The sequence below is a fragment of the Aulonocara sp. 'chitande type north' Nkhata Bay genome, linkage group LG23 (assembly GCF_057382095.1).
Source record: "Aulonocara sp. 'chitande type north' Nkhata Bay isolate Kocher_YH1m ecotype deep benthic linkage group LG23, A_spYH_male_GT1.1, whole genome shotgun sequence".
Lineage (NCBI taxonomy): Eukaryota > Metazoa > Chordata > Actinopteri > Cichliformes > Cichlidae > Aulonocara > Aulonocara sp. 'chitande type north' Nkhata Bay.
Window position 1 is genome coordinate 43,370,024 of NC_141365.1, and position 71,175 is coordinate 43,441,198.

Here is a 71,175-nt window from a genome sequence, read left to right on the forward strand (position 1 = left end):
GTCGAATGCAAAGGAGTCCTGTGGTTGTAGGACAGAGGTAGGGAACGTTAATCTGCCATCATTTAGATTATATGACAACAACCTTCAAATCTGAAGTCTCAGAAATCTGCTTCATGTACAAGTTCCTCCAATAATCAGGGCTAATATCACCAAATTGTACATAAACAGACTTTTACATGTTAAATATTTCTCAAATATGGGGAAAAAAACAATATAAAATACTATATTATTAACAAAATATCTTAAGATACAGCTACAAATTGCTTGAAACATTTGCAATGAAATATATAAAACAGCTTTATTGTCAGTGAGGACAAAGTTATAGTGATGCTGTGCTGGAGTGTTCAAAAGAAGACAGAGACATGAAGTATAAATATTGTATAATATTAAATATAAGAAAGAACAAAGTTATAAAAACATTAATAATTGAAATCTGCAACAATATTCACATAAAGTGTAAAATACAGAGTTAACTGTTTAATAGGTAAAGTTTAGGTCTTGCAGTCGAACAATGATCCCAAACACAGCAGCAAATCTACAGCAGAATAGCTGAAAAGCAAGGTCCAATCAAAGTCCAGGCCTCAACCTGGGACATTCAGAGAGCTGTGCTTAAATAAATGCCCACAAACCTCAAAGAACTGAAGCAACGTTGTAATGAAGAGTGGGCCAACATTCCTCCACAACAATATGAGAGACTGATAAAGTCAAGCAGAAAACAATTACCTCACATTCGTGCTGCTAGAAGTGTTTCTAGTTATTCACAGGACTGTAGTTTGAATTTAAAGAAATGTGAAAGTGCACTGAAATTAACATAAAGTTATTGCAATTTAAAAAAAAAAATCAAGAAATCTAAGAGGAAGAAACAATGTAAACCACACAATTTTTTTCCTTATATTCTCCACACGGCAATGCACATAACAGACATAAAATATTTGCATTTATCAATAGAAAATATACAATTTTTCCATAGTCATAGCCAGGCCCGATTACTGCCAAACCTGTGCTGAATCAGTCACTTAAATAGGACCTGTCTGACAAAGTAGAGTAGACCAAAAGATCCTCAAAAACTACACATCATGGCGCAATCCAAGGAAATTCAGAAGCAAATAAGAAACAAAGTAATTGAGATCTCTCAGTCTGGAGATGCAACGTCAAGATGAACAGAATCCAGTTTCTGGGATCCTGAAGGAGAATGTCTGGCCATCTGTTCACGACCACAAGCTGAAGTGCACTTGATCCAAAGCACACCAACAAGTCCACCTCTAAGCAGCTTAAGTAAAACAAAATAAAGACTTTGGAATGGCTTAGCCAAAGTTCATACGTGAATCTGATTGAGGTGCTGTGACCTTGGAAAGGTGGTCCATACTCAAAAACCCTCCAGTGTGGCTGAATTACAACAATTTTGCAAAGATGAGTGGGCAGAAATTCTTCCAGCACCTCGTAAAGGACTCATTGCCAGTTATCCCAAACGCTTTATTGCAGATGTTTCTACTCAGGGTGGCCCAACCAGTTATTAGGTTTAGGGGGCAATCACTTTTTCCACACAGGGCCATAATAATGGCCGCCTTAATAATAAATGCCTTGATTTAGGAACTACTTTTAATGTTTACTTGTGCTATTTTGCAAAAAATAAAATCTCTGCAAAAACATCAAAACTGCTGACCGTCTGACCTCAATATGAAATTATTAATCTTTTGACAAAAAACATTTAAATTTGTAAAAAATAAGAAACCATAGAGGAACAAACAATGTTGTTTGCTACGTTCTAACATGGCAATCCAAATAACAGTAATGCAAACATATGTATTTATCAATAAAAACAGATCGCCTTTCACTGTTACAAAAGTTAAGTATATCAATGTTTGTTCAGCTTTCATAAATGTAAGTTTATAAGTACATTGTACATTTTTTGGTAAAGTCCAACTTCTTTTAATACATGCAACACATTTCAGAACATTTGGGACAGAGACAACAAAAGACTGGAAATACTTCGTAAAAATCTGGTGAAACACTTTAAAGCCAGTGGGATAAAATGGGAAACATAAAATTTAATACTAGACAAAGACCGATTGAATCATGAAGCAAAGAATTAATAACTAAATCACAAGTAGAAAATGTTATGCAGATATTATTGGATAGATTTTGGTGTAGAAAAAAATGACAAGAAATCAAAAATGAAAGTTATCTCATCTTTTTCTTTAAAGAGTAGCCTACTGCAGAGCAGCAACGCTGACAAAGACCATCATCACCAATACTGCAGCTAATACAATGATCCAGGAGGAAACTTGAAAAAGCAGGAAAAATGTGACACTGATCAAAATGAATACATCAATTATTGATCAAAGAGAAAATGCATACTACCACAATGCATTGTTATTGCATCTCAGTTTCTCACCATCACTGATAATCTGACGTCTGCTGGACCTCAGGAATCGTCTCCATCACCTCTCTGTGAGGAGCAGAGAGCACTCGTGCTGCACATCCCACCTGTGTGCTGTGTTTACGTGAACCTGAGAGCACAGCTGTAGTGGTGACAGTGAATGTAGCGTTGGTGTTGGACACACTGACAGTGTTGTACTGTGAGAAGCTGAGGTCTTGTTGTGAGACACTGAGTGTTACAGTGGGAGCAGGTCGACCAGTGGCTGAACAGGAAACAACCCACTCTTCAGCAGAGTTTGACTCTCTGACATCAACAGCAGGTTCATGCAGCTCTGTGAAGGATCAGGAGATATAAAATAAGGAGTATATTGTTAAAGATACATTGACTTCTAACACATGTAACGCATTAAGGTAAAATTTCTTACCATAAGGATGTGTTACACGATTTATAAACCCCAGTTTGTTAATTATTTGTTCATTATTCATAACTATATACTTAATTTTTTAAAAATTAAGTGTTTTTGGTCAAATGGAATTTCTTTTTGGGTAATTTTAGCCCTCTGCCAAAATGTTTTAACCTTTCTGTCTCTAACAGTAAAACATCGTTCCTTTATCTTCTGTGTCTGGTGTGTTGGTCAGGATTAGCTAGCTTGGCAAAAAGTTCACATTAAACAGTGTGTTACTGTGAGGTGTGTGTTCGTACTACGAGTCACAGCTCGAGTTTTCTTGCGGGTGAAGGTTTTTCACCTCGCTGTCATTCTTGCATAAAAGTGTTTGACCCCTTCAGAAAAAAAAAACGAAATTTGGGATTATTTTTTGTTTTGTTCATTGTGTGTATTTGTTTCTACTTTTTACTTTTTCTTTTACTGTGTACAGCACTTTGGTCAACCTGTGTTGTTTTTAGACATGGTTATTGATTGATTGATTGATTGATTGATTGATTGATTGATTGATTGATATGTCTTTGATTAAAATACAGCCTACTCCACATCCTCCAAGTTACAGAGAAGAGGAACCATCTGGGGTGAACTTGTGCACTTGGTATTGGCTGTCATGGTCCCTGTGCCTCTCCGGCTCGCTCATGTTGGCCACAGGTTTGTTTTGTTTTCTCTCCTGCTTCCCTGGGTGGAGCTCATTGTGGGCTCTCACCCTTGGCCCACGCATCTGTGGTGATTTCTACACCTGTTGCTGATCAGACGGCGTCGCCCTTGCCTATTTAACGCTGCGGCACGGAGTATTCGGCACTGGAATGTTGAACCTCCCATGTTCGTGCTCTCAGCTCTCCTAAGACAAACTCTCTCAGTGTTGTGTGGCGTATTGATCTAATTGGACTCTTTGTGTTTAGATCTCCCCGGAACTGGTGGCAGACCCTGACCTGTGATCCCTGTGTGTGTCAACATAAGTGGAAATTGGAGCGAGAGTGGCTGTGGAGAAGCGAGTGTGCGTAAGAAGAGGAGTGGCGGAGTTTGGGCCGAGTGGAGAGCGAGTGTGGATTCCTTCCCCTGGAGCCCTGAAGCCCTGCCCCATTCACTGTATATACACATCACTGTGGTTTCCCTCTGTGTTAATAAATTGTCAACCCTTTGCTTGCCAGAACGCTGCCTGCGTCTGAATCCATCTGTTAGGCCTGACATTGGATACCTGGAAATCAGTGACGGGACCATTAATGCTTAAACTTGTACACAGGTTTGAGAGCAACCACCCAAAAGCTTCTGCTAATAAACACTAGTCTGTGTTTGTGATGCAAATGTTTCTGGCTGTGTTAACAAACATTTACCGTACTTTCTGGACCATAAGCCGCTACTTTTTCCCTAGGTTTTGAGCCATGAGGCTTATACAAAGGTGCGGCTATTCTGTGGATTTTTCTTCCACCACTAGGGGGACTCTAACCAGAATTAGAATAAAAAACAAGATAGATGAAAAATCAATGCAAAGAAGAATACACTACTTTTTCTTTAGCAGATAGAACACGCACAACAAATTACCAACTGGTAATTATTTTCAAATCCTCGCCCCTTCATCATGGAAACCACACGAAGAAGTTCGTATGATGCAAGTTTTAAGTTGAAGGCCATCGATCTTGCTATCCAGGAGGGAAACCGCGCTGCTGCACGCAAGCTTAGCGTCAATGAGTCTATGGTGAGACGTTGGAGGCGGCAGCGGGAAGAGCTCATGCAATGCCAAAAGTCGAGAAAAGCTTTCAGAGGACATAAAAGCAGGTGGCCTGAACTTGAAAATGTCCTGGAGGAATGGGTGAAGACACTGAGAGCAGGTGGCCGAGTTGTATCCACTGTACAGATCCGACTGAAAGCCAAAACAATCGCCCGCGAAATGAATATTAAAGATTTCAAAGGTGGGCCGTCATGGTGTTTCAGATTTATGAAACGTAAAAACCTGTCCGTCAGGGCACGGACCACTCTCTGTCAGCAACTCCCCCCTGACTATCAGGAAAAAGTTGAAAACTTCCACAAATTCGTTGAAAAAAAGATACAAGAAAACTCCATCGGACCAGACGACATAATCAATATGGATGAAGTACCTTTAACATTTGATCTGCCTCTGACCAGGACCGTTAACAAGACAGGTGCATCATCCGTGTTGTTGAAAACAACAGGCCATGAGAGGACGCACTTCACCTGCGTTCTGGCATGCACGGCATCCGGACAAAAACTTCAACCAATGGTGATTTTTAAGCGCATAACTATGCCGAAAGAACAACTCCCGAAAGGCATAGTGGTCAAAGTTAACACCAAAGGGTGGATGATAGAAGGTCTAATGAAGGAATGGTTAACGGAGTGCTATGGGAAGCGCCCGGGAGGATTTTTTCACCGGAAAAAAGCACTGCTTGTTTTGGATAGCATGAGGGCCCACATCACAGATTCTGTGAAAGCAGCGATCAAGAAAACAAACTCCATTCCAGCTGTGATTCCTGGAGGTACAACAAAGTTTTTGCAGCCACTTGACATCAGTGTAAATCGGGCATTTAAAGCTGCACTACGGGTTGAGTGGGAGACTTGGATGACAAGCGGTGAAAAGTCATTCACAAAAACTGGCCGCATGCGAAAAGCATCCTTTTCTGATGTCTGTCAGTGGATCCTAACAGCGTGGAGTGCTGTGAAAGAATCCACCATCACCAATGGGTTCCGAAAGGCTGGACTGCTGCGCGAAGAGAGCGGCGCACCTTCAGAGCCAACTTCACCGGAGGATGACAGTGACACGGAGAGCGAGACTGATGGAGACAGATGTGATGAAGCGCTTCTGAGCCTGTTCAACTCCGACACTGAAGAAGACGACTTCATGGGTTTCAGCGAAGATGATTAAAGTGACATGTGGTTTCAAATACAGGAAAAATGGAGGTAAATAAATAGCGGTTATTTTCTCTTGGTTCTGTTACGTTTTAATCAGCAAAGTTGCTGCCGTGTTAAAAGGCATTGTTCGGAAAGAATCTGTTCAGGTACATACTTGTACATTTGCACTACAAGATTGTTCTGTACATGCAGTAAATATCTATTTTTTCATCATAGATATCTGTGGCTTATAGCTGGGTGCGGCTTGTATATCTTTTTTTTTTTTAATTTTTTAAAAATAGAGCGGATGCGGCTTATATACAGGTGCGCTCTATTGTCCAGAAAGTACGGTAGTAAGGTGAGTGAGGAATATTAATACTTATTATTAGATCATTAGCAGACTGTAGAACTTGACTGCACGCCAAGGTGGCAGTTCAGCCATTTGATTCATGTTGCAGCAGCTCATGAGTGAATGAACATCGTGTAATAAAAGTACTTCTAGAAGTACATTTTTGCAAAAACGTACATTGTGGAGGAATGTAGGGAAGACACGAGGGAGCCCAATATTTTACTCAAACATTAATCGCTGCATCACACAACTGAACATTCAAAGCGCCAAAACCTAACCCTCTCACTTCCCGTTACACTGGGTACGAGTGGAGCTACCTGGTGGTATTTACTTACATTTATTTAAATTTACTTGAGTAGGGTAGAGTCATGCTAATGACCTAATAATTTTATTCAGGTGTGTTGCAGCAGAGATACATTTAAAAGCTTCAGGACACTGGCTCTCAAGGCCTGGAGTTTGACACCCCTGCTTTACACAAAGATGGGTTAAATCACAGTGCAAAGAATGAATGAATAAATGAAATATAAAAAATAAATAATTATTAAATAGTCTTACACATCAATGTCATTGGTTGACTTTTGAAGTATTTGAATCCTTATTTGGTTCCCTGAGTGAGAGAAGGATTAAAACACTTTAAAATCAGTACTGAAAATATGTGCAGACATTACTAGATAGATTTAGGGTTAGAATCAATAAATCACTATCATGTTAATAAGATAAGACACATTACAAAACGACATACTAGAAAGTGAAAAGGTAACTTTTCTTCAAGCAGCATAGTGGAGCAACAGAAAAAGACAAACCCCAACACCAGCTCTGCTGCAGCTATTACAGTGATTGAGGGAAAATCTGTGAAAAAAACAGAAGAACGTGACGCTGACCAACAATAATACATCACTCATGAAGTACTGAAGTCATTGTTATTAGATCCCAGTCAAATTTACCCAAGTATCATCCGTCTCTAGTCTAGTCTGTGGTATACAGAAAGAGTTTCTCACCACCAACAGATGTTTTTTGGACCTCAGGAATCGTCTCCATCACCTCTCTGTGAGGAGCAGAGAGCACTCGTGCTGCACATCCCACCTGTGTGCTGTGTTTACATGAACCTGAGAGCACAGCTGTAGTGGTGACAGTGAATGTAGCGTTGGTGTTGGACACACTGACAGTGTTGTACTGTGAGAAGCTGAGGTCTTGTTGTGAGACACTGAGTGTTACAGTGGGAGCAGGTCGACCAGTGGCTGAACAGGAAACAACCCACTCTTCAGTAGAGTTTGACTCTCTGACATCAACAACAGGTTCATGCAGCTCTGTGAAGGATCAGGAAATATGTTATAAGGACCATGTTGTCAAGAATAAACCAGCTTCTGGTGCATTTAATCACATTAAGGTAAAAGTTCTTACCATAGACTTGGAGGCAGGGTCTACCTGTGAAGGAGCCTTCAGGATAAGTGTTAAACAGACAGTGATAGCATCCTTCATCCTGCTCCGTCACATTCCTGATGACTATGGAGCAGTTCTGTAGTTCAGTGTATTTAAACTTGACTTTATCGTTAAAGCCATCATTCACTCTCTGACCATAGTACTTGCTGTAGGTGGCAACATTTGTCTCCACATCACGTGAGATTTTCTGCCATGTGACCTGAACGACGTCTTTAGTGTCCAAGAGCTGACAGCTGAATTCAGCATCTTCTCCCACTACTGCCAGCACAGTCTGCTGTGTTTGGACCACTGCTGTTAGAGCTGCATGGAGAATAACATGAGTTAGAGATGTGGAACTGAGAGGTATTGATGGGAAGGATTAAAAAATAATTCGGGTCATGGAGTAGTCTGTGTTTTAGGCTCAAACAAATTGACATGTGGGTACCACTTAAATGTGATGTAGACTATAAATATAAACCTGACACTCATTGTTTCATACTGTATGTTTCAGGTACATTTTCTATAATCTATAAAAAGTAACACAATTCAGTTAGCTACCAACTAAACAAAGAAAGTCAGATAGATGTACAGATCATGTTTATATTGGTTCTGTTGGTCCATGACCAATTCTGGAGGTCTGTACTGCATTTGAACTTTTTCAACAATTTGGAGGTCTAACCATGATTTAAGCTGGACATCAATATGGCATTCAACATTAGAACCTTGGACTTGATGTATATTTTTTGGACATCATGTAGATATCTATGACAAGTGCAGGGAATTTAAAGGTTTAATTGAGGTCATATTTTTATTTACAAAATATCAATATTGGGGTTACAAAACAATCCTTTCAGTGGACCAAAAATAAATTATAAAACCCATCACTTCAACATAACCAATACCAGGACTGGTATTGACTGGTAACTCGTGCTACTGTAGAAATTCCCATTGATTTTCTACATTTTCCCAGAGGCCTCCCCTTCTGTGGATTACTGGTATGTTATTTATTAATTTGTGCCTCAATTATTTCAGATCAGTTATTTCACTGGGGAAGCCCTATATTGCCCACTTCCTAATTTCAGCACTGTTTGATCTTTCTCTTTAGCATGTATGTAACTTTGGTTTGTTGAGATTTTGGCATTACTTCTGTCATAAACATTCTCTCTCAGACATAACTGACTAAGATTTCTGTGGTTACCCAGAACATTTTAATAGACTTTTTGTAATCAATCAAGTCTTCAAGCCCTTCTTTTTAAAATAGTGTATAAACCGTATGTATGTGTGAAAGACTGTTAATGTTTTGATAAATTGTTTATTTTAGAACAATTGGTGAGTGTGTTTAGCCACTTCACACTACTACACTTTGTCTAAACTACATTCCTTCTCTGAACAGTATATATGTGAATGGACTGACGGATCTTTTAATTTCAAATGTTAAATAATTGTCAGTAAACTACTTATGACCTGAACTCTGTCTCTGTCTAATGGAAATGAGTGCCTTCTTGTTTTTAACTACATTGGGGTTGTGAAACGTCTTTTACATTGTAGGCCACATACAACCCAATTTTTGTTAATTTACCAACCATACATACATAACACACAAACATGTGGTTTATCTATTGCTTTCATCGTAATATGAATAGGCATGGGGCAACCTTTAACAAAACAGCCTAAAGCTGTTTTCACACAGCTCTCAAAACAGTCTCATTAATCTGAATGATGAACAACTCAACACAGAAAGTTGATTTTGTTCTTTTTTATTAGGCTGAGTGTTCAGTGGGAGAAACGTTTTGTCACTCATTCAAACAAAATCTAAACTCTTCAGTAATTGTATCTCCCTCTAATTCTGTCTAAAGACAATCTCTTTGTCACTTCAGAGAAAAGTTCTCACATTTTAGGATCAATTTTTAATTATTACGAGTGAAGGTTCTTGTTTTCTTTTTTTTTTCTCTTGTCACAATAAATAACTTTGAAAAACAAAAACAACAATACGGAATAAAACTTACCTTTTGAAAAGGCCATAAAAAGAAAAAACAAACACAGAATCCCACAGTCTGACATGGTGCACGTCTCTGTGTCCCCACTGGCTATTGTACCACGTATTGAAACAACGTCGTACAATAGCCAAATTATTGAAAACTCAAATGTCCACGAAGGAAGGAAGAATCTCCCTTCCTTGTGGGACATTCCAAGGCGTGTTAGAATGATCAACTGTACCAAGTAAAGTACAAAAACTTCCCAGTGCAGAGTTTCATCAGTGTTTTAATCAGCAAACTCAATCATTTTTTTCTGCATTTTGAAAATTCAGTAAAGCTGTAGGTGTCAACATTTGTCTCCACATCTTGTAAGATTTTCTGCCATGTGACCTGAAGGATGTATTTAGTCTCCGAGAGCTGACAGCTGAATTCAGCATCTTCTCCCACTGCAGCCAGCACAGTCTGCTGTGCTTGTATCACTGTTGTTAGAGCTGCACAAACAAAATAAGAGGCTTTCATAGTCCGTGTTTTATGTTTCATTTTAAAAAAAAAAACAACAACTACATAACAGAATTCACTGAGGTACATACTGAACTTACAGGACAGAAACAAAGTACCAATCCTATTGCAGTAGTATATCTCCAGTAACAATACCAGCATTGGTATCAATACTATTGATAACTGCATCAATCTGCCCACCTCTAACTCGTGCTATTGTAGAAATTCCCTGTGAACTTATACATTTTCTCAGAAGCCTTCCCTCCGCGCATTACTGGTATGTTATTTATTATTTTGTGCTCCAAGTTCAGTTATTTCACTGGGGAAGCCCCGTAATGCCCACTTCTTCATTTCAGTACTGTTTGATCTTTCCCTTTAACATGTATGTAACTTTGGCTTGTTGAGATTTTAGCATTACTTCTGTCACCAACATTTTAATGCTATCTTTACTCTGTTATAATCATCTCTCTGTCTCAGGCATAACTGACTGAGATTTCTTTGGAAAAGTTCTCACATTTATGACCTTTTTAGGAGCTTCTTGTTTTGTTTTGTTTTCCTGTCACAATAAATAACTTAAAAAACCAAAAATGACAATATGGAATAAAACTTACCTTTTCAAGAGGCCATTAGAAAAACTAACAAATGTATAATCCCACAGTCTGACATGTTGCACCATTTGCCATGTCTGTCCCCTCACTGGCTGTTATACAATGCATAGAAACAAATTAGAGAATTTCACTTAGTCCCTTCCTTGTGGAAATTCCCAGCTGTGAAATAAACACAAAGTAAAGTACAAAAACTTCCCAGTGCAGTAGAGTGTCATCTGTGCATTCCTTGCAGGGCTGAAATCTTTTAATCATCCATCTAAATTGTTATTTTTCTGCATTTTGAGAATTCAGTAAAGCCTCTTCGTCGCTTGGTAATTTTTATTTTTTAGTACCTGCTACTCGAATCAGAAGCTAAGTTGCTCTTGGATGAATAAGTCACATAAATAATATATTTAAAAATAAATAAATAAATATGTATGTAGTTAATTCTCTGCCCCCTTTAATGGGTCGCCAAAGCAGATCACCTGCCTGAATTTCACCCCATCCATCCTCTGCCACACCAACCCTCTGCATGTCCTTTACTACATCCATGTATCTTCTCTGAGGTCTTCCTCTTTTCCTCCTTCCAGGCAGCTTCAGCTCCAACACATTCACCCTCCCTCCTCTGCTCATGTCAAAAAGAACATAAAGTCACGTGTCTGACCACCACCATCAGTTTCAGCTCTCTGCTCTTCTGCTCTTTCACATAGTTACAGATATAGCTGACCTCTCAGGTGGAGGCAGTATTCATCCATAGGAGAGTTGCTTTACTACCAACTAATACACCATGTATGTTAGATGGGCAGAAAAATGGCATCCAAGAAAGTAACAAGTTCTAATAGTGACCAGTAGAAAACCACCACACTCACACTGAAAATAAGGTGCACAAGATTTATTTTTCCTCCAAGGCCCAAAGCTGCCCAAATTATTAGCCTGGTTACAAACAGGAAAAGGTGGTCACTAAGAAGAACAAGCAGCCAAGCACATACAAATTTTGCATCTTCCTGAGAAAGACTTTCCAACCACCTTATCAGACCTTGTGTTGTTAGAGAATGGGTTTCCACACCAGATCCTGGGAGTTCAACTCTCAAGCTCTTCTTCTTCAAGTCTTGAACTCCTCTCATTGGTTACCTGCGAATTCCAGAATAGGGTGTTGCTCCTTGAACTCAGCACACCAAAAGTTTCCAATCCAGTCTTTTTATCACAACAAGTCCACATAAATCCTGATTAAAACGAGTCCTCCCTCCAGTGTCATTTGATTATTTTAAAAGGAAAAGCTTCCAGGCCAGGTTAAAACGATTTTCCTTTGAAATGTTCATTTCTCTAACTGGAGTCTCCAATTTTAACTGGCTTCCCTTCTGCAACTGTGACCTTTCGATCCATCTGTATAAATCTGTAAATAGTCACTGTACCACTCTATTATAAAATTCTTGACAAATATCTGTTGTAATTCTTCTATTCTTAATACTTAATAAATGGTAAAGCATTTAATACTTTAAATGTTCTAGCTCTATTATCCCCAACCCACCCAAAACTATTTTTAAAATCTTTTCTCTTTCCCAACAATTCTCTAACACTTTCTTAACAGGATGACTTTTATTATGACCTGTATCCAATTGTTAACTATTAACTAGTTGTCTTCTAATATATAGTGGACTTTCTTCTGATTCTACTTGTAAAGCACACATTGGCATTGTTTTAACTGCCCTTAAGCAAAGTCTCAGTGCTTGAGCTTGGATAACATCCAAATTTTTTAGCCAATTTTTATCCACTGACCCATATACTACATGTCCAAAATCTATTCTTGAGCAAATTAACGTGACAGACCATTTGTCAACCCTGCTAAACATGTTATAATATTAAGTACCTTTTTACTTTTCCCCATAATGTGCTCTGTGATTTTTTTCAAGTTAATATCTTATTAAAAACTACACCCAAAAAATAGATTGTTTATTAATCTGTATCATCTTCATAATCATATCATCTTCCAGACCTAAAAGAGGATCCATTGTCATCTACTTCTACAATAAATGGCTTATGGCTCTCTGGGTGAATCAGAACTGGAGCAGATGAAAACAAGTCTTTGAGTTTGGCAAAAGCTCTATCAGCTTCGTGAGACCAGGTGAAGGGGAGCTTTGTGGAGTTAAGTCGTGTGAGTGTGCTGCTGCTACCTGACTGTAGTTGTGGATGAAGCACCGGTAGAAGTTAGCTATACAGCGGTCCCTCGTTTATCGCAGTAGTTACGTTCTAAAACCAACCCGCGATAGGTGAAATATAGAAAGTAGCTAACTTAATTTGGCTGTAAAACCCCTCACTGCACACTTTATACACTTTTCTCCGACAGGCTCGAACATTTCCACACTTCTCTCTCTTGTTTAAACACTCTCAAAGTTCAAAATTTCGTAGAAAAATAACTCCAGTATTACAAAATAAAGCCAAAGGCACCCGCAGTGGCCTTTGACAATGCAAAACGTTCCATCGACTTTTTGACAATAGGACATACATGACAATAAGAATAAAATGTGTAGCTGCTTCAGTGTTTCTGTCAATTTGTGCAGATCTTGACTCGTCAGTAATGTTTGTAGGCTGAGTGCATTTTAAAAACAATTTGTGCAAACTGCACTACAAGGTGGAATATTTGCAAAATCAAGATTACCTCATGATATTTTGTCTCAAAAATTAACCCTATGAATATGTCAGTGCCATTAGAATGTAATTATTGTCTCACCAACATTTTAACATTAGACATGTAATTTTAACAGCCTCTGTAAACTAATATCCTGGCTTGCTCGAGGCTGCCGATTTCTCTGACACTTTCAATCAAAATACAATTTCAGACTGATGTGGGCCAAAGCCTAGCATAGCCTGTAACGTTATTATGAGGGACAAATTTTACGAGTTAACTTGGCTTTAAGTGACTTACAGGTTTCTTTGAAAAATACTTTCTTATATCCAGGTTCTTCCTTTTTGCTGCCGTCCTCCTCTCCTCCTTGCGCGGACCTGCAAGGAGGAGAGGAGCTTGCCGCTGCTAAAACTAAACAGAGCTCCCTGAAAAAGAGGCAAAGCCCAACAGGAACTGTTGTGTTTCTCCATTACCCTTTTCCTTAAGAGACTGTCAATACAAAGCATAAGAGAGGTTAACTCTTCAAAGGTCATAGTCTCATCCCGAGAAGCGAGTGAATCCCTCTTAGTCTGAATTAGTATTTGAATGTATACTCCTGCAATGCTCGATCCAGCCAACCCACCTCTGCTGCAGCTGACCATAAATTTTTGAGGTAATCCGCCGCACTTCTTTTTCTTTTGTCCCTAGCTGGGGATTGGCAGGGGAGGTTGTCAACAAAGCCAATACGTCACTGTGGGTGCAGTAGGGTTTCCATCTTGATCAATGATGCACTTCCAGGCCTTGAGGTCTCTAGCCTTCACCTTTGCTTGCTCGAGGGTTAGATGTTGTTGTTTAAGATCGTCTCCAATTTGCTTGATCCAAGTCTTCTTGAGCGCATCATGCTTGATTCTCCAGTGAGCGGGGTTCTACTGCATCAAAAGGTGATATGGTAGGCAATGGTTGCTTATGTGGCAGATGTGGCCAAACCATTGCAGTGGTTGCTTCCTAATCAGCTCTTCCATTGAGGGCTGCTGGTGACATTGGCTACGTATCACGCTGTTGCTGAGACGATCACGGAGGGACACTCCCAGAATCTGACGCAAACAGCACATTTGGAAGACCTCGAGCTTAATCCGCCATCCTTAATCCGCCAGTCTTCTTTAATTCCTCCAAAAACTCATCACACGAGCAGAACTGGAGTGGACGAGAAGAGAGATAAGCCTGAGCCCATAACAGAGGTTCTACCCTGCAGTGTTCCAATCAGGTAGGAAACTTTGGTGGTTTCATTGGGAAACGATCAGGGAGAGCAGCTGAATACAAATCCCCCACAACTACCCGGCTCCCTGCAAAAGGATCATTACACATGCCAAAAGGCATAACCGTGTACTGCAGGAAGTGGTCGAGCATTACAAAAGCTGAAATTATAATTCACGTTGGCAGTAATGACACCCGTTTATGTCAATCGGAAGTCACTAAAATCAGTCTTGAATTGGTGTGCAACTTTGCCAAAATAATGTCGGACTCTGTAGTTTTCTCTGGTTTCCTCCCCAGTCGGACCAGTAGTGACATGTTTAGCCGCATGTTCTCCTTAAATTGCTGCCTGTCTGAGTGGTGTCCAAAAAACAATGTGGGCTTCATAGATAATTGGGAAACCTTCTGGAGGAAACCGGGTCTTGTTAAGAGAGATGGCATCCATCCCAGCTGGATGGAGCAGCTCTCATTTTTAGAAATCTCAAAGTCTGGCCAAATTATTAAATCCCACAAAATGTGACTATTCAGAGTTGGGACCAGGAAGCAGAGCTGCAGTCTTACACACCTCTCTGCAGCTTCTCTTGCCCCCAAAATCCAATCTCCTTAGATTGGAGATCTATGGCATATATTTAGGGCTGGATCGCATCACCCTGAATCCTCCCTTAGTTATGCTGCAATAGATGTAGGCTGCTGGGGGATTCCCATGATGCATTCAGTATTTCCTTTTCAGCCACCTTTCTCACCCAACATGTGTTAATAGACCTCTCTGCAGTGAATCACACTTTTTATTAATCTCTGTCTCTCTTCCACAGCATGTCTTTATCCTGTCTTCCTTCTCTCACCCCAACCGGTCGCAGCAGATGGCCCCGCCCCTCCCTGAACCTGGTTCTGCCGGAGGTTTCTTCCTGTTAAAAGGGAGTTTTTCCTTCCCACTGTTGCCAAAGTGCTTGCTCATAGGGGGTCATATGATTGTTGGGTTTTTTTCTCTAAATGTGTTATTTTAGGGTCTACCTTACATTATAAAGTGCCTTGAGGCGACGGTTGTTATGGGGCTATATAAATAAAACTGAATTGAATTGAATTGAATTGACATTTCAGATGCTTCCCACACTGTGGCACAGTTGAAGGTTCACGAGAGTTATACAACTTCATCATGTTGATGTGACACAACCGAGTAGGACGTCTACGATCTGGGGTCTGAATAATGTAGTTGGTCTTGCTGAGCTTTTTCTCTACAACATAAGGACCAGAGAATTTAACAGAAACGTAGCTACTAGATGTCTGGGATTCTGGAGAGAAAGGCTTAAAGCGAGTCAGGGTTTGGGAAGCTGCGTCTGGCTTGACCTGGGCACCCGGAGGTGTTTTAAGTAGAGCTTGTTCTTCAGTTCAATCTGGAGAAACAGTATAAGCAGAGCCTCCGGGGGGAGCTAGAGAGTCTTGAAAAGGGACCTCAGTCAGGTTTTTCTTTCTGATCATATATAGACTGTTTAAAATCTTGACCATTTGACAAAAAACTTGCATTCCACTGTAGGATTAATATGGTTATAAAAATTAACCACCACATTATCCCTCTTGACTTGCATAACTACTTAGTTCACCCCTTATGTCCTCCCAAATGATGTTCTTCATATCTAAACTATGACATGAATCCTCTCAGTCTTGGACTTCACATCTGATGTTCCATGTATTACTTTCACAATGAATGTCACCATCATCTTCTTCTCTTCCTCTAGTTTCCTTTCACCCATTTCCATTACTCTTTCTATCACTTGTTTCTCCCCTAACCTGGGTTTCCTAATCTGTCTCTCTTGCTCAACCATTTTACATACCTCTACAAATGTCGCTTTCTTTTTTCATATTTACATTTAAGGGCACTCCTTGCTCCTTTACTTCCATTAGTTCTCCTTTCCCCTACTCTTATAGTATTTTTCACGTTAACTTTGCACACACCCAAAAGTTTTCTTGCTTTTTCCACCTGCACTTCTATGTTACAACCAATCAGTAGATTTCCATTTCTGAGTATCTTAGCATATGTGATTTCTCCAACTTGCAGACCTGTACAGGCCTTCGACCGACTCTCCTGCTAATCTCACTCACTAAATCCACTAAGGTAGGTCCTCCTTGGGCTCTCACACTCTGGGGCCTCTGGATGTCTGGGGCCTGGATCTCCTCCATGCCTGCTTCATGCCCTGGGGGACGGGGCTATGGCTTGCTACATCCTCTAGCAGACCATTACATGTGGAAACCATTTGAATACAAGCGCGCTGATCCACACAGGTGTGCACACGGATGTTCACTGCTCGTAGACTTAAATTACACCTTTCTTGGCTGCTACTTCAAAGCACATTGTGCGCTGTCTGTCCTGTGTGCTGCACAACAACATTGAATTTTTAGTATTTACTGCTGTTTACACTTAGCTAGATTAATGCGATGGTGTTGTGTTTAGTATGTTGCTTTGTTTTTTTTGTTTTTTTTGCTTGTTTTCTATTCTTCTCCTCTCAACAGGTGATCCAGGAGATTTTTTTTTCTCTCTCCCTTTCCTATCCCTCACTCATGTCTGTCCCGTCTGTAACATCTGAAAATAAAATATAATAAATAATAAAAACAAAGGTCGATCAAATGGACCAATACGGCAATGCCAGGATGATCCATTTGGCAAAGTAAATCCATTGGGTATCCTTGTTGGTCTTCAGACAACAATTCTGATGGCTAAAGGACCAAATGGGACAGGCAAAAAAAAAAAAAAAAAATCCACTTAGGTACTCCTGAAATCCAAACACACACTAACTCCAACAACCACACCATACATGTTGAAAGCACACAGCTCTCCAAACCTCCACTCCTCAACCTCATGTGTCTCTCCCCCCTTTCCCCCATAACCTGTTTTCTCTCCCCTTTATAGAGAAGGGCTCAAATCATCACCAGTCAACTACTCCCTTTACTCAACTCCAAATAGCTGCCAACTGGACTAGAGAAGAATCTCCACTCTCACATGGGTGTGGTCCACATCTCACACAAGTAAGAGATTTACTCAATTATTCCACCACGCCACATTCTGCAACATGTAAACCTGAATTCTGTGTAACAGCCGAGAAGTATGAAGTGGAAGAACACAATGCTCCTTTTACCATCAGATCATACGAGTATTGAATTTAGACTTCAACTGTGACACGTGAGTAAATGCGCTTTTGTTTTCTTGTAATACAATATTGTGTAATGAAAGATTCAGATTTAATTTAAGACACTTCTGATCTTTCTGAAGAAGAAAAAACAACTAAATAAAAGTGGTTTGAGGTGTAATAAATCTATCTTTATTGAGGTCATCTGCGATAATAACACCCCGATTAATTAACACTTTACACCAGCAAAATAGCAAGTAAGAGTGGTAATGCTGGGCAACAAAGCAACAAGGAAAGTCAAAGAGGGACCTGGGAGCATACAGTCTAGAACAGGGGTCGGCAACCTGCGGTTCCAGAGCCGCATGCAGCTCTTTAGTCCTTATACAAGTATTTAACTGAAGTGTATTTTATTTGTGTTAGTTCTTTTAAAAATTGTAATTCTAAATTGAAAGATTATTGCGATCTTGAAATATAAAAATAAAATTATATTTTATTATTTTTCGTCACTCAAAATAAGCGTCACACTTGTGGAAGCCAGTATACCTGCCGTGCATTTATCGAGACTTTCAACTCCAGGTAGGCCAAGTATGGAGAAATGTGAAAAAAGAAAAATATCAGAAGAAAATAGAACATTTAATGATGCCTGGGCAGATTCATTTGCATTTACTTCTGAGGAGGGCAGCCTACCAGTATGCCTAATATGTGGATTGCCGATCTTCGGATCCAGATACGTATGTGACGTTGTACGTGAGCAGCTGTTCTCCACCATGAACTATGTTAAAAACAAACACCGCTCACGCCTCACAGACGAGAGCTTACAGTCCTCCGTAAAGATGGAAGTGACTTTGTACAGCCCCGATTTGCAGGTGCTGTTTGCAGAGGTTCAGGAGCAGAAGCAATTTTTTAGTAGCATAGTGCTTTTTAAAAAAAAAATTAAAATTCAGATCAAGGCTACTTCTTTGTTCATTGTATGTAGTTTCACTTCCCCTGTCACGTCATTAGTCAGTCAGCCGTTTCCCCATGTGTCCTCTCTTCCCGTGATCACCTCCTGTGTACATTTGTGTCCACTATATGTTTTTGTCAGGTCGTCTGTTATCTCCCCCATAGTCACAGACAAACTGTTTCCTAGTTTTCTTAGTTTTTCTAGGGTCCATGTTTTTCACGTGCCATCATCCAAATAAAAGATTGCTTTTTGTTAAAACCTGCTAATCCTCTTCAAACTCTGCTTCTAGGTCCGTTCAACAAAACACACTGGCGTACCTTGCTGTGATGTGATAGTTCAGCTTTTTAATTCACTGAAAAGAGACCTTAGACTGGGTGTCTTTCTTTTTTGTTATAATTTTTTTAAAGTTCGAAATGTATTCCTTACATACATAAAATTAAATTTTCTCTATAGCACTTCATGGATTTAACAAGCAACACACTATAGTTGTTTATACAAAGCATAAAGAAAAAAAAAACAATTTATAGAGTGTTATCTTCATGTTAGATGTCAACACAGTGTTTGCGGCCCCCAGTGTTTTCTTTTCCGTGGAAACCAAATCCAGTGACTCTGTGGGTGTTCAAAGTTGCTGACCCCTGGTCTAGAATAATTATAAAAAGACAGAATAAATAAATAAAAAAAAGTAGAAGTGGGAACAGTCTTTATATCATCTTTATTAGTAATTTAGTCCCGATTTGTCTCTAATATTTCTGCATAAGATCTATTGTTTTATTCTGGCTCTTTACAATTTTTTTGTTATATTGCGCATTAAAATAAATCATTATGATAGTCCTACTTTGTCAGGCTATATTTCCCTAAGAGGACCTTCACATAAAAGGCAAGAACAGCAATGCTGCACCCCGAACCCAGGAAGTATCTCACACAGCACGCAGGATTGAAAAGCCCTATTGATAATGTGCAAAAACTACAACATTACATTACATGCTGTACTCCAGTGTGACTTTCACATCAAGACAGGGACACAGATAAACACAAATCCTGTATAAAACGTACAAATATGAGAAATATGAACATTATAAAAAGAAAATCAACACTGAGCACAGCACAGCACTTAAGTGTAAAATGCTTTAATGTATTCACAGCCATAAAGTAGAGCCAAAATTATAACCCAGGCTGTTTATGAAAAGGTGACACTATTCGGTTTTTAGCAGGTATGAGAGACTGAAGAAGGGTTAACTAGAGTTTTGAGGGTTTGACCTCAAAAAATTGAACTAACAGGAAGAGAAAATAAAAAACGGAGGTTTTCATGTGACTGGAAGTACAAGGCTGTGCTTTCTATGTGGTCATTATGTTTAGAAACAGGAAGTGTAATGTGATTCACACTGAAAGACTGAAGAGGAGGGGTGCTATGTGATCACCAGATTTTTTTTTTATTACTTAATGAACTAAAACGAAAAGACACACGTTACAGTGGATGTTTTGCTTTTTGAGAGGGCCAGTTTGGTGATCACATCTTCTAAGATAAAAAGTGCTGTGAGGCGACTGTTGTTGTGATTTGGCGCTATATAAATAAAATTGAATTGAATTGAATTTCCTATATAATTCATGAGCTCTTTCAATGGTTTCATCTCTCTATACAATCAAAAATAGTAAAACACTGTTAGACTAGCCTGTGAGGATTTAGCATACACACACAAATGATAGCTGATAGCATCACACGGTTGCTGAAGATTTGTCTGCTCCACACAAAGAATGACAATCTCCTGTTCCAGTACATCTCACAGCTGCTCTAAAGGACTGAGGTCCTGGATTTGGAGACCTGCGGATTTAAACAGTTTAAAGTCAGCGCTGCAGATATTTACAGATATTACTGGATATATGTGGATGTAGACTCTTGGAGTCAATTCATATAATTCTTTTAATAGGAAGAGCCACATAAAAGGCATATATTAAGTCAGAAGAAAAACGTTACCACTTTTTCTTCAAGCAGGAGTGCGATGAGAGCAGCTACTAAAGCAAAAACTGTCAGTCCTGCTATTGTAGCTATTACAATCACTGAGGTGGAATCTGTGAGAAAAGCAGGAACAATGTTACAATGGACAACGCTAATACATCAATTATAGATCACAGGGAAATGTAGGCCTATTGAAGTCATTGTTATTAGATGCAAATTCACTCAGATATCATCACTTTATAAATCTGTGACTTTGAAAGAGTTTCTCACCATTATAATCAGCAGTAGCAGCAGCAAACACCTGCTGGACCTCAGGAATCGTCACCATCACCTCTCTGTGAGGAGCAGAGAGCACTCGTGCTGCACATCCCACCTGTGTGCTGTGTTTACATGAACCTGAGAGCACAGCTGTAGTGGTGACAGTGAATGTAGCGTTGGTGTTGGACACACTGACAGTGTTGTACTGTGAGAAGCTGAGGTCTTGTTGTGAGACACTGAGTGTTACAGTGGGAGCAGGTCGACCAGTGGCTGAACAGGAAACAACCCACTCTTCAGTAGAGTTTGACTCTCTGACATCAACAACAGGTTCATGCAGCTCTGTGAAGGATCAGGAGATATTGCAAAGACTACATTGTCAAGAAGAAACCAGCTTCTGACACATTTCATAGTAGCTTTATTTGATTGAGTCTAATCTGCTTGAAGAAAGTAAAAGTTCTTACCATAGACTTGGAGGCAGGTTCTACCAGTGAAGAAGCCTTCAGGGTGAGTGATAAACAGACAGTGATAGCAGCCTTTATCCTGCTCCGTCACATTCCTGATGACTATGGAGCAGTTCTGTAGTCCAGTGTATTTAAACTTGACTTTATCGTTAAAGCCATCATTCACTCTCTGACCATAGTACTTGCTGTAGGTGGCAACATTTGTCTCCACATCACGTGAGATTTTCTGCCATGTGACCTGAAGGACGTCTTTAGTGTCCAAGAGCTGACAGCTGAATTCAGCATCTTCTCCCACTGCTGCCAGCACAGTCTGCTGTGTTTGGATCACTGCTGTTAGAGCTGCATGGAGAAAATAAATGAACGGTTAGATGTGAGAATGAGGAAATATTAGTCAGTGAAAGAAGCAGCTTTTCTTAGCTTATCTTTTTATCCTTATCCTGACATGAAGTCAAACATTAACATGATAAAAAAAAAAACAATCAGCATCAAAGAGAAACACTGGTTACTGTTTCCTACCTTTTGGAAGGACTCCACAGACAAAAAGTAGATAGACAAGCACACAATATGTCATTGCTGTTATAAAGTGTCAAAGTTTGAGATGAACCCGAGAGCTCTGTGGATATAAAAAGATGTCAGGTTTGTATTGAATAAATATATGCATGTACTACACAGAATTCTGTGCAGACATACAACACAATGACTGGCGAGTTTTAAAAACACAACTTCAATTAAAGAAGATACTTCTGTTTTCATGGTTTTCTTTCTGCTTTTTCTCAGGGCTTCTGTAAAAAAAAAGTTAAGTATGAAGTTTCAAATTACAACGGCCACAAAAAAGTGGAAGTGAAAACGTTGCTATTTGCATTTCTCGCATTCCTCATCTGAATCAGATCCTCAAGACAAGATTACAAATAACAACACCTCCGCTTCGCTGGAATCCTTATTTCAGTGTCTCTGCGAAGTTAAGATCTGGATGGCCTCAAATTTCTCGTGATCATCTTGTGATCATCTTTGGACCAAGCTGCAATTCTAGTACCCCGGATCTCGACCTGCGCAGTTTAGCACCTTTTGTTAAACTGCATGCAAAAAATTTGGGGGTTATACGAGATAGTAAGTTTACCTTTGAGAAACAAATTGACTCTGTTGTATAGTCGTCCTTTTTTAAAATTGAGGCTCTTATCCAAGGTGAAATCCTTTTTATCTTTTAAAAACCTAGAACGAGCAATTCACGCTTTTATCTTATCTCAACTGGACTACTGTAATTCTCTATATGTAGGTGTTAGCCAGTCTTGTCTAGCACGGCTCCAGCTGGTCCAGAATGCTGCAGCTCGTCTCCTGACACGTTCAAAGAGACACGAGCATATTTCCCCAGTGCTCGCCTCACTTCACTGGCTCCCAGGCCGCTTTAGAATTAAATACAACATTTTGTTGTTGACTTACAAAGCGCTGAACAGTCAGGCTCCAGAACATCTGTCTGACTTACTGCAGCCATATATACCCCCTAGAGATCTAAGATCAAGTGATCTCTCGCTCTTGGCCACTTTTAAGTCGAGGCTGGTCCACAGAGGTTACTGGGAATTTGTGTTTGTGGCAACGAAAATGTGGAATGATTTACCTCTCCACATTAGAAAGGGCCCGACCATCAGTCTTTTCAAATCCCATCTTAAAACACATTTATTCTCACTGGTTTTCGACACCGCATGAGAGTTACCTGTCTGTCCACCTAATCATCTTTTATCAGGTATTTGTTATTTATGTTATTTGTTACTGTGTAAACTTTTTCCCTTCTTTGTACAGGTCAACATTTTGTTGTTATTATATGTGCTATATAAATAAAGTAAAGTAAAAGTAAAACCTCAGTAAATAAGTTTTTAACAGGAATGCATGAAAAAAATTCAAATAAAGTATTCATCCCATCAGGTATGAACTGGTTTTATCTGAACTGCACACACTCAGACTCTCAAATGACAAACCTGGTTTTAAAGCCTGAGAAGATGAAATGTATTAATGTAAATCAAAATGCCATTTTTAATTAAGGGAGAGATTAATGGACAGTGTCCGTGTCAATGAATGCCATCGGTGGTTTGTCAGAGATAATATTCTCATTTTGTAACTCTGTCACAGCGCATTACCTTCATTAGATAGTTGGAGGATTGAGGGTCTGCAGAATGACACGCAGATTGTAAAATCTTCTGTGTATCTTGTTTCATCCCTGGGGAGACGCCACAGTTTCATTCCTTCATTAACGCTCAGCTTGTAGTTTTTATCACTCTAATGCATAAGAGTCCTCTGATTGCAGCACATGTATGTAGATGAAACATGTTGCTTTCACTATATTAAAGGAGAGGAAATGTTCAAGTCTGAAGTCACAAAAATCTGCTGTTCCAGTTCCTCCTGTAAGATGGACTAATATCACTAAATTATCCATTTAGCCCTACGACAGACTGGCGAACTGTCCAGGGTGTACCCTGCCTCTCGCCCTATGACAGCTGGGATAGGCTCCAGCGCCCCCCGTGACCCTGAAAATGATAAGCGGAAGCGAACGGATGGATGGATGGATATCCATTTATGACTGTTACATGCTGTTGTTGTGTGGCCATTGCCTTGAAATACGTGAAATATCCATCCATCCATCCATCCATCTTCATCCGCTTTATCCGAGGCCGGGTCACGGGGCCAGCAGCCTAAGCAGAGAGGCCCAGACCTCCCTCTCCCCAGCCACCTCCTCCAGCTTATCCGGGGGAATACCAAGGCGTTCCCAGGCCAGCCGAGAGATATAATCTCTCCAGCGTGTCCTGGGTCTGCCCCGGGGCCTCCTCCCGGTGGGACATGCCTGGAACACCTCACCCAGGAGGCGCCCAGGAGGCATCCTTGTCAGATGCCCGAACCACCTCACCTGATTCCTTTCGATGTGGAGCAGCAGCTGCTCTACTCTGAGCCCCTCCCGGATGGCCGAACTTCTCACCCTATCTCTAAGGGAGAGGCCAGCCACCCTTCGGAGGAAGCTCATTTCCGCCGCTTGTATCTGCGATCTCGTTCTTTCGGTCACTACCCACAGCTCGTGGCCATAGGTGAGGGTAGGGACGTAGATCGACCGGTAAATTGAGAGCTTCGCTTTTACACTCAGCTCCCTCTTCACCACGACGGACCGGTGCAGCGTCCGCATTACTGCAGCTGCAGCCCCAATCCGTCTGTCGATCTCCGGCTCCCTTCTCCCATCACTCGTGAACAAGACCCGAGATACTTGAACTCCTCCACTTGGGGCAGGAACTCATCCCCGACCCGGAGTGGGCACTCCACCCTTTTCCGGCTGAGAACCATGGCCTCAGATTTGGAGGTGCTGATCCTCATTCCCGCTGCTTCACACTCGGCTGCGAACCGTTCCAGTGCGAGCTGGAGGCCCTCACCCGATGAAGCCAACAGAACCACATCATCCGCAAAAAGCAGATGACGTGAAATATATTATTATTATATTAATGAAATAATTATGTATTTTAAATACAGTTGGAAAATGCTTCAAACATTGATAAGAAGAATCCACACAATAAAACAAACAAACAAACAAACAAACATGTCCCAACAAGCAATTTAAGACAGGACAGCTTTACTGTCAGTGTGCGAGGACAAAGTTACAGCAAACATCCCTCCTGGAATGAGGCATGTGATTAGCAAAATATGAAAAGACATTATTTATCATCCAACAAAAGGTTTAAGATTTAACATTGGATCTCTAACTCTTTCTCTCTCTCTCTCTCACTCACACACACACACACACACACACACACACACACACACACACACACACACACACACACACTAACAAATCAGCTAAAAACATTAAGCTTGGTGGTTTTCATGTGACCATCATGAGGCTTATGCGCAAGTTCACTAAGGAAGCTCTGTAGTCACACGTCTGTCTGCTTCCCGGGTGTTTGGCAGCTAATGTAAGTTTTACATCACTTCCACTTTCCCATGCTTGTCAAGCTGGTTGTGACATCACGGGTCTAGTCCAATCAGCACTCAGCCCTCCTTCTTTAGGCCAATCAGCCTTCACTCCATGTACTTAAAATCTCACTGCGCATCTGTGATTCTTCTTTTTAGATGCCTTCGTACAACCCGCCTCCTCCCCATCGCCACCACCTTTCACTCATCTCTGTCAGGCGCCATTCAAGCCTCCATCTTCATCTCCACCACCAGCATCTATACTCTGGGGGTCCTTCCCTAATCGCTATCACAGCTGTGATTGTGTTCTGCTGCGCTGGACCATCGGAGTCTAACCACCAATGCATGAACTAGACGCGTGGTTTCTCTCTCTCTGTCTTTAGCTGTTGGTCACATTTATTTGCAAGTCAGCTGTAGGTTGATGATCCTAAACTATTTCAGCCGTCACACGCTGATGTTGAACTCCACCCGCTGCATCATATCTGCACCTAAATGGCAACTTGAAACAATACTTAAATCTTCATTTCATACATGTAAAGTGACACAATGCATCATTAATGATATATCAGCATCAATGATAACTGAATAATAATAATAACCTGTCGGTAAACTATTAACATAATCACATCAGTGGTTTATAACACAAAGATGTTTTTAATCTCCAGTCACATCAACAATACATTTGTTCAGCACTGCTCAAAATTCAGTCTTCCTGCTGCTTCTGATGAGAACATCAGGTTGTTGTCTTGGTGATTTCTCTCAAACGCTCCTTCGTTTCTGACCTCGCTGCCCTCTGCTGTGAATAAAGATGCTTCAGTCCTTCAATGAAAATAAGAAATAGTTTTATTTGATCACATGATTAAAGTACTCTGAGAAATAGCCTGGACAGAGGAAAATGAGCAAAGTGTTTAAGTGTTTGTGGTTGGTGTTAGATTAGGCTTGAAATTAAAATGATAACAGAGGACTGTGGACACTTATTAGAAGAAATGAAAAATGAAAATAAAAAAGAGCCCGAAGGAAGATTAAAAAATGTCAACAGTGCAGAAAAACAGTATAAAGAGTGACTTACTCCTGACTGTCTCTGATCTTAGTTTCAGATGTCTTATTTATCTTGAGATTCCTGTGTGAAAAACGGAAAAATTTTAAAACAGTTAAAGCTGCAGAAACATTTACAGGGAGTGCAGAATTATTAGGCAAGTTGTATTTTTGAGGAATAATGTTATTATTGAACAACAACCATGTTCTCAATGAACCCAAAAAACTCATTAATATCAAAGCTGAATGTTTTTGGAAGTAGTTTTTAGTTTGTTTTTAGTTTTAGCTATTTTAGGGGGATATCTGTGTGTGCAGGTGACTATTACTGTGCATAATTATTAGGCAACTTAACAAAAAACAAATATATACCCATTTCAATTATTTATTTTTACCAGTGAAACCAATATAACATCTCCACATTCATAAATATACATTTCTGACATTCAAAAACAAAACAAAAACAAATCAGCGACCAATATAGCCACCTTTCTTTGCAAGGACACTCAAAAGCCTGCCATCCATGGATTCTGTCAGTGTTTTGATCTGTTCACCATCAACATTGCGTGCAGCAGCAACCACAGCCTCCCAGACACTGTTCAGAGAGGTGTACTGTTTTGCCTCCTTGTAAATCTCACATTTGATGATGGACCACAGGTTCTCAATGGGGTTCAGATCAGGTGAACAAGGAGGCCATGTCATTAGTTTTTCTTCTTTTATACCCTTTCTTGCCAGCCACGCTGTGGAGTACTTGGACGCGTGTGATGGAGCATTGTCCTGCATGAAAATCATGTTTTTCTTGAAGGATGCAGACTTCTTCCTGTACCACTGCTTGAAGAAGGTGTCTTCCAGAAACTGGCAGTAGGACTGGGAGTTGAGCTTGACTCCATCCTCAACCCGAAAAGGCCCCACAAGCTCATCTTTGATGATACCAGCCCAAACCAGTACTCCACCTCCACCTTGCTGGCGTCTGAGTCGGACTGGAGCTCTCTGCCCTTTACCAATCCAGCCACGGGCCCATCCATCTGGCCCATCAAGACTCACTCTCATTTCATCAGTCCATAAAACCTTAGAAAAACCAGTCTTGAGATATTTCTTGGCCCAGTCTTGACGTTTCAGCTTGTGTGTCTTGTTCAGTGGTGGTCGTCTTTCAGCCTTTCTTACCTTGGCCATGTCTCTGAGTATTGCACACCTTGTGCTTTTGGGCACTCCAGTGATGTTGCAGCTCTGAAATATGGCCAAACTGGTGGCAAGTGGCATCTTGGCAGCTGCACGCTTGACTTTTCTCAGTTCATGGGCAGTTATTTTGCGCCTTGGTTTTTCCACATGCTTCTTGCGACCCTGTTGACTATTTTGAATGAAACGCTTGATTGTTCGATGATCACGCTTCAGAAGCTTTGCAATTTTGAGACTGCTGCATCCCTCTGCAAGATATCTCACTATTTTTTGACTTTTCTGAGCCTGTCAAGTCCTTCTTTTGACCCATTTTGCCAAAGGAAAGGACGTTGCCTAATAATTATGCACACCTGATATAGGGTGTTGATGTCATTAGACCACACCCCTTCTCATTACAGAGATGCACATCACCTAATATGCTTAATTGGTAGGAGGCTTTCGAGCCTATACACCCAGTAAACACCAGTATGTGGGCCCCACATGGGCTATGGGGGTTCCAAGTGGGGATGGGCTTACAATGGGCATCCAATCTGGGACCCACCTGGGTTAGCCAGGTAGGACCCACCTGAGCCAGCCCAGATGGGCTATGTTCTATGGGCACCATATGGGTAACATATGGGAAGTTGCATGAACAGGCAACTGAGTTTAATGACCTTAGTTAAGTATAATTATTAGTCATGTGTAAGTATAAACATGAATTAAGATGAAATAACTGATAATAAATTATGCCACAGGCAGCATATGTATATTTAATTAATAACAAAATATACATATAAAATATATTAATATAAGTGAAACACAAAGAACAGATATGACTTAAAATTGTAAGACGCTTAATAAAATAAAATAAATGGTTTTACATTTGAGTGGGAAAAAAATTTCACTCCATGTAGGAGGGTTAGGGTTAACCCTTTTTGAAATCTCGCGTTATTTCATGAAATATCACGAGGTTTTCTTGAACCCGGCCCCCCCCCATTCTGGAACATTCTTCATTTCCCGCCCTTGGACAAAGCTGACAGTTAAGCTGACAATTTTTGGATTAAGTGCATCTTTGAGCTACGAACTTATCTGCAGTAAGGGTAAGAACTTTTTTGACTTAATTTGAATCCCTAAGTATAAATGAAATGTTTACAAAGTTATGATGCTGCAAAGTAATGAATGGCACAAGTGCTGGCAAACTTTTTCCTAGCACTCAAGCAATGCTAAGCTAGTTGAAATTTTTACGTAATGTTGGATTTAGCCAATTTTCACAGTTTGAAAGCATTTTCTGGTGTCCTGTATACTGCTTAACTAGCACCAAAATTAATTACTGCGTGTACTTAACATCAAGTTGTACTTAAACGTTATCTTGGTTTTCTCTATGATTAGTATTAATAAAGGACTGTATTAGACCAATTTAACGAAGTTCTAATTTTTTAAGAGGAATATGGGAGGGTATTTTCACTATCAGAGCAACCAAAATTGCTTTGGTGTTGTCTTTATCAGCTTCATTCCTCACCGCTAAGTGATGAGGGTAGGCCATGGCCATGAGCAACTAGTCCCCAGCTTTTGCCCCTGTGTCAGGAGCATGCACAGCAGTCAGAGAGGCAGATCAGTGAGCACTCTATTTCTGTAGAAGACATCATCATTTTTCTTGCCATTGTTTTCATTTTTCCAGAAAAAGCAAATAAAATATAGGTGTTCTTGATTTGTTTGGGTTTTTTTTTTCATACACATTTCATACACATTCATGCAACTTTATGTGTGTAGTTGTTTTAGTGAGAACTTAATCAGAAATAGTGTACTGACTCTAGAATCTGCCTCTCACTGTTGTGCAAGCTCTGTACATGAGGGAAACTGATTATTTAAGCAGAACTGATCGGTCTTGTTAGGGCCACAGTGCCAACTCCTTTTACTATGATTGCTGTGGCCCTCCTTTTTTCCTTTTGTAATGTATATTTGGCTAGAATCTACACATTTATTTATTTATAAAAAAAAAAAGCAATTGCTCTTTGGATGTGGTTCTAAAGATCTGTGATCTTTAAGTGTTTGTCTGGTGCCTGATTTGTGCATGTGCACTGTTATTTTAATTTGTTTCATTATGGCTTAAATTTGTTTGAATTTTGTGCATGCTCCTTTATCAACCTTCCTTCATGGACAGCTTGTGTGATTATTGGCCAGGAGGGTTTGCAATGATCTCAAAACTTGAGATGTTTGTTGTTTTGATTATGACTTGGCTGACTATGGCTACTTATAAATTGCATAGTCACACTATTACATTAATATGTTATTAATATCTGTATATTGGTTTGATTTTGCTGTTGGACAGTGGAGTGAATAGTAGCAAGGGTTATGTGTGGTTTATCTCTTTCTTTATTTTTACAGACTTTGACATAAGAAGCAGTGTATATTTCAAAATTCATTTATATTCAAAATTTGATTCATGCCAGAAATATACTAGTAGGAATCTTTTTTTGAGTTTGTAACAATTAGAATTGTTACTTTATAAAGCGATGTCAGGGTCTTTTATTGTAATACAACAGCTTTTAAGGCTGGTGTAAGCATCACAGCAGATGTCTTTATGCCAAAGTAACTGAGGATAAAACACAGAAAAACATGAAGGAGATTTTCCTGGAGTGGCTTTTTAAATCAGATAACCTTAGAAATATTCTGCAGTTGAACAAAAACTGAAGAAAACCATGAATCAATATATGAACATTACCTGATGCTGCTGAAGTAAAGCAGAGCAAAGTTACAGAGGTTTTATTAGAGGTTTTATTAGAGGTTTTATTAGAGAACAAGCTGAGTTTTTTGCAATTTGGCATAATTTGGCACAAAAAAACAACTGACAACAGCGCTAAGCACAACCGTACACTGATGTATAATAAGCAAGGGAATAATGTGGAAAACAGATTTCAGATGGGGAAACTTTTCTCGAAGTACACTACGAGAGAGCTGTGCAGGAAGTGTGATTTTTCTTTTTTTTTTCTTTTTTTTTTTTAAATTGTGGTGAAAACAAGACAGCAAGAGGGAATTAATGACAGTATTTATCAAATATGAAGCGTAGTTTGGATCTTCTTTTGCTGCTGGTTCAGTTAATTTTGGTTGGAGAGTGATGAAACCTGCATCATCAGAATTAGTGAGCTGTCGGCTTTCAGCCCTGACGGAGTGTCAGTGTACCTGCCCTCGGCGAAAAAGCTGACATCTCACACATTTTGATGCATCGGTTCCGCGCTTTGTGTTTACATCTTTGTTCCTATATTTCTAATACACAAGTGACAGCCAAATGCTAAAGTGAATGAAATTTAAGAAAATGGCTTTATTAACCACGATTAATAACATGTAAATGTGCTTTGGATAGTTGTCAGGCCCCAATAATATTTCTGAGTAAGGACCTGTTGATGTAGTTAGTGTAACCTATCCAAGCTGTTACCCAGGTGACTGAAAAATACTACATTTTATCATTTTTATACATTTTATCTTTCAGAAAGCAATGGAGCAATCTGAGAGGACAAAGAGAAGAAAAATAGCTGCGAAAGTTGTTGAACATTTACGTCTCGTTTCACAGCAGAATGAGTTAGATCATCATCAGGACTTAATTTTTTTCTCAGATTCTTTTGAGAATAAACCCCTTGTGGAAGAGTACCATGATTGCGATGAACATGCTGGAGTCAGTTCACAAAATGAACAATCTGCAGACATTTTTTATGATGCTTTGGACTTTGACGTGTTTCCTGAAGACTCTGAAAGTGGGGTGTCTGAGTTTAATGAATTTGATCTGGACGATGACTGTTTCGATTCTGATGCTTTTTCAGACACACCAGATGATACAAAAGGACTTGCAGAGTGGGCTGCAGAATACAATGTGTCACATAATGCTTTGTCTGCCCTTCTTAAAATTCTTAGACAGAAAGGTCTTAATGTACCACTAGATGCTCGAACATTGATGTCAACTGCCCGCAAATGTAATGTGATAAATGTGGCTGGGGGATCATACTACCATTTTGGTTTAAAGAATTCAATTGTTGCAGCATTGGAGCTTTTAGATTTTGATTTAAAGAAACTAACAAACAATCTAACACTTAGAATTAATGTTGATGGTCTACCTTTATTCCGCAGCAACAATGTTAGTCTGTGGCCTATTCTGGGTAGAATCAAGGAGATCCCAAATTGTGATGTTTTTGTGATCGGGTTATACTCAGGTACAACCAAACCTTCTAATGTACAGGAGTACTTGAATGACTTTGTACAAGATGTAAGGGCAATTATACAAGATGGAGTTCAGTATAATGGTGTCCATTTCAGTGTTGCTGCTCCAGATGCATTCATTTGTGATGCACCTGCTCGTGCTTTTCTTAAATGTGTGAAGGGACACACTGGCTATTATGCGTGTGAGCGGTGCACTCAAAAGGGCATGTATGTGAATAGGAGATTGTGTTTTCCTGAAATTTCTGCTGAGAAAAGGACTGATGAGACTTTTCGTGCTATGGCCTACAAAGAGCATCAGGTTGGGGTGTCACCTCTGAATGAGTTGGGTGTGGGACTAGTCTCAGGTTTTGTGCTGGACTATATGCACCTTGTGTGTCTGGGGGTAATGCGAAAACTTATTTATCTTTGGTTAAAAGGTCCCCGAAAATGCAGACAGTCTATGCAAATTCTAACCGTGATTTCAGCATTCATGGTTTCTGTCAGGCAACATTTGCCTAAAAGTTTTGCAAGGAAACCAAGATCTCTCCTTGAAATTAGCATGTGGAAAGCAACTGAATTGAGACAATTTTTGCTTTACACAGGCCCAGTTGTTTTATTTAATAATATACCAAGCCAAATGTATAGACACTTTATACTTTTATCTGTATCTATAAGAATTCTTCTTAGTCCTGATTTGTGTATTGAGAACTGTGATTATGCAGAGGATGTTTTAAAGCAGTTTGTGAAAGATTTTGGTTCGATTTATGGTCTTGAATTTGTTGGTTATAATGTACATAATTTAATACACCTAGCTGAAGATGCGAAAAAGTTTGGACCTTTGGACAGTATTTCCTGCTTCCCATTTGAAACCTTCCTGGGTAAACTGAAAAAGATTGTGCGGAGGCCTCATAAACCTGTGGAACAAATTGTCAAGCGCGTCTATGAGACGCAAAGTATTCAGAAGAAAAGAAAAGAGAGGATGTCTGTTCCCTCTCCTCTTAAACAGCCTCATAACTCTGGACCAATAACAAGTGATCTTGGAACTTTTAAGCAGTACAGAAAATACACTGATGGACAGACATATGTTTCTTGCTCCATGGGAGATAACTGTTTCAATGTAGGGGGAAAAATTCTTATTGTGGCAAACATTTTACAGGATTGCCAAGTTGTCAAAGCACTGTGTCAGGTCTTTGAAAACTGTAATGCCTTTTTCAGCTATCCATTGGACTCAACATGCCTTGGAATTTACTTTGTTTCAAATCTGTCTAAACAAATGAATCTTGTATTACTTGATGAACTAAAACAGAAAATGGTGCTTTTGCCACTGAAGTCTGGATATGTGGCATTGCCACTGCTGTACTAGTTGGCTTCTTTTTGCTTTCTCACCAGCATGCATCCATTTGCAGTTGTTGATTTTCTGGATGGTGGAGGTGTATCCATAATTCCTTGCAAGTGGTTTACAGGACCAGCGGAAGATTCTTGGCCACCAGGGAGAGTCAATATCAATAAGGCTGTAAAGGATGGAGTTACTCCAGATGCAAACTGGTCACAGTACAGAGTTCGCATCTTGGGGAAAGCTGGTAAGAAGCATTTTTGTTTATTGCTACCAAATATTCTGTCATTAAAGACAGAACAAAAAATTTCCCTGTAATTTCACTAACAACATTTTGTTGATGTATGTCAAAAATTTACAGAAAACTATGAAAATGCCAGGGTGAAACTGCGGAGGTCTGAAGCAACCTCTGATCTGCAGACTGAGTCAGATTCTGGAAGCAGATTGGGAAAAGGGAAGCGGAAAAGGAGGTAATTATGTTTCTTTAAAACGCCTTAAAAGCAACAATTTATTGTGGTGATTATAAGAAAAACAAAAACAAGCTGACAGTATCTTTAGCAGACCATTACTGCTCACCAGATTTAGATATGATCTTAAAATAGCACTTTGTAACTTTTTGACTTTTAAAAATCAGTTTTAGACTCCTTTTGATGCCGGACTATACATTAATGTTTTTAGTTTGTAGGACTAACCAGTAACTAAATTGTTTGTGGGTTTTTTAAAATATTTTTTTAAATTCATTTTAAGGCCAGTGATCCAGTCAAGCTCGGATGAGGATTGGGACAACGCTGCGGAACAGCCAGAGACCTCATCAACATCAGCAATGGAGAATAGACATTCAAGTGAAACTCCCCACCAGAACGTCACTCATCCATTTGTTCAGCTACCACCACCCTCAACTCCTTCACCTGTGGTTTCACAACCAGTTCCAAGACAACTTGTACAAGCCACCAATACCAGCATGTTTGTACGTGTTCTAACCCTCCTGGAAGACATTAAGGAGACTCAGAGGATCCACAGTCGAATGCTACAGTCTCTCCTCAAACAACGTGATGGACCAGTTGCTGCAGTATTACCCGAGGGTGCTGTTTTTCCTCTCCGGACAGTCGCAGACGTGGAAGCACTGGAACAAAAACTGATAGACCCTGTCTTCCTGAAAGAAGTGGTAAATAATAATGATGTAATGACAATAATTGATTAATGCCTCAATCTGCGTTTTATGCTAGCAGTTATGATTAAGGAAAGTTGGTGTTTGTTCAAACATGGTCAGTGCAATGAAGTGGCGGAAGGTGAGCTCCACAAAAGTTGCTGTTTTTGAAAATAAAATAAGTTGTACTTTACAAGTTGTGCCACGCCAAACCTTAAGAAATTACTTTTGGTGGATCAGTCATTTAGCTCTTTGCATTTACATCAGACAGTGTTTGACTTTGATACTTAACTCTTTCTCAATCAAATAGCATCAAAATTATTAAGCCTAATTACTGTGTAGCTGTGCAGGTTTTCTTTTAGGTGTGACTGATGGTACTACTGTCGGTAAAATTATTGTCCTTGTGTGTCCTAAGGTTGCTGTTGTGGCAGAGATCGGAGGGAGCACTGTTGATGAAGCCACCAGAAGAATGATGGCCTTCATTATGGACAATGCTCTTTCCAGGCAATATAACTTCGTTGGGCGCCATGGAAAGCGGGAATTTCGAGGGCTTAAGATTTTTGAAGTGCTATATGGTAAGCTCATTAGTTGTAAGATATTTTGTTGATGTTTGAATAACAGATGCTCATTTCAGCTGTAGTCAGTCTTCCAATCAATTTATCAGAATCAGAATACTTTATTGATCCCTGGGGGAAATTATTTTTTGTTACAGTGCTCCATTTTAAACCAACATTAAGACAAGACAGACAATACGCTAACTAAGAATAGTACAATATATACATATATATATATACATACATACATACATACATACATAAGTCACTTATAAATAAATATTTGGAAAAGAAACATGTGTAGCTGTAGCAGCAAACAGTGTGTTAAGTGGATGCGTTGTACAGGGAGATGGCCACAGGCAGGAATGATTTCCTGTGTCGTTCAGTGGTGCTTTTCGGTAATCTCAGTCTCTCACTGAACGAGCTCACTGATTTAAGGTTTTAATACTTTGGTTCTACATTTATGTGAGATCTTATGCCGTGTCACAGTATAAATATAAGTATGTAACAAAAAAAGAGAATTACAGCTGTGTCTTTAGATTCAGTAATATAGTCTCACTTTCTTGTGGTCAATATCTGTGCTTTACAGGCAGCTTGAAAAAAAATGCTCTTACAAGCCAGATTACCAGAAAAGAGGCAGAAAAGGCAGCATCCAAGTGGTTTATTGGTGCAAGAGATAGAGGAGGAAATCGCATGGCAAGGGCACAGTGTCGCGTGCAGGAGAGGTATACCTTAGTGACTCGGTTTAGATAGACTGTGGAGATTAAATTAATTACAAATACTGTATTATTGAGGGAAATTATGTTTGGGTTTTTTATGGGGGGGGGGGGGGGGGGCATCAGCTCATGTTGTTCTGGAGGGTGATGGCTGCTGCCAGGAATGACCACATATTTCTCTCTGGTTTGCAGCATACTTGAAGACAGCTCTCACGAAACCGTTTTTTGGTTCCTCACTGTGTTACGGTATGTGAACAATTTCCAGTTATGTTTAGCAGTTTGTGCAATATTCTTCTTTGCACAATCAGCTCCAGGAACTCCAGCCAGTCAAACAACTTGATCAGCACAACTTTCAAAACAACTCCAGTAGTATTGCAAATCTGATGTTAGTTGTGAAAAAATGCACTTTTTTTTTTTCAGGACCAATGGATCACTGAATGAGTGAGAAGCTGTGTTTCAGTGCATTTCTTTTTCGTTTAAACTGTATAACATTGATTTGTTATTGTTTTGTGTATACTGGGGACCTTTTTTGTCAACATGTTCTCTAAACAAAAAAAATATTTGTATAGTATATAAAAAATTACTGTTATACTGCATACTGTTTTAAAATGTCATATTAATCAGTATTAATAAAAAAGATAAACTGACTTTGTTGTACAGGTGATTTAAATTTTAGCTTACTGTAGTATCCAAAATCCCATCTGGGCAAGCACACTTGGGGCCACCATGGAAACTGAGGACAAAAGTAGCTGGGTCCCAGGTGGGTAACCCAGGTGGGCCCCAAATATCAGACCCGCTTCTACCCATCTTGGTCCCACACTTGTTTATTGGCTGGGCCTGATTTGGGGCCCATCCAGAGCCCGTCATTAACCCATCTGGGCAAACACACTTGGGGCCACCATGAAAACTGAGGACAAAAGTAGCTGGGTCCCAGGTGGGTAACCCAAGTGGGCCCCAACTATCAGACCCACTTCTACCCATCTGGGTCCCACACTTGTTTATTGGCTGGGCCTGATTTGGGGCCCATCCAGGGCCCGTCATTAGCCCATCTGGGCAAACACACTTGGGGCCACCATGAAAACTGAGGACAAAAGTAGCTGGGTCCCAGGTGGGTAACCCAAGTGGGCCCCAACTATCAGACCCACTTCTACCCATCTGGGTCCCACACTTGTTTATTGGCTGGGCCTGATTTGGGGCCCATCCAGGGTCCGTCATTAACCTATGTGGGCAAACACATTTGGGGCCACCATGGAAACTGAGGACAAAATTAGCTGGACCCCAGTTGGGTTTCCCAAGTGGGCCCCAAATATTAGCCCTGATGCTCCCTATTTGGGCCCCACGTATGTGTGTTGACTGGGCAGCTTGGAGTAAGACAACATGCATGAAGAGGATGATGTGGACAAAATACTCATTTGCCTAATAATTCTGCACTCCCTGTATTTGTGCCACTCCAAAAAATCATTTCTGTCCACTATGAGATAAAGGAGAACAACAGCCTGATACCTGCAGGCCTGACAACAGGAGATGTATCACTGCTGTAACACCTGTAACATTCAGCAGTCGCCTCATTGTTCTGACACACACAACAAAAACTACACTACACACTAACTACACGAGATTTGCGCTGAACGTCTCAAATCTCTCACATCTCCCCACACCGCCGTCACTCCTAAAACTTCCCCCCGTTTCTTAACAACAAGATGTCACGTTGCCATATCATTTTTTGATTGGTCGACATGGTACTTTTTTGAACCAATTGGAAAGGTGGGGGGTGGGGTTTGTTTTTGCTCACAGGCTTTCGAGCCTTTTTTCTTATAAAACGCAGTTTTTACCGTTTCTTCCCCCAGTAAATATAAACAACGACAATATTCAGGAAGAAAACCAAACATTGCATATTTTTATCATAACTCTGGTTTTACGTGGCCTATCAAGACAATTTAAAAACTGGTATAAAGTCCACACTTTTTCCGTCAATTGTTCCGTCTGTCCTGCTCACATCTCCAATGGTTGTACACGTTGTCATTAACGTGGCTTCACTCCACATCAGCCACGCTGCTTTGCTAGCTAAAACACCGGTGTCGGCACATAAGGACGCTGTCATAGCCTGTCAATGACGTTGATTGGCTGCGTATATACGCATCGGCTGAACTATGGGATAAGGTGGCATCGTTCTAATCCCATATGGGAGCAGCCTGTCTCTTACTGACTAACACTGCAAAACAGAAATGTTAAAGTATTAATTTTAATTTCAATTCAGGTTAGTTTTTTTTTGTGCGCACCGCAGATTTTCTGTGCGCAGAGACCGTGCCAACAGTGCGCAATTGCGCACGTGCGCAGCTTAGAGGGAACATTGCAGAAGACCCCAACAATTATATGAAGCCCTATGCAAGTAGGGTGACACACAAGTAGGTAGGGATGGCATTCTCAATATCACTTATCAATATGATTCTCTTATTGATTCTTTTTGGGTTCTTATTGGCTCCACTTTGAGCCCTTCCACAATCTCTAAGCAGCATATCTTAGGCATTACATTCATGCAGTGCCTTCGATATGCCGCTGGGTCAAATGTTTGTACATGTTGGAGGTACTGCCTCTCCTTGTAGAGATCGGTACTGGGGTTGTTAGTCAAAAAAGTAATACATAACACACATTAAACAGAACAAAAGTATTATTTACTCATTACACTACTTCAACTAATTACATTACTTTTGTGTTACTCTGTAAAATAGCTGAAACACATTGTCACATTATAACCAGTATCAGTATAAACCTTAGGAAACAGTCCCACACACCAACACAAATCCCGGTCCTAATGAGGACACACATATGAACTTTCTCTTAGTATTTAGGTATGAACACAATGTAACAATGAAAGCCATGCAGCCTTTAAAGCGATCGCCACAGTGATTCTACTTTGGAAACACGAACAGGTAGAAATGGAGGCGTCAAGCCTGATCGTTCAACCTGATTGTTTGGCCTGCAAATATGCAAGAAAACATTTTTTTTCGTAAAACAGTAGAAAAGCCAGCTATGAGTGACAAACTACATTTGCATGATGCTGTGGTCATGTTGCATTAAGTTTCTGAAACACAAACAGAGAAGTGGTACATTTTCTTAGAACTGGTGCACTGGTGATGCGGGTGATAATTTAAATGATTACATAAGGCGGTGCTGCTGAAATGTATAAAAATCAAAGTGGCAAGAACCAAGTGTTCTTTGTTCCAGTTTGACTGACTTGAACGTAACAGCGTGTCTCAGCTACACTCTGCTCATCTCGAGTCTTCGCTCCTCATTTGGTAAGAATGTTTTGTTTGTACAATAAAAATATTTAATTCTCAACAGGCTCATGTTCTACACCTCCAAGGAAGTATAACAACCCTCGCTCCTGCCACACTTTACCTACTTTTACAATCCAGACACGGGCTTAAAAACATGCTGACATTATCTGGGTTCTGTGAGCACACAAATCCTGCATAAGCTACATGCATGTACAGTTTGAGACCAGTCTTTATGTTAGATAATCTTTCATTTTCATTCACACTGACTATCAGATGTTGCCTATTCAGTCATGTATTTGATTTATTGTAATCTTTCGCCAGCTTCAGAGCCTTTCACCTGCTGCTCCACACGACCCACTTGTGCCTGAACCGCTGCAGGTTAACCAACCAACCAACCAACCAACCAACCAACAACCACTCATTCACTCATCAGTGAAGCAAAAATAAGGTAATCTCATGCTGGATGCCTTTTAGTGCAGCAAAGGTCGTGAGGTTCTTGAGTTGAGTTTTATTCGTTTTCAGATGTGCAGTACAGATTTGTTATTACAGACCAAGCCACAATACACGAGGAGATGTGAGGAAAGCTTCCAGCGTTTACATTTATGATGATTTCATGTCCGAGTCGACGTTTAAGTTCTTGCAAATTGTTTCATTGTGTGATGTAAAGATTTCTGGCTGGCGATCAGTTTGTGAAAAGACAAAATCAAAATTCTAATGTGTCTCACTATAAGACATTTAGATTCAACAGCAATTTAAGACTCGGCCCCTTAGTTCCAGTAAAAGATACTCTTAATGCTTCTACACACCAAAACACTTATGATACGTTCATGCTCCATAGTCTGTGGGAACAGTTTGGGGATGGCCCCTTCCTGTTCCAACGTCACTGCACACCAGTGCACAAAACAAGATCCATAAAGACATGGATGAGCGAGTTTGGCCTGCACAGAGTCCTGATCTCAACCTGACAGAACTGCTCATAAATAGAGCAGAGACTGCAAGTTAATGTGTGAGATCAGTGGCTGACCTCATAAATTCCCCATACACTCCTAAACGCTGTGGAAAGCATTTACAGGGAGGCCGACATCATATGGATTAAAAATAGGATGTAATTCAAGTTTATATGTGTGTGTGAAAGCAGAGGAACAGAATCTTTTGGCAACATAGTGTATGTAACAGTAGAATATGAATGAAGGGGAAGGAGTGTATGAGAAGTCCCTGAGCACCCAAAGACAAAAGCAAAGTAACTAAGCAATCATTCAGCAGCTGATCCGACGCTTCTTGCTGGGCTTGAAGCCAGAATAGGAGCAGGCTCAACAGGAGAGGGCTGGGTGATAGTTGAAGCCTCTGCTTCCTGTTAGATTTGTATTGTTGGATTGTCATTTATGCTTAGAAATATATATTTATATATGCTTAGAAGTATATATTCATTTGTAGATTGAAAGAATGTCTCATCCTAGGAGGTCTGTAACAACTCTGTGTAGCATGAAGAGGGGGGTGCGTTCACTCCTCTTCAGAGGGTTCTGGCATAGATCACACACCTCCTAGGAGAGGTCGTGTCTTCTCTTGCTGATGGTTTAGCAAACACACGTATATCTGTATGAGTGTAAGAGCCTTTTGTTCAGATGGACCGCTAGACTCCTGCCACCAGCTTTGGGGAGTCTTCACAGGGTCACATCTTGACCCCACACACACACACACACACACACACACACACACACACACACACACACACACACACACACACACACAATGTATTCTTTGTCCACATGTATACCTATATGAAACCTCATATGTTAATGACCCTATGCATATTCATGTAACCACAATAAAAGGAGTGCTATGGGGAACCTGGCTGAGAGTCTGACGGAGGTCAAGTGGGTGGAACGACACTTGGCTCCAGGCAGGTCTCTCTCATGCATGAGTAACACAAAGAACTTTGCCTACTTGTGTCTTGATTTTTGCTGTGTAGTAAACTGTGGTTTATGCTACAAACCTATCACTTCCCATTCTACTTTAGGAACCACAAGTTAGCATGTAGACTCAAATTTATTACATATTTGTTGCAATAATTTGTGCTTTTTCTGGATAAAATTCTCAATCAGAATATTGTTTCTGTTTTATCTTCACCAGGTAATAATGAGGATCCTGTTTATCTGTTTGCTGCTCATTGCCTCTGAGAGTTCAACGCTTGAAGAAGACGGCTATGGCAAGTTTAGAAGACAGCACATAAACGCCAGCATGACTGCAATGGATTGTAATACGGTTATAAAAAGTAAACAGATCTACAATGTTGACAACAGCTGTAAAGATACCAACACGTTCATCCTTGATAATCCAAGTGAGATCAAAAAAATTTGTGTTGAGGGAAAATTTGATGAAACACTTAAAATGACAAAAAGTCACAAGAAGTTCAAAGTTGTTAAGTGTGAACTAAAGAATGAGGGAGCCAGAAAACCCAGATGCCAGTATCGTGGTAATCTCCTCACTAACAGATATGTTGCAGTTGCTTGTAAAGATAAATTACCTGTACACTTTGCAAGAGACATTCTGGTCTTAGACGGCTAACAACTAGTGTTAAGTATGTTCAGGAAAGCCCCTAATATTATTTTTTCTTTTCTCTTTGGTGGAGGCAAAACTTAGCTGTGAAGACTGTTAACCTGTAGCTAAACAATGAATTTGAATCTCTCTAAAACTGCAAAGTAATCACAGAACATCGAACGATTCCTGAAGCTCGTGTTGCTTTGAGTTTGTGGTCCAAAGCATTAACATGTCGTAACAGTAACATGCTGCCACTTGTTCAGTGATTCTGTCATCAGCCATGGCTGGCTTGTGACGCAGTGCCAAAGGTGACTGTGTTTCTGTGATACTTTTACAGTCTGGGGGATGTCAATGACTAGTCTCATGATCACACACATTTCACTGAACACACATGAGCTGTTTCTCTGTCAGTCACAGCAGGAGGAAGACTGTCGCTTTTTTGTCTTTTTACCTTTGACTCTGTCATTTCTTTTGGAGCTTAGTAAACAACCTGAACACGCGTTAGCCACTTTTTAATTTCTTTCTTTGTTTTTAGCAGCATTCCAGGGCTGTGTGCTGCCCAGCAATTTTGTTTTTCAAAGCATGTTTCTTGTGTTTGAGCAATAAAAAAAGTTACTAAAAAAACCATCTGGTTACACGTCATTTTTCTTTATACTACCTGAGCTGGTACATAATAAATACATACATAATAATAAAAAATGTAATCGAGTTGGCGCATGGTAGTTTGTGTACAGCTGTTCTCAGTGTTTTCTCTCTGGGTTCAATGCACACGTTGCTTGAATTTATAACATTATCAAAAAAATAACAAATTAACATAATAAAATTATACCAATGCATTTTTCCCATTTAGTCCATCATCAGCAATTAAAAAATGGCACTGCCTTTGTTGAATATTTGTCTTCATATCAAAATATTGTTCAAGCTGTGATCAGTTATTCACAAAAGAACTTCTATTGAATAGTTAAATTAGCTTTACAGTGTGAATATTATAGATCACTTTTTGTATCCAAATAAATGCTGTGCTCAGTTTTGCCTCCATAAAGTTCTACTATGGTAAGTGGCAGACATAACGCTAAATAATACAATAGTTCCTGGATACTTCCATTTATGTCTTCATCATCTGTCATCTGTCTGGTGAAGGTACAGACATTCTGTCCTTCAGTAGAAGTAGAGATAGTGTTAAAAAATTACTCCAGTAAAAGGGCCTGCTTAAGTTTTATTGAAGTCCAGCAAAAGGCGATACAAACGTAAAACAGAATATAATAGAACTGCATGCTTTCCAGCATCATTACACATTTCATTCACGGTCGCTGCTCACAAGTGGCTGCGACTTTCCAGTCACCAGTCGAACACACAAACCAACAACAATTCTGCAGGAACCAGTAGAGACTTTAAGCTGGTGTTCCAGATTAACTGGCGTCGCAGATCAACTGGCGCTGGTCGAATAGATGTGTGGTAGACTTGCTTTTAAGGAGCCGCTACCGACAAACCAGCAAATAAACATGAAATATTTCATCTGTGACATTTATGAGGTTACCTTAACAAAATATTTAAAAGTGTCGTGAGTTTACCTGGTGTTACTCCCATGCACGAGGTTGTGGTTAGTAACAAACAGAGCCAGTGTGATTGAGTCGACCTTTTTTTTTTTTTTTTTTTTTTTTCTAAATGACATCAGAAACAGCAGTATGCGACATTACGTGATGGCAGAGCTTCAGTTCATCCTTTGTCATTTTTTTTTTTTTTTTAAATAAATAGGACAGGGGGAATGAATGAGAGAAAGAGGGGGAGAGAAAGAAAGAAAACCAAAGGGGAGAAGAGACGGTGAGAAGGGGGGGGAAGAGAGAGAGAAAAAAAAAAGAACTCCTGGGTCACCTGTATGGAGAAAAAAAAAAAAAAAACAACAAAAAAAACAAACAGAGGAGACAGCAAACAACAAAGAGCAACATAATAATAGAGAAAACAAAGCACCATCACAATAAACTAGCTAGTCATAGATATCAATATTTACTAAATAATAAACGATATTGTGCAGCACGCAAGATAGACAGCGCACAGTGTGCTTTGAGGCAGCAGCCAAGAAAGCTTTAGTCCGCGTCTGTGAATACCCATGTGTGCATACCTGTGTGGATCAGCATGCTTGCATTCCAAAGGTTTCTCCATGTAATGATCTGCTAGGGAGTGTGGGGGGGCCACAGCCCCGTCCTCCAGGGTGTGAAGCGGGTATGGAGGAGATCAAAACTCCAGACATCCAGAGGCCCCCAGAACACAAGAGACCATGGAGGACCAACAGAGGGGCAGCCGCGCCACTGTTCCAGTAAGAGCCGAGGAGAGTCCCAGATGAGGGCTCGCCCAGCAGCCGCGGAGCAGAAGTCAGGGGGAGTTGCCGTGACGCGCCCGTGAGCTCCGCCGGCCCCCAGCTGTGCCTGAGTGACCGAGCCCCAGGCCGAGAGGCCGGGGGGCACCCCACCTCCAAAGGGGGCCCGAGCGAGCCCCAGGCCCCAGGCCCCGACAAGCGGCCGCCAAGGAGTGAGCCGGTGTGTACCCGTGTACAAGTCTTTATGACACCCCCCCCCCATAAATTATGAATTATCTTGCATAAATAGCTTGTTGATTTTCTTTAATCATTTCAATTATTACCAGCAAAAAAGTTGCATGTTTAATAATACGACCGGCTTTCTCTACCAAACCTATTTGCTGTATGTTTGTTAGCACAGTCGCTGGTGCTAACTAAAAACTTGCTAACTGAACTGAGACATCAGACATGAAAAGATGCGGACAGACAACACTATTTAATTGTTGGTTCAGACCAACCGCTTGTAAAAAGAAAAGAAGTCCTGACTAAAAGGAGGTAAATACCCATGTTGTTAAGTTAGGTGATGATATGTTGACTGGAGTTGGTCTCCTGTGAGGAAAAGCCAGAGGCTGCCAGTGATGTAGCCTACTGTGTAGGACCAATGTCTGTTTCACTGAATTGTAACTTAAGGAGCTGTTTGCTACAATACAGTCACACGTTTTGGCATTGTTTACCTATCTGCCATCCCTCCTGCTTAACTCTGTCATTGACAGCTGGCTGCTGATGGTTAGTTCAGAGCATAGGCAGTAAGGTTCAGAGCACACGCCTGCACACACCGACATACGGTGAATGACGGTGCGTGGTTGTAGGTTTGTTTGTTACAAACAGAGGTAGTCTATGACAGAAACGGTGAGTTAAGGATTAACAGAAACATCTGGTTCGCTGTTCTTTAGCTTGTCTGCAAAAAATCTGAAATACTGAATGTAAAATAATTGCAATGTAAGGAAAAGGAAATATTTGCCCTATTCGTTGACGTCTGCCACCATAAATCACAGCAAACTTTGATGTTAACACTGTGCTGTATATGTGGGGAAGGGGGCTTACTGATGATGGCAGTGGTGTGTTTGTGTGTGTGTTTGGTTGGGGGCATTGTGCTGTATATAGACTTGAGGGGAGAGAAAAGGTGACAGTGGGTCAGATGACCAAAGAGAGGGAGCGAAAACACAGAAGGCAGCTGCACAGGAGGGACGGATGTCCAGGAAACAGACATAAAAATCAACAAAAATAATTGTGCATGCAAACACACACTGTCAGAACACTGATTTGGTTTGTGTGGTTTCCTCTCTGAGGGCCTGGCTGTTGCCCTGGCCCTCAGAGAGTGACAGGTTTTCTTGTCATGTTTACCAAAAGGACTTGAGCCCCGTGTCAGGAACCAGTCACCCACAGATGACAGGGACAGAAAAGGATTTTGTTTCAGACATCATCACCTGCACAAAGCCTGCACAACCTGATCCTAGGTTTATAGTAGCGCAACTTTTCCTTGGTTGCATTACAGTGCCACTTTACAAGGGGTGCTGTGTTTTCACTGTGCCAAAGTTATTCAAATCAGTCAATCCAAGCAAGTGTGACCCTGCCTTTGTGAATGTAGGCTTTAGAAATTGGATAAAGGCTCTCTTCAGGTTCTCAGGACATGCAAAAAGTCAGTTACATATCCATGCCATGAACATCTGTGCTCAAAGTGGGAACACTGTAGCTTCACAGCTTTCTTCAGCTGTTGCCAGAAAACAGGAGGAAGCAAGGTATGGATTACTGAAGATTATAGGCTCCATCAAATACTTAGTGTTGCAAGGTTTAGCTCTACGAGGTCATGTGGGTATAGTTGTTGGTATAGTTTATTGGTGTCAATCCGGTTGTTCAGTGATGACGCGACGAATCCTACTTCCGGGTCTAAAGTAGTCTGCGTTTAATATGGCTTTTGTGTTGTTAACATGTTTAATGTTATGTATTTTCTTCTATTTGATCTCAAAAAGCTCCTAAAACAGTCAGTGATCACTGTTGACCTCCCTCGGCTTTTATTACCGCTAATCATTTATTTAAGCTCAGTTTTTAAAACCTTAGGATGTAACTACAGCCCAGCCCATGCAGCAGTATATGAATGACTAACCTCGTATTGCGGATGGATTATCTCAGTTGTTCTCCTGGTTGAAGTTTGGTCCTTTTACAGCATCCTGCCATGCGATTACATTTGTTCCTGACCACCGAGAACACTCACGTTAACTTTTATCAAGTGGAAAAAAGTTAGCTTGTTTATATTATGCTAACATAGCTGTGTCGCTAGCGGTCACGTAGCACATCATTATATAGCAGCTAGCCCAACTTCAGTAACCCTACAAACGTCACTGCTGTTTAGTTTTCTGTCTTCATTTATGCTGGAAGTGATAACAGAGCTGTACGTTTGAATTTGTTTCCAAAACCCCGCAGTCAGGACATGCTATATTGTATTTAGATAGAAGCTAGCGAGCTAACTCCCTGCTAACTTCTAACTCCGTTAAATGTCATAAATTCCGTTTTCATGGATGCCTGGATGTTAAACTCAGTTGTTACACCGGGTAGAGCAGAATGCTGATCATTTTATTAAAGATGAAAGACTTTAGACAGTTTTTCAACTCTCAGTAATGCCATAGTGATCGTTTGATATATGGACCTGCAGCTGAGTTTAGACCCAGACACTGCTAGTGACGTCAGACTGAACAACCGGATACAGTGATGCAAATGATTGAGTATACATATAAATAAGCAGAGTCACCATGTGGTATTTTTGCCATCTTGCAATAATTTCCTTAGGGACTAATAAAGTATTCTGATTCTGAATACAGCAGTGGAGAGGCGACAAGCAAAAATGCTTGAATATGAGTCACAGTGACATTAAAACTGATGAAGACAGTCATGGTTAGAGGCAGCAATGAACTTAAAAAGATACTTTAAATTCCACTGGTCTAAAATCTCAGGACTCAGGACCATCACAGCTGAAGAAAAATGTTTTAGTTTTTAGTTTACTTTTCCTGAAATAGAAGTTGTATAGCTGCAGTTTAACAGATGAAATCATGTTCAGTGCTTTGTCCTGTCAGTAAACACAGATTCTTTATTTGCACTGAATGGGACAGCATATTTTCACTGCTTTTAGCATAATGACAATAGAAGATTCAGATTCATTGAGTGTGAACGCAAACATCAACACATATGCACTCGTTTTGCAATTTTAGGCTCATGCTTTAAAAATAGTTGTACACGCTAATGAATGACTTCTTTTTAGTTTCAAAGTCTGACCTGCAAAGCCCGTCCACCCAGTGTCCTCCTCAGTCATGCTGGTTACATGATTGCTGTAGAAGTGCTAAACTACTGTGACCCGATTAATTGAATTGAGCTCACTCTGCAATAACTAATCAGTGAGGTGGTAGTTTAAGTACTTCATTACCAAACTGTGTCATGGTTGGCTGTGTGGCAGGCAAGCAGAAGTGGTGGACCCAAAATTGCAGGACTCTTGGAGATGGGAATAAACTGAAAACGCAGCCTTATTGCTGGAGGAATGATTCACGAAATAAAACTTACAAAAACAAAACTCTAAACCGAGGTGCTGGAGGACAGGACATTACAAACACACAGCAAGTTGAGGGTACGACGCGACGCTGACACAGAGAAACACAGGGCTTAAATACAGAGATGGCAGTAATCAAGGGATGAGAGACAGGAGGGGAACACACCTGGGAGAAATCACAGCTGACGAGACAGGGGAAACGTAAACTGAGCACACTCACATCACATAGCACTTTATATAGCCTCTGTAGGAATTATATCTCACTTATCTTAACTGCACTACTGTATAGCTCTGTGTAAATAATCATTCTGTACATTCGATAATTTTTAACCCTACAACTGTTTACAACTTGCATAGTTCCCATTTCTGTATAGCTGTATATCTCAGATTTCTGTAGTTATTTATTTCATATTCTGTATAGTTTTTCATATTTATATCCTGTTCATATCCTGTACATACTTATAGTTATAGAATATTCACAACATACTTCAATCTGTGTACATTGTAACATACCATAATAGACCCATTTCTGTAATATACTCACATATCTATATTATTGCTAATATATATTGTAATATATCTATATCACTAAAGCACTTCTGGATGGATGCAAACTGCATTTCGTTGCCCTGTACCTGTGTATGTAACAGTCTTCATTAATCCCATGCAAACGTACACCTATCTGGAACAATCCGGACATATTACAAAACAATAACATGATAAACTTGCCAGTTTGGAGTTATAAAGGAATTAAAAACTTGGAACATATATTGGAAGGAACAGACTTTATTTTGTTTGACAGACTAGTTACACAATATGGGATCAACAAGAAAATTTTCTTGGAATATCAACAAATTAAATCCATAGTAAAAAAAAAAAGGAATTTAATCCCAGTGAAGCTGAATTACAAACACCACCAAGTGTGGTACAATTTTTTTAATCTAACCCCCCCCCCAAATTATTGTCTAAAATATACAGAACACTTTCTAAAGTAGATGAATCAATATCCCTTCCGATTGCAAAATGGGAAGCAGATTTATCAATCAGCTTAGACCAAAACCTTTGGTCTCAGATATGCTTAAAAACCTTTCAATGGATCAGAAATCCCAGTTTGCCATTAATACAATACAAAATATTACACAGAGTGCACTATACTGGTCATAGGATGTTCAAGATCGGCTATACGTCTTCCAACAACTGCTCGGACAATTACATCCACGCTCTTTGGTTCTGTCCACCAGTTCAGAAGTTTTGGCATGAGATATGTGAAGACTTATCAAAGTGTCGGAAATGTAACATTCCAGCCTCCCCTTTGCTGGGCAACTTGGATGAAGTCACTGCAGAAATAAACACAGCCCACGTTGTTTTTACGGCCCTATGCATTGCCAAGAAAATGGTCCTCATGAACTGGAAAAATAAAAATAATCTTAATTCTAACCAATATAAAAACCATCTAATAGATCACATTAGTCTTGATACAGCCTCTGCCATCACATTTGATCAATCCCTCTGGACTACTTTGATTGGCTTCATCACCTAGTGGGGGTGGGGGGTCATGGTTTAGTTCTGCCTTCGCTATTGTGGTTGATATGGGGGTAGGGACGGCCTTAGGGCATCTAGTCAGAAACAAGGCCAAAAAAAACCAAAATGTCCAACACAAGCACAGGAGCGAATGGCGAAGCAGTTCAGGTGGCCGCCCCGGAGGTTGACAGCAAAACAAAAGAAAGTTCAAAAGTTCAGGTGGCCGACCAGGAGGCCAACGGTCCAGCAGTCCAAAATCCATGAGCTCAGGGGGCCGACCCGGAGGTCGAGAGCACAGCAGGTCAGAGGTCAAAGGTTCAGGGGCCCGACCCGGAGGTCGAGAGCACAGCAGGTCACAGTTCATCAGTTCAGGCGGCCGACCCCGATGGCAACGAAGTCCAGCTGACGGCCCGGAAAGCGGCCGGCAATTCCGAGGGGCAAAACGTGGCTTGGGCGGCGGCAAAACAGCCGCGGGACCAGGCGAGGCTGACACAGAAACAGAGGCCGAAGCTGGACCAGGCGAGGGCGAAGCAGAAGCCGAGGCCGGACCAGGCGAAGCAGAAGCTGAGGCCGAAGCTGGACCAGGCGAAGGCGAAGCAGAAGCCGAGGCCGGACCAGGCGAAGCAGAAGCTGAGGCCGAAGCTGGACCAGGCGAGGGCGAAGCAGAAGCCGAGGCCGGACCAGGCGAAGCAGGAGCTGAGGCCGAAGCCGGACCAGGCGAAGCAGGAGCTGAGGCCGAAGCCGGACCAGGCGAAGCAGAAGCAGAGGCCGAAGCCGGACCAGGCGAAGCAGAAGCAGAGGCCGAAGCCGGACCAGGCGAAGCAGAGGCAGAAGCTGGACCAGGCGAAGCAGGAACAGAGGCCGATGCTGGACCTGACGATAGCGAAGCAGGAGCTGATGCTGAGGCTGGACCAGGCGAAGCACAGGCTGAAGCTGGACCAGGCGAAGCAGAAGCAGAAACCGAAGCTGGACCAGGCGAAGCAGAGGCAGAAGCTGGACCAGGCGAAGCAGAAGCAGAGGCAGAAGCTGGACCAGGCGAAGCAGAAGCAGAGGCAGAAGCTGGACCAGGCGATGCAGAAGCAGAGGCCGGACCAGGCGTAGCCGAAGCAGAGGCCGGACCAGGCGCAGACGATGAAGCCGGACCAGGCGTAGCACAGGCAGAAGCCGGACCAGGCAACGGCGTGGGCGGAGACACGGAGGCCGCAGCTGGCGTGGATGAGGCTGCTGGTGGAGCAGCTGGTGGCTGAACGGGCCCCTCGGACCCTCCAGCGGAGACAGGAGGCTGGACGGGCTCCTCGGGCCCTCCAGCGGAGACAGGAGGCTGGACGGGCTCCTCGGGCGCTCCAGCGGAGACAGGAGGCTGGACGGGCTCCTCGGGCCCTCCAGCTGACGAGGCATGAGGCTGGACAGGCTCCTCGGGCCCTCCAGCTGACGAGGCATGAGGCTGGACGGGCTCCTCGGGCCCTCCAGCTGAAGCAGCGGCAGGACCAGTAGGTGCAGAGAGTACTGGCTGAACAGAAGGCTGAGTGGGTGATGGAACAAATGACTGAGCTGAACAATGGGGAGCTGGCTGAGCTGCACAGTGGGCTAAGGGCTGAGTTAACGGAAGCACAGGAAAGTGTACTACAGACTGGGCTGCTAACAGAGCTAACGACTGAGCTATAGACTGAAAAGCATGCAGTAGTGATGGTGTTGGTTGTGGACTGAATTCTCCTGAGCCTTCAGTAGAAACAGGAACGGGTGCAGGCACCTGCTGGACACTAGCCACTCCCACCCGAGGAGTAGGTACGGGTGCGGAGACGGGCTGTATCCTGGCTGACCTCACCTTGGGGACTGGCATGGGTGCAGGGGTGGACTGGTTCACAGCCCCCCTCACCCCGGAAGCCGGGACAGGCACCGGCAACGGCTGGGCAACTGCCCTTCCCACCCGAGGAGCTGATACGGGTGCAGAAATGGACAGAGCCTCAGCCGGCCTGGAAACCAGAGCAGGGACCAACTGGGCCTCAGCCTCCCCCACCCGAGAAACTGTTACGGGTGCAGGGGTACGCTGGGCCCGAGCTGCCCTGGCAGCAGAAACACGAACAGGCAAAGGAGCAGGCTCAGAAAAACCAGTCTTAGAATTAACAGGCTCAGGGTCAACATGAACTGGGTCGACAAAAACAGATCTATCAAAAATGAACCCGCCGTCCACTTCATGTTTTACAGTCTTGGTATTAACAGTCTTTGAAGTCCTTGGGTTAACGGTCTTAGAGTGAGCTGACTTGGTAATGACTGAACCAGACTTAACAAAACCTGAACTGACAGAACCTGAACTGAGTGTTGTAGACCTGGTAGAAGTGTTCACAGTTTTTCCTTTAACCGCATGTGCGGACTTAGGCGAGCGGGTATTGTATTTGATCTCACCCTGTTCAGAGGGAGCAAAGCAAAATAACTGTTCCCAGTCCACGTCATCATCCATAAGGGAAGTTCCCCACGGATCAGAGGTGAGGATGTTACTTTTACTGTCAGACGGGACATGAGAATAGGAGTCATTGTCACTCACCACCGTGAGTTGCTTAGCGATGTCCAGTTTATGGCGGCGGGCGCGCCGCTTCCTGCGAACAGAGGAAGCTGGCGGAGCGAGCGACTGAGCCCCTGGTGCACAGAACGGTGACACCGAGGCTGGAGCGTGAGCGCCTGAAGCCACACGGAGGACTCCCACCTGAAGCGAGCGAGGCTTGGATGCAGGCAGCGCAACAGGCGGGGACTTTTGGCAGCTCTTGGGACCTCTGAGAGCTAGCCGAGTCCCGTGGAAAATGCACTCGTAATCGGGAGTACGCCACGGCTTCCAACGGAGCTCTTCCTCCAGTTGGGCGAAGGCTGCCTCCCGACGCTCATAGAGCTCGCGGTCTGCTGAGTCCATAGTATGTTCAGGTCGTACTGTCACGGTCTGGCTGGGGCAGACCGTATGTGTTGCAGAAGAGGACTCAAACGCAGACCAAAACGTGGTGTGGATTAACAAAACAAGCCGTTTATTGAGGCTAGCAACGAGGGTACAAAATAATAGGGCATCGGTGAAAACTAAACAATAACCTAAACTGGGTGAACTAATAACAAAACATGAAAAACCTTAACCATAGTGAACTGACAGAGATACCTGGAGATGAGACATGGATGAGCAGACGACCTGACAACGAATGACTGAAAGCACACGGACTAAATAGACACAGGAGGATAATGAGGAAAGTGGCAACACATAGAGAAACAGCTGACACGTGAACATAACGACGTCACAGTGGAAGAGTAAACTGAACACGATGAACCCAGAAACACCAGACCTCTTCACAATAAAACAGGAAACATAATGAGACGCAGACATGACAACCAGAACTTGACAACGTAAAACACAGACATGAAACACATGAAGAGCAGGGGAGACTTAACATGGGTTGGAAACACGAGGGGGAATTAATAAGAACTAGAATCACCTAGGCATGGTAACAAATGAACTGAAACTCAAAACACTGGGTCATAAGACCCAGGACCGTGACAATACCGACGCTGAATGTCTTTGTAAAGCAAAAGCACTTTGTTAGCCTTTACAGAGCAAAGCTATGGATCAATGTGCAGTGAAGAAAAATCCAGGTGGCCAGTCTGTCCTTTCCTAACCAATCACAGAGCTCCTTACATTGTTGCGCTGGAGAATAACTAAATATAATATAAATATAATATAAAGATGATATTGAAAATAATCTTTTGTAGAGTCACTACTTAGTGGGCAGAGGACAGTTATCATTTTGCTGGATGCTTTAAAGTCGCATGTTCTATATTTGCTGTATGCAGATTAACAGGATATTAACAGATTAACAGCTTTCATTAGACTTCATATGATAATCAACAGTGAAGTGTTTCTCTTTCAGTGTTTATTCTTGCTCATTGAATGATCTCTGTTCAGATAATATGCTGCACTCATCTCATGTTTCTTTAAATACGGCATCACTTGTCCAGCTGTCAAACTCTGAAAGAGTTACAGTTTCACCACTGAGCACTTTGAATGGTTATTCTTTTATTTAAAAGCACTTATTCTAGCTGCATCATCAATACGACAAAAACTGTGACTTCAACAAAAATGTATCTAAAAATATTTAGGGGGAAATGTTCCTACACCCCTCATGTAAACGTTACACCTCCAAAAGGGAGAAATAATCAGAATAAGGCGTAATCATTGTCTTGATAATAATGACCATGAAAATGAAACTAGGCCTACCTTTAGTTCAGCACACTCAGTGTTGCATAAAGACATGCGAACATGCCATCATCCATTCTGGAGCCTACTTTTAAAAAGAGCGAGCTGTTTATTCTGGCTGAGTAGCAAACAGAACCAACCATGAAAACCTAAACTGGGAAAACACTCGGAAACCTTGAACACTGGGAATATGGAGACACAGGGGGTAGGTGAACAGACACTCTGACAAAGGACAGAGGAAAACAGAGACAGTATATACACTGAGGGGTGATCAGGGAGTGGACAAACATGGGGACACAGACTAGGATTATCAAAATAAGACAAGAAGTAGCACGAACACAGAGACTGAGATAAGGACACATGAGCTTGACACTAGGATGGAAATAAACAAACATGGGAACACACGACGGACTGAGAAGACAAGGACAAAACACAAAGAGAGGGACACTGGAAACAGGTAAAGGAGACAAAACCCAGAGACAGCTCTAAGACACAAAGAGAGGGAGACACAAGACGGGCTGGGGACACTAAGGGGACGCCGAGGACAGAACACAGAGACGAACTCTATGACAGACGTTACGTGACAACAAGACTGACATCCACAGGAGACACTGAAAAAAACAATAATCAGAAAATTCACGAATGCAGGAAAAGTAAACTAGGAAACTTCAGTCAGTATAAGAACACAACAATAATGATGAAGCAACATTCAAAAGTCCACCAACACAAAACTGAGACAAAGACCCAGAACCATGACACACAGACACTGACAGTGTTCTTGTTAATGCTCTGCCTCCTCTGGATCTTATTTAGTTAGCTAAAGTGGACTGCAGTCTTTCATTTATTGATATCATTAATAGTTTACCCGTATTAGACTCTTTCAGTCCACCTGAATCAAACATAACAACATGTTACAAGCTGTTTTACTGCTTCGAGTGTCTCAGATCTCATGCAAGCAAGTGGCTGGCTCAGTGAATGTTAATTTAGCACATGTTATATCTCTGTTCAGATATTATGTTGTACTCATTTTTTTCCTCTATTCAAATAACAGCAGTTATTGTTCATTTAATCAAACGCTGCTCAATCATCCATATAACGAAAACTTTGATTCTCTTCATCTGGATGTAACGTTTTCAGAATCAACATTTTGGGATCTGCAAAGCAGTTTCAGCTCAGAGCACCGTTCATGTTCACTTTTGCACCACTTATTGAAGCTGCATCATCATTTCCATCGAAGCTGTGTGTTGACACAGCTTCTTCTGTCATTGCATCCTCTTGTTTTTTTCTTGCTCTTGGCCTTTGTCTTTGAGCCAGAGAGATGGAGGTCCATGGCGTCATGTAAAACTACTTTGAAATTCTGACCATTTGATAATAAATTGTGAAAATGTATAATTTGAACATATTTGTTTTCACTCAGCACTACAGGCTGTATGTTCTTGCTTTTGAGCCCCGCACTCCCTCCTTTTTCCAATTCGTTTACTTCTCATTAGCACTCGGCGATCTGCACAGCTCAGGAGTCGCTGGCTGTCCCCTCTGTGACCTTCCCTAAACTGCAGCTTAAATTCATGCTCAAGCCAGCTGCCATTATCTACTAAAAATGCTATCAAACCTAAAAAGAGGATGTGGTCTCAGCTGGTGAAATTGCATTATAAACCGCTTTGAGGCAACTGTAGATAATTCATTTATCATTATTCAACATTGACAAATAGTAGTTGACTAATATCAGGAGCCAAAAGGAAACAAAAAAAACAACAACCCCAAACTAAACTAATATTTCAGATGCCGGAAAGAAATGATTACAGTTGTTCAAATTTGCTGTCACCGAGTTAGGTGTGATACATGTACATCAATCTTACATGTAAAAAGTAGAAAACTGAAAATAAATCTGAAATATAAAAATGAACTGATTCTTATATAAAACCTTTCTACTCTCTACAACTTGCCTCATTCACCCAATCACTTCTTTTTTTTCTCTGTAAGTGCTTTCTATCTAACATTAATACGCATTCATCCTCCCGATGGATGCATCGGAGAGCAACTTGGGGTTAGTATCTTGCCCAAGGATATTTGGCTGCACTAATGAATTAGACTAACTATTCACTTTAGCTAAAGTTATTAAGTCAGCTAAAGAGTTGGGATGCTGTGTAAGACATAAATAAAGCTAAAATACAAAGGTTTGGACACCGTTTTGCGTGTTTCCCTACTGTAGGGTCTCTGCAAGCATACAGAGGGGTACTCTGAGAGGGTACAAGATGACAACTTTGGAATTCTACTAGAAACAGTCGATCATATTTGTTTGTCAAAGCTGAATTCAGGGCAAACTATGCTAAATTAGCATTTTTAGCTAACAGCTACAATAAGCATAAAAGTTACCATACGGCTATCATTTGTTAACATGACACTTGTTCTTATACATGTAATACATTTATTACCAACCTGAGAGTTTATTCGCTGGTCATTCAACATGATGAATGACTTCTGAAGTCTTAATTCAGCTCAAGACGCTGTAGATTCCAGTCAGTAACACTTTCGGTCCGCTAGTAAAACGTAGTTCTATTAATCTGCGCTTGAACCGGAACCGGATGTAAGTTCCAAAAAACTGAATTTTGGAACTGAAATTGAATTGTAGAACTGAAACTGAATGGTGAGAAGTGAAACTGAAATTATTCGAGAGCTGAATTTTTAAAGGATAAAATGCAGTTTCAAAGCAAATCAATTCATTTTCAAAATATAAAATTCAATTTCAATTTAGTGATGATCATTTTCAAACCATAAATTCAATTTCAAATTAGACTAATTCAAATTCAGTTTTCAAAAGCATTTATTCAAGTTACAATTCAGATTCAATCTGAGCAATTCAAATTCAAATTGAACTTATTCAAATTCAGTTTCTGATGGCACAGATTTCTGCCCATAGAAAACTTTTTTAAAATTATTGATGGGTCTGTCTAGCACAGACCCACCGCTGTAACGAGACAATTATACTACAACAGCAAAAAGCATTGAACACCAACCAGAGCTCTTTGTTTGATCTCGTGCACGAGGGAGAGAACTGTGACGAGCGCTGTTCCTGACGCTCGAACCCCAGCCACTCTCGTCTGCTCCCTCGTAACACTGCTCTTTATTGCGGTTATATGACTATGCATAAGAATCATTAACATATGACGTCTTACATAGGTGTATACATGTAAACAAAGAGCACCTTGTTTGTGTGTCGTGTGTGTGTGTGTGTGTGTGTGTGGTCAAGATGTGATCCTGTGAAGACTCCTTAAAGCTGGTGCCAGGCGTCCAGCGGTCCTTCTAAACAAAGGGCTCTTATACTTATTAAACAGATACAGAGTAGGTGTCCTCCTATACCACAAATCAGTAAGAGAAGGCACGACCTCTCTCATGACCTTAAGATGTGTGTGTATGCCAGAGTGCTCTGGGAGGCACACAGTCTTTGCAGACTGCTAAGGATCAGACATACTATCAATATGCAATCGATTATAAGACTCTAAGCATATATGAGTGCATATTTCTAAGCATAAATGACAATCAACAATATAAACCTAACAATTATTATTCAAAAAATGATTTAATATGAAGGCAATAGGCAAAGTGTTACAGGTATAGCCCTAAAGAATGTAGCCTCAGCTTTTCAACGCCTCTCTCTGTCTCTCGCTAGCAAACTTGACCCAGACAACAAAGCAAAGCTAGTTTTCAGCTACGAGCCCGACACCGAAACCGACGGATTAGTCAGAGGTCCCTTTACTACTGTTTGGAGCCGCGGACCTGTTTTATATACGCGCGGAATAGTTTTCTATCCGGTTGTTCAGTGATGACGCGACGAATCCTACTTCCGGGTCTAAAGTAGTCGGCGTTTAATATGGCTTTTGTGTTGTTAACATGTTTAATGTTTTGCATTTTCTTCTATTTGATCTCAAAAAGCTCCTAAAACAGTCAGTGATCACTGTTGACCTCCCTCGGCTTTTATTACCGCTAATCATTTATTTAAGCTCAGTTTTTAAAACCTTAGGATGTAACTACAGCCCAGCCCATGCAGCAGTACATGAATGACTAACCTCGTATTGTGGATGGATTATCTCAGTTGTTCTCTTGGCTGAAGTTTGGCCCTTTTACAGCATTCTGCCATGCGATTACATTTGTTCCTGACCACCGAGAACACTCACGTTAACTTTTATCGAGTGGAAAAAAAGCTTGTTTATGTTATGCTACATAGCTCTGTCGCTAGCGGTCACGTAGCACATCATTATATACCAGCTAGCCCAACTTCAGTAACCCTACAAACATCACTGCTGTTTAGTTTTCTGTCTTCATTTATGCTGGAAGTGATAACAGAGCTGTACGTTTTCATTTGTTTCCAAAACCCCGCAGTCAGGACATGCTATATTGTATTTAGATAGAAGCTAGCGAGCTAACTTCCTGCTAACTTCTAACTCCGTTAAATGTCATAAATTCCGTTTTCATGGATGCCTGGATGTTAAACTCAATTGTTACACCTGGTAGAGCAGAACACTGATCATTTTATTAAAGATGAAAGACTTTAGACAGTTTTTCAACTCTCAGTAATGCTATAGTGATCGTTTGATATATGGGCCTGCAGCGGAGTTTAGACCCAGACACGGCTAGTGATGTCAGACTGAACACTCCCATACGAGATCGCTGCAAAAAGTGCAGCCTTACCTAATGTGCACCTACTGTTACTCATTTTATATTAAGATTTAAAAATCTAGTTGGTATTGGTATGGAGAGTAACCTTCAGTAATAGTAATAAGTCACACAGCAATAGTACATTCATGTAGTTGTAAAAAGCATGATAATATATTAAGTAATCCAAAGTATTCAGAATACGTTACTCTCATTGAGTAACGTATTTGGAATATGTTACAAAATACATTTTGGGGCATGTATTCTGTAATCTGTAGTGGAATACATTTTAAAAGTAACCTTCCCAACACTGTCTATTAGGTTCTCTTTGTGTCTTCATCATCTGTGTACCTCGCTGCCTCTCTGTGTTTGTCATGTCTAATTTTTCTTTTTACATATTCCCCTCCTTGTGTTTCATTCCATGTCCCCTCTGTCTGTCGTGTGCATTCATGTATGTTCCCCAGTCCGTCTTGCCTCTTTCTCTTCCCTCTCTTCCACCTTCATGTCTCTTGCTCTCTCTGTTTGTCCCTCTGTCTCTTGTTCCTTCTCTCTCGCTCTCTCCCTCCATGTCTCGTGTCCCTTAACTGTTTCCATCTTTGTGTCTCCTCCCATTGTTTCCCCAGTCTGTCTAGTTCCCATATTCCCAGGACACCGCTGGACAACAAGTGGGTGTTCCGAGACTGAGAGACAGCCAGAGTTGGTAAAAGAACAGACATTCTGTACTTAAGTAGAAGAACAAATACTACTGTTAAAAAATACTCCAGTGAAAGTTAAAGTACTGATTCAACTTCATTACTCAAGTTAAAGCAAAAAAGTACAGGCTCGAAGCGCTTACAGAGAAAAGCATAGAGAAAAGTACTTGGGTGAATGAGGCAAGTTGTAGAGAGTAGAAAAGTTTTATATAAGAACCAGTTCATTTACCATTACATGTTCATTTTATTTTCAGTTCTGTACTTTTTATATTTAATATTGATTCATTAGATTGACTACATGTATCAGACCTAACTCACTGACTGTAATTGTTTATTTGTACATTATTGAACATTTAAAGGTGTGAAGTCTTGCACTTTAATAGAACAGAACAGTCTGGTTTCTAAAGCTACAATGGGAAATGATTGCGTCGAGGCTGCTTCCTGTCTGCACAAAGGTACATTTTTATTTTAATCAGCACACACGCAAGTAATGGAACTAAAGCTGATCGAGCTCTTTCTGCACAATGACAACCATATTAGGACACATAGAAGAAATGGTTGTATATATCTTAGCACAAATGACAATCTTAAATTATTAATTCTGACAGAGACCACATCCTCATTTTAGGTTTCACAGCATTTCTTGTAGATAATGGCAGATGGCTGGAGCATGAATTTAGGCTGCAATTTTGGGAAGGCCTCAGAGGGGACTGTCAGCGACTCCTGAGCTCACAGTCCGTTACAGTTTTTAAACTGTAACTGTAACGGAATACAGTTACTCATATTTTGTATTTTAAATATGTAACTCTGGTACATGTATTCTGTTACTCCCCAACACTGATAGCAGACAAGAAACTAAACAGGGATCACTTTTACCATCTTTTATGTATTTGCTGGTCATCTTATTTCTTCTATTTTGCAAGCACAGTGTTGCAATCATTGTCTTTGTGGTACAATGACACAGGCATAATACAGACTTTTTCATGTAAGATAAAGCATGTATGTTCTTCAGTGGTCAAACTGATGCCCTAAAGATGCCTAATGTGATTTGAAGAGAAGATAAAAAATCATGTTTTAACAAAAATAAGCAGCAGACACGTCTGTGTGTGAGTTATTCAGGTTCAGTAAGAAGGTAATATGTCTGCAGAATTTGTAATTCCTGTGCAGATATTGCTTGTACAATAAATAAAATCTTTTTAACTTCTTCTTCTGGAAAGTGCCTTTATATATTTAGTCATTTTGGGGCGATCCTGTCACGGTCCTGGGTTGGTGACCCAATGTTTTCAGTTTTGTATCATTATTGAATTTTTGTCATCGCTTATCTTTTCTAGTCTTTTTTATTTCTGTTCTGTGTTCTATGGTTGCTGTATCCCTAAATTATGTCGGCATCTGTTTTGTTTCCTGTTTTACTTTGAAAGTCGTTGTCTTATGTCAGTGTATTGAGTTTTGCTTCCCTTGCTCTCGTCATGTCAGATTACTCCCAGCTGTGCTCCCCTTCTGTGTCTCATGCCCTCGTTATCCCAGTGTGTATTTAAGCCCTGTGTTTTCCCTGTGCTGTGTTTGGCAGTTGATGTTCATGTCCTCCCTGTGCTGTGTTTGGCAGTTGATGTTCATGTCCTCCCTGTGCTGTGTTTGGCAGTTGATGTTCATGTCCTCCCTGTGCTGTGTTTGGCAGTTGTTCATGCGCTTAGTCCTGTTCCTATGGGTTCTCTATGTTTAGGTTCCAGTGTCCAGTCTAGTTTCATGTTCATGATTTTGGTTGTTTCAGTAATGTTTATTTCTCTGATGAGTCATCCCGGTGAATAAACTGCACTTTAAGTTAACCTCTTGGTTACGAGTCCTGTGTGTGCGTCCTCCATCCTGCCTGCTCCACAGCACACTACGACTGCTCCGTGACAGATCCTTCATTTAGTAGTAACCTTAGTTGGGGATATATATCACAGTTTACTTTCAGATATGAGCATTGTGATACCCGTAAATGAATCTATCATCATGACACATACAAAACAATAACTTACTGTGTTTTAATTTTCCTTCCACTCCATAACTGGCAATTCCCCCCCCCCTTTTTTTTTTCTTTCTTTTTTTTCTTTTTTTTTTTTCTTTTTCCCCCTTTTCTTTTCTTCCTCTGTCTGGGTATAGTTTTGTCTTACACTGTGTGGTAGGACTTGAGTTCGAGCTTTTCTGTATGAATGATATGCTTTCTGAAAACTCAATAAAAACACTTTGATTATTATTATTACTGTGTTTTAATTGTTTGAAATCTGATGGTTAGACGAACTTAGTGTGTGAGGTTGCACTGACCATCAGAAATCTTGAGCCTTCGGGGGTGTTTTTTGTTCTTCTGTGAAAGACCTGCAAGCTAAAAGAAACCCATGTAGCTATAACCAGACAGTCAAACCCCTAGGTCACATTTGTATTGACATGCACAATTAAATCTTTTCAATGATTTAACAGTGTTTCTTTTCAAAGATTAGGATTTCAGAATTAAATTGTTGATCTAAATGTTCCACTGTTTTCTGACAGAATTAGTGTCACAAAAGGTAAAGAAGTTCATAATTTCATATAACTTTAATAATATGTGTATTGCTCACTGAGTAGAAGTGAATGCAGATGTTAGTGTTGCTCTGCATCTGTAAAAAACAGACCTGACTATTTGTGTGTCATATGTTTGTTTTGTTTGTGTCTTTGTCCCCTGAAAACTCATGTTAAAGATGTCCTGAGCACAAGGAATGTGTTACAAACTGTTACTGTAATCTCATTACATTTTTTAATAATGCAGTAATCTAACTCAATCCTGTATTAAATTTGCTAATTACGTTACTCTTACAATGATGTTGTTAATTCAAAGGAGCTTGCAAAGAAAAGCATCTGGACTTCTTTAAGTTGCTTGAAGACGTTTCACCTCTCATCCGAGAAGCTTCTTCAGTTCTAAGGTCAAATGGTGGAGAGTCCCAGATATAAACCTAGTGGGAGTAACCCCCCACAGAGGGACAAAAGGACCCCCTGATGATCCTCTAATCGCCTGAGCCAAGGTGTGAAACTGGGTGTGGGTCCCAATCAGCCAGAGTTTCGGGTGTGTTCATTGTGAAACCTGGCCCCACCTTATCATGCGAATTCCTGAGGTCAGATGGCCCAGGATGTGAGTGGGCGTTAAGGCGTCTGGGAAGGGATCTCAAAACTGGATTATAGATGGCAGAGAGTTGGTGTCGTAAAGCCCCGCCTCTGTTCAAAGATGGTCGCTCACAGTGGACATAGATGGCTTCTTTCACTCCTCTTTCAAACCATCTGTCCTCTCTGTCCAAAATGTGAACATTGGCATCCTCAAAAGAGTGTCCTTTATCCTTAAGATGCAGATGGACTGCTGAGTCTTGTCCTGTGGAGGTGGCTCTTCTGTGTTGTGCCATGCGCTTGTGAAGTGGCTGTTTGGTCTCTCCAATGTAGAGGTCTGGGCATTCCTCGCTGCACTGTACAGCATACACCACATTGTTAAGTCTGTGTTTTGGTGTTTTGTCTTTCGGGTGAACCAGTTTTTGTCTGAGCGTGTTGCTGGGTCTGAAGTACACCGGGATGTCATGCTTGGAGAATGAACACACCCGAAACTCTGGCTGATTGGGACCCACACCCAGTTTCACACCTTGGCTCAGGCGATTAGAGGATCATCAGGGGGTCCTTTTGTCCCTCTGTGGGGGGAAACTCCCACTAGGTTTATATCTGGGACTCTCCACCATTTGACCTTAGAACTGAAGAAGCTTCTCGAATGAGAGGTGAAACGTCTTCAAGCAACTTAAAGAAGTCCAGACGCTTTTCTTTGCAAGCTCCTTTGACTACGATGACCTGGATGACTGAGAACCTTCACAGACGATGTTGTTAATTGTTGCTTCAGAAATGATCTTCGGTAATCTCCATGTCAGGCAGACAGACAAAACAAAATCAAACCAACAGCACAGACAACATGCTAACGTAAAGAGCTAACAAAGAAGAGTGATGATACAGCTGAGTGCATGCTGACTCCGACCAACCAGCCAGACCCTGACCCTCAACAGGTAACAATCAGTCAGAATCAGAATAGTTTAATAATCCCTAAGGAAAGACAGTTATGGGCAGTCAGACTGCAGCTTCTGTTTCTACCTGTACAGGTTTCTATGGTAGAATCACTGTGGCAATCGCTTTAAAGTCACTTTGGGCTGGTTTTCATCTTTGCTTTGTTTTGTCAGGTTTGTGTTCATGTGTAAAAAGTAAAAGAAAGATCATTGTGTTTGCTTATTAGTACACAGATATTATGTTTGGTTATTATCAAAGGTTTCTTTTGTGTCCAACTATCACTTACAAAGTGTAAGAGATGGCACCTGTGCTCCTCTGACTGACAACTGGCTGGGAGTGAAGAGAGAAAATGGTAAATGGTCTGTATTTGTATAGCGCTTTACTAGTCCCTAAGGTCCCCAAAGCGCTTTACACATCCAGTCATTCACACATTCACACACACATTCACACACACATTCACACACACATTCACACACTGGTGATGGCAAGCTACATTTTAGCCACATCCACCCTAGGGCGCACTGACAGAGGCGAGGCTGCCGGACACTGGCGCCATCGGGCCCTCTGACCACCATAATGGATTCTTACAGGGAAAGTGGCCTGGTAATGCTATGAAATACAGAACTGGATAATACAGGATTTCCTGAACTGAACAAAAAGGGTGGACTGTAACAGTAAGAGCCTCTGGGGGTCTGGTGTGTTCATCTTCAGTTGTGTTTGAGACTTAACCTGCTGGAGGTTCTTATTTGATGATTTCAGTGTCTTTATTTTACATTTTAGGAGTCTTTTAAAATTTGTTTTCAATAAGAAATTTCTGCCATGTGAAGTTGCATCTCCAGTCCCTTGTGTGCTTTTTTTCCATGTCCTTATTTAATTTTGGTATATTTAGTTTTTCTCGTGCCTGTGTTGAGCCTTGACTTTTGTTTTAATTAAATAAACTTTTTCTTCCCTTTTCTCTGTTGTGTCTGCATTTGGATCCTTATTTGAAATGTAAATCTGAAAAGCAATTGTCTGCAATTCTTAGGTGCACTCAGTTTATTTATGTAAAGAAAAATAATTTAAAGACATTGTCAATAGTTTGGCCACAGGAACTGCTTGCAGGACTCAGCTGTGAATAACAAAGCACATCTGCATGCTATTGTGGTCATTTCTCCTCATATTTGCAATGTTTTTCTGAACCACAAAAAGAGAAGTGTGTTACAATTGGTGCAAATAGTGACGTAGGTCTTGATTATTTTTGGAGCTACTTAAAATGTATAAAAACTGAAGCCTCCAGAGCCAAGTGTCAGTTCTTCTGCTTCTGTGACAGAACAGCGTGTCTGAGCTGCACCAGACGTGATCTCTGCTCATCGAGTCTTCACTCCTCAATTGGTAAGAATTTTTTATTTATATTATGTATATTTATACACACCAAATTTATGGATTTATGCTCAAATTTAAATAAACTTTTCATTGAAATCCAGTTTTACTATGAATTCACAGTAATCACTGACACCTTCAGAGCATTACATTCATTAAAGACGTCTTCTCACCTTCTCTTCCAGACGACCGACACATACCTCAACCACTGCAGATTAACCAACCACTCATCAGTAAAGCACAAAATAAGGTAAGTGTCCTCATGTGGAAAGGACTTAAATACAACTCCCATATATTACTAATGTAACAGATCCATTTAGGTAGAGTAAGAACACTACGCTGGATGTCTTTTAATGCAGGAAAGTCCTGTTTTATGCTGCACCTCTCTGAGGAGAATATCATTGTTCCTACAGACCATCAGCTCCATCAAAACCAAAGCAGGAAAGACTAATCCTGTGGCAGCAACAAATCATTTACATTTAATATCTGAGGACAGTTTCATGATCCAATATCATAAAATTTTAGGCCTGCTGTCAACAATAACTGCAATGTTGATTCACATGCATACATGCCAACCCTCCCGATTTTTCCGGGAGAATCCCGAATTTCAGTGCCGCTACCAAAAGTCTCCCGGAGCCACCATTCTCCCCAATTTCTCCCGATTTTCCACCCGGACAACAAAATTGAAAAACCATATCCCAGATTGGCCCAGCCAATTCCAGTTTCCAACAATGGATACTACTACTGCAGCTACTTAGTTTTAATTTTACTCTTATTACTCTTTCTGGGTCACAAAATAAACTTTTAACATATTTTCAGGCGACAATATAGCTGTGTAAACTTCAAATATCTGAGCCGGGGAGAACAGCAAACTCCTGGAACATCGTTTTCAAACCCCCGCGGTCTTTCGCTACTCAGGTTAAACATGATATATAAGTCACTTAAATAACTGAAACATGTTTTTGTTATTGGGTTTTATTTGTTCGTGAGTAAATCGGTTTGGCTGAGATTAAAGTTATTAGATTAGATGAGATTAAATAAAACTTTATTAATCCCTCGGGAGGATTCCTCCGGGGTTTTCACACAGCTGAATAAACGTCAAACAGAAAACTGATTAAACAGAAGTGTGAGATGGTCAAAAATTTACGCCAGCGTCCGGTTATATTTTAGATAGCAAGGAGCAGACACCTGAGTTTCACTCCACCGAGAGAGCTCGTGATGTAATTCTGAAGGCTAGACCGTCCAATTTCACAGTTGCTCATTTCCGGTCTGCCCGGCTTTTGGAGGACCCAGCCCACTTAGACCACGAAGGCCGGGTCTTCAGGTGGACGCAGACTCTGAATTTGGACACCCCTGGCCTGTTTCCGGCTGGACAATAATAACGGTGACATTTAACTTATTTTATCCGATAAATAAACATTGTAAGAATCAAGTTTTTTGTGTATATATATATATATATATATATATAGAGGGTGAAGGTAACGGTGGTCCCCGTGGTAATCGGAGCACTAGGTGCGGTGACTCCCAAGCTAGGCGAGTGGCAGTCCTGGGAACAGCTAAGATACTGCGCAGGACCCTCAAGCTCCCAGGCCTCTGGTAGAGGACCCGAGCTTGAAGGATAAACCGCCCGCAGGGGCGTGCTGGGTGTTTTATATATATATATATATATATATATATATATATATATATATACCACCCCTCCCCAACAGCCCTTTTGAATGTCTCCCTAATTCTGAGGTCTCAAGGTTGGCAAGTGTGTTCACATGGCTATTATTTTAAGAAGTATTAAATAATTCTAAGATTATTAAACAGTGAGGCCAAACAACATCAAGGTAGTGTCACTTTTATTAACTCTCCAGCAACCTGCAGTCTTTGCATTGAGGACACACAAACATCACAGTGTCAAAATATATGAGCTGCATTCATCTTAGCTTAATTTTTACAACATGTGACACATAATTTCACAGCAGTAAGGACAGCGCACACAGTAAGTGTGAAAAGTAGCTGTTATAACATCAGCACTGAAAGAATCGCCCACAAATTTCATCTGCAAGGCTTTCAAAATAAACATGCTCCCTTTTAGACTCGAGATTTAGAGTTTCAAACCATTTAGAGCTCAGTGTTTATAAGGTTTTATGCACGGAAAGTCAACAGTGACAAATCTGAATCTCTAACAACCTTTTGGTAAAATGGTAAATGGCCTGTATTTGTATAACGCTTTACTAGTCCCCAAGGACCCCAAAGCGCTTTACACATCCAGTCATCCACCCATTCACACACACACACACACACACACACACACACACACACACACACACAGGTGATGGCAGCTACATTGTAGCCACAGCTGCCCTGGGGCGCACTGACAGAGGTGAGGCTGCCGGACACTGGCGCCACCGGGCCCTCTCACCACCACCAGTAGGCAACAGGTGAAGTGTCTTGCCCAAGGACACAGCGACCGAGACTGTTGGAGCCGGTGCTCGAACCTTCCAATTACAAGGCGAACGCCCAACTCTTGAGCCACGATTGCCCCGTAAAACGGTGTAAGATAAAATAAGAAATTACTTGGTTATTATTATTGTGAAGTGAAAAGTGAAGCTCAGTTAAAAAATTTGAAACTGTGAGGAAGGAAAAATTAAATTCCAGATTATCTCCCAAACAGCTACACAAAGTGAGTTTGGTGCTGCGGCTGCAGACTCTTTACCAGTCCATGCTGAAGAGACAGCTGAGCTTAAACGCGAATCTCTCACTTCACCAGTCGATCTACGTCCTTACCCTCACCTTTGGTCACCAGCTTTGGATAGTGACCGAAAAAAACGAGATGCAGATACAAGCTTTGGAGAAGGAGGTCTGGCCTTCTCTGCTTGGGCTGCTGCCCCCGTGACCCGGCCACGGATAAGCAGAATAAAATGAACGAATGGATTAAATTACAAAACAAATTATTGTGACTTCTTCTTTGCACCACTTTCACTTACACTTTCCCTACTTGCTAAATGCCACTTTAACCTTTTGGACATATTTGATATCCACTCTAATACTATAGCTTTAGCTGCACTAAACTCTTAATCCAAAACATGTTTCTGTTTTTAGTTTTCCACTCGAGTTTCAAAGCAGGAGAATCTTCAAATAAAATCTAAAGACAAACAATGTGGAAAAATAACCTTTTGTGAAATTTTTGAAGATGACATACAAAATCTAAAAGAACTACAGTTATAAGGATATCAATATATCCGTATATACCAAAGACATCGTAATCAACCAGTTATGGACAGCATTACATGACTTGATCTTTATTTTGTGATCTTTAATAATATGAATATTTTACATATTTACTTGCATAGTGAAAGCTTTAACTGATTTCTGTTTAGATATAAATTCATTCAAACTGGTCAGATATGCAGGTGCTGACCTTTCCTCTGGAGCGATCGTGGCTCAAGAGTCGGGAGTTCGCCTTGTAATCGGAAGGTTGCCGGTTCGAGCCCCGGCTTGGACAGTCTCGGTCGTTGTGTCCTTGGGCAAGACACTTCACCTGTTGCCTACTGGTGGTGGTGAGAGGGCCCGGTGGCGCCAGTGTCCAGCAGCCTCGCCTCTGTCTCCTCTACAATGTAGCTGCCATCACCAGTGCGTGAATGGGTGGATGACTGGATATGTAAAGCACTTCTGGGTCCTTAGGGACTAGTAAAGCACTATATAAATACAGGCCATTTACCATTTACAGGCCATATGAACTCACTGCAAACAATCTGACTTTTCAGAGAGTTTCCTACACTGAAGATCTTCCTCATTCAACCAACAACTGTGGGTGTTCAAGGCATCCAATCACACTTTGGCTAACTGAAAAAAGAAGACAAGATGAAACATCTTTGCTAGTTATTGTTTGGAGCATTAGTATCATCTAATTTGTAGTTTTAAATATCTATTGCATTTTTACTTTAATAGTTAAGCACGATTAAAATTTAGGAAATAAAAATAAACAAGTTAATAAATTAAATGAAATAATACTGATTTATATATTCACTCTGTTTACTTTCTTTGCTATAGAAATACAATGAAGACTTCCATTTTCCTGCTGGTGGCGCTCTCTGTCATTGTGCTCTGCATGACTGACGGACGTGTTTGGAAATTCCAAAACCAGCATATAATCCGCGCAATCCCACGAGGGGGATGTGATTTTCTGATAGCAAACAGGAACATCAGAGATAATAATGGTAAATGTAAGCGCGAGAATACCTTCATCATTAGTAACTTTAATCAAGTTAGAACAGTTTGTGATCCAATGAATCATATCAATGTGAATAGAAATCTTTATAGAAGCCCCAGGAACATGCGCGTTCTGTATTGTAAACTGCTGGGACAAACAACCAATACACATTGTAAATACAAACAGATACAGATGAGAAAGCGTATTGTAATTGCATGTGACAAAATCAGAGGAGGATTCCTTCAGCCTGTACACTTTCAGGCTGTAGGACTGCTTACAGCATCTCTTTTGATTTGAGAGATGCTGTAAGCTTGCTGCGATCTTTAAACATCACTTCATGATGCTGGTTTAGATGCTTTATAAGACTTTGTTAAGTTTCTTAAACAGTGATGAAAATAATAAAGAGGAAATATGAGAGAACTGATTTTGAAATGAATGTTGAAAAGATACAACGGTCACTAAAATTATGGCAAAATCGTTACACTTTGCTTTCTTAGCTTGCATGTTGTACATTTTGACAGTTGTTTCTAATTGGCTACATCTTCTCTTGTTCTCACAATTATTGCTCATCTTTTATTAAATAAAAAAAAACTGTCGCTGCTTGTAAGGTTGGCATTCTTGCAAGACTCAATAATGCGTCCATAGCTACATAAAAGAACATATAAAAAACATAAAAATGCATAAATGAATATTATGAACTTTACCCCATGTAATTTCACGCTGAGTTTATGTGTTTATTAAGTGTTTATGCATATTTGTTTATAAATGCATTTATTTGTAACAAAAGACATAACAAACAAACAAGGCTATAGTTATAGAATTCAGAAGTTAGTGGATGAATTCATGAAGGTTTGCTTTTTCCTGTCCAATAAATTGTGGCATGGCTGACGAGGCGAATGTCTTTGCTTATTATTTCTCCTGTTTTACAGTTCAATAATCTGTATTCACACCCACTGTCATTAATTGATAATTAATTAACCCTTAAACCCTGCAGCTGAGAGAATAAAAACTAAAAATATCAGGAGCAGGTTATGAGTTGTGCTTTAAAATAAACTAATTTTCACTGATTATTTTATTCACAGCGTGTTTTAAGTGCGATGTAGAGTCTCTTTTGTTAGTCTGTGAGAGAGTAAGCTTTAGTGTTTGAATGTGTCCAACTTGAAGTTTCAGAGCTCTAATGTGTAGCATCTGCCTTAGAAATAATGAGCTCAAATTAACCTGTTTAATCCTCTGTGCTAAAGGCTCATTTTTTAACGCAGCATTAATCTCATTGTTTTAACAGTGCTGATTGGAGCAAGCGGCACTCTGGGATCATGCTGTGTGGAAGAAGAGTCATGTGATTATTTTTTTTAAAGATTTTTTTTATATGAGTGCACACAGAGTGTGAAACAGAAAGATAGGATTGACAGAGAAAGCTGATAATGTCCGTTGTGACACCTGCAATCCCTGACTAGAGTTTTAGGTTTTATCAGGCAGCTAACACAAAGAAAGCCTGGTTTAGGTGAACTTCAAATTCAAATTTTATTTGTCACAAACACAACCATACACAGTATGACATGAGGTGAAATGCTTGTAGCTGTGCAGTGCCCGACCATTACATGACAGTAGGTTTACAGTAAGATATACAAATTTACAGGTTACTACAAAATTTACAGTAAAATTGTGCAAATAACAGTAAAAATGTACAAATAACAGTTTACGTAAGAGATTATTAGTCAAAAGAAATTATAAAATTTAGGAAGTGTGCAAGAAGAAAAACCAGAGTGCATGTGGTGATGTGATGTGTGTGAGAGTCCAGTCCTACACCTGGTTCAGGGCCCGAATAGCCTGAGGGAAGAAGCTCCTCCTCATTCTCTCTGTTTTGGCCTCAAGAGAAGTGCTTCCCAGACCTCAACAGTGAGAAGCGTCCATTATTGGGATGGGAGAGGCCCATCATAATCTTCCTGGCTTTGGTCAGCAGGTCAGGAAGCTCTGATCGAATGATGCGTTCGGCTGAGCGCACCACTCTTTGCAGATCTCGTCTGTCCTGCTTGGTGCTGTTCCCAAACCAGGTGCAGATGTTTCCCATCAGGACGCTTTCGATGGTGCAGGAGTAAAAGTTCTTGAGCACCTTCAGTGGCAGATGGAAGTCTCTGAGTCTTCTGAGGAAGAAGAGACGCTGGTGGGCTTTCTTAACCACGGTGTTGATGTGACAGGACCATGACAGGTCCTGATTGATGTGGACACCCAGGTATCGGAAACTGTCCACTCTCTCCACTGGTGTGCCACTAATGATGAGGGGCTTGTAATTCCTGCTTTGTAGTGAAGTCCACGATCGGCTCCTTAGTCTTGCTGACATTAAGGAGGAGATTATTCTCCTGGCAACTTCCTTCATTGTACAAATAAAACTTACATTCAGATTCCCTCTCACCACATATCCAACCCGATATCATGACCAGCAGCTTTACAGCTGTGGCTCCAGCAAACATCAGCTGATACTAGAAATTAATATTAAATAAATTCTAACAACAGCTGATCAAGCTTAAACGTGCTGCTGTTGTTTAGCGTGACATCCGCTGGTTTCCTCTTTCTGGCGCAAAGTGGGCGATAAACAAACAAGAGAGAAAAGCCAATCAGCTGATCATTGATCAGTTTCATGATTGAAGAAGCAACAGGAGAGGCAGGGGGAGAGAATGAGAGAAGAAGAGACGGCTGCAGCGTAAAGACAGAATAACTCCAGCTTTGTGTCTTTTTTTCATTCTAGTTGAAGTACGGGACAAACTGTTTTCCTTTTCAGCTCAATACGAAATGCGTAATATTTTCTCTGAATGCGGGACGATTCAGTTTTTTACGGGACGGTTGGCAACTCTACTAACTAACCTTATGAATAAACTAAAGTTCACTATCAGTAACATCATAGCACTCACCCAGCTGTATAGAAACTCCGTCATGCTAGCTAGCACGCAGTACGAGTTATTGTAACTGACAGTAAAAAGTCAGCACAACGAAAATAAACTCCACCTAAACCTGGTTTATATCTGACCCAGATAGACTGCAGGTCATAACTTCTTACCTGAAGTTCAGTTCACCTGACACTCGGACCGGCGGCCGCCTTCGGTCTCTCCTCCTCCTGCCTCTCCTCCTCCTGCCTCCCCTTTCCATCATCCACCTGCTGGCCTCTGTGGAAGCTCCGCCATAGCCACCACTAAACAACTGATTTACTTTTATACATCGGCCAGCATCTGGCCAATCCACCACCTTTCATTGCTTATACTGTTATTAAAAAAAACGAACAAAAATCATCCCCCCATAAAAACGAAAAATCACCACCGGCATATCAGGATGGCCAGTCCAACTATGGTCGTGCCATCAGTTAACCTTTCGCGTGCTCAGGGTTGCCGACCCCTGCACTAGGTTATGCGGTTGACGCCACGTTTGCATGTTTTTTACTGACCTTTTTGTCGAGTAGCTAGATAGGCCTTTTTGTTTTACATTTCATTTTATGTAGGCACAGGGAAGCTATTGACCTCTTTTTGTTTTATTATTTTTTGGTTTGGCTCAACCGCCCAGTCCTCCTCCCCCCACCTTTTTGTTTTGTTAAGTTTGGCTATCAAGGCAAACAATCAAGCAAGAAAACTAAACTAGGAAACATC

The 71,175-nt window shown here is 40.9% G+C and overlaps 5 protein-coding genes across 9 annotated transcripts; 2 read left to right on the forward strand and 3 right to left on the reverse strand.

Annotated features, from left to right (window-relative positions):
- Positions 1-1,923: 1,923 nt before the first annotated feature.
- On the reverse strand, positions 1,924-9,495 carry LOC147302558 (OX-2 membrane glycoprotein-like). The gene is made up of 3 exons (XM_086283362.1): positions 9,441-9,495; positions 7,417-7,755; positions 1,924-2,711 (listed from the first exon to the last, which is right to left on the reverse strand). Exons 1-3 carry the CDS (start codon positions 9,493-9,495, stop codon positions 2,398-2,400), a joined length of 708 nt encoding a protein of 235 aa, XP_086139488.1. The 3' UTR covers positions 1,924-2,397.
- A 9,351-nt stretch (positions 9,496-18,846) lies between these two features.
- LOC147302559 (OX-2 membrane glycoprotein-like) lies at positions 18,847-22,258 on the reverse strand. Of its 2 annotated transcripts, XR_015127121.1 has the most exons (6): positions 21,600-22,258; positions 21,084-21,422; positions 20,635-20,961; positions 20,383-20,477; positions 20,104-20,229; positions 18,847-19,050 (listed from the first exon to the last, which is right to left on the reverse strand). XR_015127121.1 is itself a non-coding variant. In XM_086282394.1 (5 exons), the coding sequence occupies exons 1-5, from the start codon at positions 21,652-21,654 to the stop codon at positions 20,200-20,202; spliced, it is 846 nt and encodes a 281-aa protein (XP_086138520.1). In that variant the 5' UTR covers positions 21,655-22,257; the 3' UTR covers positions 18,847-20,199. The 2 variants fall into 2 exon arrangements, 1 of the variants encoding a protein (XP_086138520.1); XM_086282394.1 differs by having other exon boundaries at positions 18,847-20,229; positions 21,600-22,257.
- Positions 22,259-28,224: 5,966 nt separating this feature from the next.
- On the forward strand, positions 28,225-41,612 carry LOC147302560 (uncharacterized). 4 transcript variants are annotated; one of them, XM_086284027.1, is made up of 7 exons: positions 28,225-28,309; positions 32,787-32,977; positions 33,092-33,200; positions 33,478-33,895; positions 34,293-34,452; positions 35,021-35,156; positions 35,340-35,848. In XM_086284027.1, the coding sequence occupies exons 2-7, from the start codon at positions 32,788-32,790 to the stop codon at positions 35,485-35,487; spliced, it is 1,161 nt and encodes a 386-aa protein (XP_086140153.1). In that variant the 5' UTR covers positions 28,225-28,309; position 32,787; the 3' UTR covers positions 35,488-35,848. The 4 variants fall into 4 exon arrangements, 3 of the variants coding, with proteins under 3 accessions (XP_086140153.1, XP_086140154.1, XP_086140155.1); XM_086284028.1 differs by lacking the exon at positions 28,225-28,309 and having other exon boundaries at positions 32,788-32,977; positions 35,340-35,393; positions 35,568-35,848; XR_015127280.1 differs by lacking the exons at positions 28,225-28,309; positions 35,021-35,156; positions 35,340-35,848 and adding exons at positions 38,747-38,873; positions 40,556-41,612 and having other exon boundaries at positions 32,788-32,977.
- LOC147302561 (uncharacterized) lies at positions 28,238-32,760 on the forward strand. The gene is made up of 2 exons (XM_086284025.1): positions 28,238-28,309; positions 30,697-32,760. The coding sequence occupies exon 2, from the start codon at positions 30,703-30,705 to the stop codon at positions 32,758-32,760; it is 2,058 nt and encodes a 685-aa protein (XP_086140151.1). The 5' UTR covers positions 28,238-28,309; positions 30,697-30,702.
- A 6,814-nt stretch (positions 41,613-48,426) lies between the features above and the next one.
- On the reverse strand, positions 48,427-51,274 carry LOC147302562 (uncharacterized). The gene is made up of 3 exons (XM_086283586.1): positions 49,543-51,274; positions 48,613-48,858; positions 48,427-48,467 (listed from the first exon to the last, which is right to left on the reverse strand). The coding sequence occupies exons 1-3, from the start codon at positions 51,272-51,274 to the stop codon at positions 48,427-48,429; spliced, it is 2,019 nt and encodes a 672-aa protein (XP_086139712.1).
- Positions 51,275-71,175: the final 19,901 nt, after the last annotated feature.

Coding starts and splice junctions, on each gene's coding strand:
- LOC147302558 (XM_086283362.1), bottom strand. CDS start 9,495: ATGTCAGACTGTGGGATTCTGTGTTTGTTTTTTCTTTTTATGGCCTTT. Junction 7,756..9,440: donor TTTTATGGCCTTTTCAAAAG/GTAAGTTTTATT, acceptor TTCTCCATGCAG/CTCTAACAGCAGTGGTCCAA. Junction 2,712..7,416: donor ACCCTGCCTCCAAGTCTATG/GTAAGAACTTTT, acceptor GATCCTTCACAG/AGCTGCATGAACCTGCTGTT.
- LOC147302559 (XM_086282394.1), bottom strand. CDS start 21,654: ATGACATATTGTGTGCTTGTCTATCTACTTTTTGTCTGTGGAGTCCTT. Junction 21,423..21,599: donor CTGTGGAGTCCTTCCAAAAG/GTAGGAAACAGT, acceptor TTCTCCATGCAG/CTCTAACAGCAGTGATCCAA. Junction 20,478..20,634: donor TGCTACTGCTGATTATAATG/GTGAGAAACTCT, acceptor CTTTTCTCACAG/ATTCCACCTCAGTGATTGTA.
- LOC147302561 (XM_086284025.1), top strand. CDS start 30,703: ATGGAGCAATCTGAGAGGACAAAGAGAAGAAAAATAGCTGCGAAAGTT.
- LOC147302560 (XM_086284027.1), top strand. CDS start 32,788: ATGCATCCATTTGCAGTTGTTGATTTTCTGGATGGTGGAGGTGTATCC. Junction 33,201..33,477: donor AAAGGGAAGCGGAAAAGGAG/GTAATTATGTTT, acceptor ATTCATTTTAAG/GCCAGTGATCCAGTCAAGCT. Junction 34,453..35,020: donor GATTTTTGAAGTGCTATATG/GTAAGCTCATTA, acceptor TGTGCTTTACAG/GCAGCTTGAAAAAAAATGCT.
- LOC147302562 (XM_086283586.1), bottom strand. CDS start 51,274: ATGGACTCAGCAGACCGCGAGCTCTATGAGCGTCGGGAGGCAGCCTTC. Junction 48,859..49,542: donor TCCGCCCACGCCGTTGCCTG/GTCCGGCTTCTG, acceptor TTTCTGTGTCAG/CCTCGCCTGGTCCCGCGGCT. Junction 48,468..48,612: donor GGATTTTGGACTGCTGGACC/GTTGGCCTCCTG, acceptor GTTTCTGACTAG/ATGCCCTAAGGCCGTCCCTA.